The 63,233-nt window shown below is 42.0% G+C and overlaps 2 protein-coding genes across 2 annotated transcripts; one reads left to right on the top strand and one right to left on the bottom strand.

Moving 5' to 3' along the window:
* Nucleotides 1-20,382: 20,382 nt before the first annotated feature.
* Nucleotides 20,383-57,204, bottom strand: CEP120 (centrosomal protein 120). Its single transcript, XM_072359179.1, has 21 exons — nt 57,042-57,204; nt 56,438-56,594; nt 54,108-54,222; nt 53,067-53,208; nt 50,942-51,090; nt 50,487-50,684; nt 48,747-48,974; nt 48,303-48,510; nt 47,566-47,664; nt 46,109-46,286; nt 44,470-44,619; nt 43,481-43,663; nt 40,888-40,984; nt 40,644-40,796; nt 39,891-39,980; nt 39,206-39,298; nt 35,143-35,304; nt 32,180-32,302; nt 30,645-30,743; nt 23,000-23,145; nt 20,383-22,347 (listed from the first exon to the last, which is right to left on the bottom strand). Exons 1-21 carry the CDS (start codon nt 57,091-57,093, stop codon nt 22,107-22,109), a joined length of 3,063 nt encoding a protein of 1,020 aa, XP_072215280.1. The 5' UTR covers nt 57,094-57,204; the 3' UTR covers nt 20,383-22,106.
* Nucleotides 57,205-57,323: 119 nt separating this feature from the next.
* On the top strand, nt 57,324-58,421 carry TOMM5 (translocase of outer mitochondrial membrane 5). The gene is made up of 2 exons (XM_072359379.1): nt 57,324-57,512; nt 57,981-58,421. The coding sequence occupies exons 1-2, from the start codon at nt 57,392-57,394 to the stop codon at nt 58,013-58,015; spliced, it is 156 nt and encodes a 51-aa protein (XP_072215480.1). The 5' UTR covers nt 57,324-57,391; the 3' UTR covers nt 58,016-58,421.
* Nucleotides 58,422-63,233: the final 4,812 nt, after the last annotated feature.

Here is a 63,233-nt window from a genome sequence, read left to right as displayed (position 1 = left end):
TGAAGGAAGGAAGGAAGGAAGGAAGGAAGAGAGAAAGAGAGAGAGAGAGAGAGAGAGAGAGAGAGAGAGAGAAAGATGGAGAGAAAGAGAGAAAGAGAGAAGAGAAAGAGAGAAAGAGAGAAAGAGAGAAGAGAGAAAGAGAGAAGAGAGAAAGAGAGAAAGAGAGAAAGAGAGAAAGAGAGAAAGAGAGAAAGAGGAAAGAGAGAAGAGAGAAAGAAGAAAGAAAGAAAGAAAGAAAGAAAGAAAAAGAAAGAAAGAAAGAGAAAGAAAGAAAGAAAGAAAGAAAGAAAGAAAGAAAGAAAGAAAGAAAGAAAGAAAGAAAGAAAAGAAAGAAAGAAAGAAAGAAAGAAAGAAAGAAAGAAAGAAAGAAAGAAAGAAAGAAAGAAAGAAAGAAAGAAAGAAAGAAAGAAAGAAAGAAAGAAAGAAAGAAAGAAGAAGAAAGAAGCTTTTTGAATATTTTCTTCCAAGTTTTGAGTAAAAAAAAAGAAAAGATAAAAGGGAGTGGAAACAAATTATAATCAATATTCTTCATTTTGTGCAGCAGAAAGGAAAATGACTCTGCTAAGAGACTATGCATAACTTTAAGCAATACCAGATGTGATACAGAGCAAAGTATTAACTACTACTCACAGTCTGGAGTTTCTTTAGAGGCAGCTAAGAACAGGTAAATCTGATGGGTGAAAGTGCTGTGCCAGAAGAGGCCTGTTAATGAAGCAGAGTCAGACTCTTTAAAAAACAAGAATAAAGCAGAGCTCAAGAACTTTGTACAGGATGATGTTATCTGTTGATAGAATGATTCCAAAGAAGAGCAGTACATGCATTATTTTTCTTGCATTTTTCTCGTTTTAGTTTCTCTAAAAGTTGACCTACCGAAAGTGAAGTTTAACACGGTTCTCTGGAGCTGTGGCAGTGGCTTTAAGAGATCACTCCCACCCTTGGCCAGATCCCAGGGCTCTCAAAAGGCTGAGCCTCTGTGCTTCACATCGCAAACAAAAGCACCCACCATGCCCAGGGACTTATGCTGGGTACAGCCCCCTCCTGGGTGCTGCAGTCCAGTAATGCCCAAGTGGTCCAGGAGCAGTGAACCTAAATGTGGCTGCAAGTTCCTTGGAGGCTGTCTGATGCATGGCGCTTTTTTTGCCTGCTTGTGGCTTTTTTGGTTGGTTGGTCGTGTGTATTTTTTTCACAGCGTGCTAACTGAGCTTCCAGCTGCCAAGTTATTGGTGCCGTGTTGGTCTGGAAACTGTTCACCTGTGTCTGTATATTTGGTGTAACTGGGAAGTGCCCCTGCAATGGAAATGTTAATTACAGCCTCAGGTCGCATCATTCATGCAACATGCAATAGTCTTTAATTCTGATGAAAATCAGCTCAGAAGGTACTCAGGTGCTGCTTCAGATCACAATGAAGCACACACCACAATAGAAATAAATAGCTGTGCAGAGCATCTCTTCCACCTGGGCACATACAGAGCGGCGCTGGCGGGCTGTCTCAATTCTCGTGCATTTCATCCGGAGTAAAACAAAATGACAACGGGTACCCAAAACACCCTTAACGCAGCCCTTTTTCACTTCCCCAAAGCAGCAGACCTCTCAGGACACACTTTCTCCTTTTCACCAGCTCCACAGTGCGTTACGAATGCTACAAGGGCAGGCTCCAGGGAGCAATCCTTCACAGACAGGCAGACAGGCTAAATGAGGTAAGATTATTGCCAGCTGTAATTTTTCTGGTCTGTGATCTGTGCAGTATATTCTAAAAAGCCAAAAATATCCTCACGCTCTCAGAGGATAGGTCAGACCTAGATGGGAGGCCAAGAAGGCTCCACAGGCTTCAACTTCTGAGCTGGTCAAGATAAGAGAGCTGGAGCTCACCACATCTTCTACACATCCCCCATCTGCAGCCTGGAGTGCTGGTGGGGACACTGAGGGCTCCTTCTGCTTTCAGCAAATGGAGCCTGAGCTCAGCATACCCCAGCAACTGCTGGGCACCGAGAGTGGTATGTGAGATCAGAACACTTCGACTGAGGAGAGAGGATGGCTTTTGCAACCTGATGAGTGACTTCTATGGTGTGTGTGTGCCTGCTCCAGGACTGCAGCTTGACCCACCCCCCATGGCAGTGTGGGCTCAGGGAGATGCCCCACAGGAGGATCTCTCTTTACAAATAAAGGCTCCTCTCACAGTTTCCTCTGTGATTTAAGAAATGTTCCCTGGTGCATTTTAATGCTGTTGCATTGGATCGGCAGCCCAGCAAAACACATGAAATGCCACTAAATGCAGCAGACTGCAGCCATCACTCCGCAGATACGTACCGGTGACAGCCTGTGTTTGTGTGGTGCTGCTCACAGCCTGGGACAGGTGCTAAACAAGCCCTGTGTCTTTGCAGTGCCACCAGCATGCACCTACCCACCGACCACTCCCCGACTGTTACGCAGCCCGTGTTTCTTCCAGAGGGTTCATTTTCCACCCTCCGCCCTTTAGAGAAGGGCTTGTTTTGGATCACGTCATCTAAAGCTGTTGTCCTCCTGTGTCTCTGTGACTTCATTTAAGACAAACGGAGATTTTTAGATTGGAAGTCGCATCTAAACGGCGCTCGAGGTATCCGGCCCGCAGCCCTCAGGCACTCTTTATCCTGGCACGGCGCGTGCTGAGGTCACTGGGCACGCCGCCTGAATAAAGACCGAGGGCTGTGAGACGTGGCCCACTGGGCAAATTACTAGCAACGGACAAATGAGCTTGGATAGACTCGCAATGAAACAAAACCCTTGCTCAGAACCCCAGCTGATGTGAGGCCAGCCCTTGGCCTTGAGCTCTGTGCCTTTTGCAAATATTCCTACGCACAGCTGGGTCCCCTCCCTCCTGGCTCCATGCCTGCGGGCTCCTGCTCAGCCCTTCTGCTGGCCCAGGAGCAGGTCTGCTCCCCGCAGGAGCTCACCCCGCAGGCGCCGTGCCGGGATGCCGACGAGGCCACGCTCACGGCAGGAACCAGGCTGGTCTTTTGCCTGAGAAAATGGCAACTCAGAGTGGCTATTATTTTCCAAGAGAGCCAGAAGCAACGTCTGGTGGTGGTCAAAGAGCACATCTCATTGCTGCTTCTGCTTTATTTTTGCTCTGAGAGCGCTGACAGATGTACCTGCCTGAGCTCCAGGGAGCTCCTCATGGTGAAAGCGGCATGTGCGCACTGCTCTTGCACCTCGTCCTGCTCTCACACCTATTCAGGAGGATGTCCCTCTGCTCCCATGTGCTTATCTGAACTTTGAAATGGAGGATCGAGCCCTGAATCCTTCATCCATGTAAGTATGCAGCCCTGTGGCTGGAAGGACACTAGGCTGCAGTGTGCATGTGTGGGAGCAGGGCTGTTAGGATGGCAGGCTGTCCTTGCCAAGACCAGAAAGCACAGATGGAATCTCTCTGCTGTCAGACCAGTTGCGTTTTGTGACACAGATGTTTAGAATGATAGAATGATAGAATGCCTGGGTTAAAAAGAACCACAGTGCTCATCCAGTTCCAACCCCTTGCTATGTGTAGGGTCACCAACCAGCAGACCAGGCTGCCCAGAGCCACATCCAGCTGGCCTTGAATGCCTGCAGGGATGGGCATCCACAGCCTCCTTGGGCAACATGTTCCAGTGCGTCACCACCCTCTGGGTGAAAAACTTCCTCCTAGATAAGCTACCAAAAAAGTGCCAGTCTTGTGAGTACTCAGAAAATCAGGATGCTCAGAGATGTGGCTGTTCTTCAGCTCCATGTTACAGTGCGTTCAGTCCGTGTGCTAACAAAACGACCTCCTCAGCTCATTTGCCCTCCCTTGGAGCAGAAGTGCAGCGGATCACTGATATAATTTCTTGATGGAAAACTTCATTTAAAAGTCTGATTTCGTGGCTGAGTGATGGGAGAACACTCATTGATATTTTTGAAGGCATCGAGGACACGTGCTGTAAATTTGATCTTCGTATATTATGGACCGTTGGTGATAAAACTTAAGAATAAATAATAAAGCATCTCTTCCAGATTATTTAAACTGCAAAGGCAAATGTACCTGCTATATATTAACGCTGTCAGCCACCTAGGCATTACAGTGGATTTTTAATGTGTTTCATCAAAACACTTAAAGGCACTTCTTAAAATATACGACCCACTAAATAAAAAAACATAGGACACAATCTTCATGGCACACTGATTAATGCAAAATTGACTCGAACAAATGCAGCTTATGGCCATCATCCAGAAGCTCTCTTGGTGCTAAAGAGTTTCATACAATAGTTTTCCATTTTCAAAATCACATCAATTTTTACTTACCACCCTTTGAAAACAAGTACAGCAACTTCCAATCAGCTGCCCAGCAATAATTCAAAATCTCTTATCATTAAACTGTAAAAGTTTTACTGTGGACAACGCTGTAGAGTGCTCGTTTCCTGGCTGTCATCATCCCTGGAGCGCTGTGCTGCTCTGCAGTATCACCTGTATGGAGACAGGGCGGGACAAATAATTCACCTCCAATAAGTTATGTGACAAATCTGTCTTTCCTAACATTTAAAAATATATATGTATATATTTCTGTCTGTCAACCAGCGCTGATTTCTCCAGATACCTTCCTTGCAGATAGCCACAAAATCTTTATGCAGCCAAAATCCATAGCATAAGAGAAGCATAGAATCACAGAATGGCTTGGGTTGGAAGGGACCTCAAGGATCATGAAGCTCCACCCCCCCCCACCACCACAGGCAGGGCCACCAACCTCCACACTGAACACCAGCCCAGGCTGCCCAGGGCCCCATCCAACCTGGCCTTCAACACCTGCAGGGATGGATGGGGCATCCACAGCCTCTCTGGGAAGCTGTTCCAGCACCTGACCACTCTCAGAGTAAAGAAAGTGTAATTTGTTCATGAAATATCCATGGTGTTTGCTGACAGCAAATGAGCGTATTAAAGTAATTAAGCCATACGAGATACAGTCTCAGCCTTACCCCTGTCACACAACTTTAAGGACAATATCTGTAATTTCCTCCTGAAATTATTTCCTATTTTTAGTCTCTGAATTTCTGTAATTAGCAGCAGACCTGACTGCGCGCACAACCAGATGTAATCAATGGCATCCTATCGACAGCAAGGGTTTTAACTGGGACTAGCTTAGCCAGCATACATATGATGAGAAAACAGAACTATATCTCTTCCCCAAAGTACCTGCAAGTAACAGAGCAATCTACACCCAACTGCACATCGCAGCACTCTGCAGCGGTGGGACATACTGAGAAGGCAAAGAAGGAAAGTGAGAAGACGGGCTGCGCTGCTGTGTCTTTTAAAACTGTTCTGTTTTATTGCAGTTGCCTGAGAATGCTGTCCTGAATCCAGGTGGATCAGATGCGGTGCTCCTGCTCAGCTGCTGGGTGAGCTGAGGTCAGCCGGCAGTGCAGTCAGCAGCACGCCTGCAGGCTGCAGCCCAAGGTGAGAGGAGCTCAGCCAGGAGCGGCAATCCGCTTCTGATTTCTACTCAGGAAAACTCAGAGAAATAATCAGAACAGGAAATGAAGGCACCTGCTCTGTCTGCTGACTGCAGCCCGACGGGCGCGTGATGTGATGACAGTTGTGCAAGCGCTTCACAGAAGGGATGCTGTTCTTCTCACCAAGCCAGCAAGCAGATCATTCAATGGAAGTGCTGCTCGCTCTTTCCGGAGGCCCTGGGAGTGCCAGAGGAGTGTGGAATGCAGCTGCCCTACTCACCCTGCCTCCTCCAGCGGGGACAGGGCTGGGTGACGACCTCCCTCTCCCAGCAACTTGGAGTTGGCAGCTGCCTTGTGAGCTGTTGTTGGAAATCGGAGATGGGCAGCAAGGAGGTGTTATTTGAGGCACCTCACCCGTAAGTGGATCAAAAAGCATTAAAGCTCTCATGAAAGAGCTCCCTGCATACAAAGAAAAGAAAAACAGGAAATGAAAAGAAAAGCAGAGAGAATAAAAGTTCAGACAAAGTTTTCAAGGTTCCAACGTCAATATTCTTTTTATAAGACAAAAAAGTCTGAGCCCTTTTTTTTTTTATGAAAAGAAAAGCCTGTTTTATTGACTGATGAAAGCTTTATGATGGCTCTATGATCTGGTCTATAACCTCTAAACTGTTCCTGAACTTCTCCCTCGCAAGAATCCAAAGGCAGGACAGGGAAATGGCAGCCCCCTCAGTCTAGCATCACCACCCCTGCAGGAAAGGAGGCATATCAAGGGCATGTCCATGTCTTGCTAGTTTACCTTGTATCAAAATCCTATCGTCGGAAAGGACGCGGTCAGCATGATGTTCAGCCTTTGCCAAATGGGAACCATCTTGCTGAAATTAATAGCTTTCTGCAAGCTCTGCAGTGCTGCAACAGAGCTTGTATAGCAGCCTGCCTCGTGCAAGCATTTCACCTGAAGAAAGATGCACATGCCAGGCTCAGAGCAGGTGAGCACCTCTGAAATGAGCTATGAGATCAGCCTTAAAAGTGGCAGACCAAAGTAAAATACACAGAGTTTGGGCTAATCAGAGGCATTAGCTTGTGAAAGGGGGGGGGGGGGTGTCTCCAGATGTGGATGTTTGAGTGATTTCAGGAATAAAGCTGACAACACTGAAACAAACAGAAGGACATCATGGTAAGCAGCATGTATGCTGGCAGCATAGCAACATACAGGTCTCCCCTGTCTGAGGACTAGGGAAGGTTTAAAACCTAAAGTGTAATGAAAGACTTGCTCCCACTGGATCAGGCCTTTCAAACAACGTGCAGTAAGGACATTTTCTGCTTCGTAGTCATTCACATCTGTCTCTTGGGTCCACTGCAATAAACTGGAAGAACAGTATTCTACATCATAGCCTGGTGGTGGGTGGGAACCAAGGGTCATCCCTTCAGAATCTTCTCTTCAGCTGTGCTGGATCACAAGAGCTGAGTGCTGGAATTGATGCAAAGCTACAGTGCTTCTCCTTGCACAAGCTGTGGGTTGTTGATCCCTACCCCCTCCGTGTTGTTGGCACAGCAGTCATCAGACATGTCTCCTCATTTACCCCTCTACTGTAAACTCTCTTCTTTTCTGATAACTTCTGAGTTCTGGCCTTCACACTGATGAAAACTGGTAATGCTATGCATATCCCGTCCATTATTTGGTTCAGACCTTATAGGGTGGTGCCTTAATGAGTGCATGCAACATGAGAACCGCTGTAGAGGACCTCTGCGGGCATTTGCCAGGTCAAACAGTGGCTGATCCAGTGCAAATAAAAGTGCTCTGTAGCATCTTGGGCTGTAGGAGGCACTTAGAAAACTGGGCACGTTCCCTTGCAGAAAGGAGTGTGCAAAGGGTGTCGGATTCCTGAGAGCCCTGGGTGTCCATGGGGAAAGGCTGGTGCTCCGGGTGGGATGCAGCAGCGCTGTGCCAGCAGCTCTGTCTGCCTGTTGCACTCAGCAAAGGGAGCACTTCCCAGAGCCCTTATCGCCTTTCACTCCATAAACTAGTTTTCATCCTCATCTAGGACTAAAAACATGGAATAGAGACTGTGTTGGTGCAGCTTCATAACTGCAGGGTAGTTCTTGCACTAAAGACAGCAGTCTCGGAGCTGTCTCCAGATCTGGCTTGGGTTGCAGCTGAGACGCACTCATGTTCATTATTGCAATGGGGAAAAATGAGCTGGAAGCAGCTAAACTTATACAGTGCTTTTCTTTCCCTTCCCCGCCCCCCCCTTCTCTCCAAAGCCCACATTCTTTTGTGTTCTTCAAGTCCCCTCCACGCTCTACACAAGAATTCAGAAGTTGGAAACAATAGTGATGGCAGCTGACATGAACACAGAAAGCAACTTTAACTATTTTTCCAACATATCCATCAACTGCAACAGCAAAAAACATTAATTCTCCTTACACTTCAGTGAAGTTTCTTGCCTTCCCCTAATTCTGTCACCAGACTGCATACATGCAAGGCTGCTTTGCAAACATTTCCAGTCACCGAATTAAAAAGGATCTGAGGAAGGTTGTGACACTCCATCCAGGATCATCAGAAAATACACAGGAGAAAATAGAGATGAATTCAGCAGTGGTAAGCTGGACCAGGATTCTCTTGCTGACAACAAGCGTGGGGCAGCGTGAACTGCCCTGCTGGGCACCTTCAGCAGTCTCAATTCTGGATTTTTTATGGCAGACATTGTTCAAGGAAGCGCAGAGGGAAAAAACCTGAATATTGCAGAGTATCCACAACAAGGTGTCACGATTTCAGTGGGCAGTCAGTAAAAAAAAATGCCAACATTATCAAAGGTGCTTCCTAAAGTAAGCACTGCCATTTAGAAACTACGACTGAAGCAACTGTATCGAGACGGGTCTGTGCTTTTTAAACGAAGTGTGCAGGCCCATCAGCCTCACCAAAGGGCATTTGCACCTTCCAGTGTTGCCCCCAAAACACATGCAAGAGCTGCGTTAAAGGGGATGAGTGCCACTAGGTTTGTCTGGAGAGAAGAATCGTGCCAGATTAAGTCCCACATCCCTCCTGAGCGTGCCAAAGATTGATAAAATAAATCCCCAGCCACATTAGCAGAGGTTAGTATAGGTAACTGGCCCTGTAAATCAAGAACGGAATAGGCCCTACAATGCAGAGCATTTTGAGGTATTTATCGCTCTGCTGAGGCAGTCAGGATTGAGCATGTAAATCTCAGTGATGGCCGCAGCGCCTGCAGGCAGCATTGAGCCCAACACCTCCCAGCACCCACAGCTCCCAGGAGGGGTCCCAGGCACCTCACGGGGTCCCAGGGCAGCAACACCCGCCTGACAACCCTGCTGCCAACAGCACCGCTGCCTGCCTTGATGCCCACAGCGCACACCTCCTGTTCTCCATCTGCTGGCCCACTCATTATTTTCTCCGTATTTCTTTGCAGCTCTGCAGGATTTTCTTTCCTGAGCAGAACATGTATTTAAATTATTCTCAATCCGACCCCATATCACGACAGAAAAAGTACATAAACCGCAGCTGAATATATTTCCAGAAAATTTCAAAGCGTCTGGAGTGGGAGAAAATAAATAATCCTGAGGTAAGCAGCACGCTACAGCCTCCATTTCTGCTAATATATTCCAGAAACGTGCAATCACTTTAAGAATATATTGCAACCTTCAGATAATTGTTAATGCATGTAAGTGTTCTGCAGGAAAAAAAAAATCGTTCCGTGTTATCTGCAAAAAGCCCCCCAGAGTAGAGCTCCATATCTCCAGGTATTTCTTTTGAAGGGGAACAGTTTAACAAAAATAACAAAGCTAGAAACCGAGAACATTAACTTTCACTTTGCCCAGCTCCATGCTAGTGCTCTCGCTGTAATTATAACACAGAGGTCATTCCAAAGGAATTACCAGCCTTCAAATGATATGAGACAATTATTCTCCGGGGAGTCGGACAAATTTGTAAGACAAATACAGTTGAAATTTCAGACATCAATCTCTTTTTTACCATAGCATGGGAACAAGGGAGCTGTGAAATGTAATTTTACCCTAAGGCCCAACGAATGATGGCAGTAAAATGATTTAGAAAAAAGAAAAAAGAAAAGAGAGAGAGAGAGAAAAAAAAAAAGCCTTTATATCTACTATAACTCAGAAGTGAGCACGGCGTTGGGTTTCCCAAGGCACGAGCAGGGCATTGGATTCATCGGTGAAAGGCCAGCTGAGCAGGATTCAGCCCGCATGGGTGTCAAAGCAGTGAGTCGGAAAGTGAATATCAAGGAACTGCTCCATGGCTGAGATTGGACTTACAAATTGAGATTTGACTTACATGCAACACTCTCATCCTTCAGAAAACAGGCTCAAGCTGCAGCCTCAGCCTCGGTCAGGCACCACATGCCCATGGTGCCCACATGTGCTGGGTTCCCACGGAGGAAAGAAGACAGGCGTGTGCATAGAGGTGTGCCCGCCTTACCTGTCCTGGCATCCCTTCTCCAAGGATGGATTCCCATCCTGGTGACACCTCGTGTCAAATGCTGTCTAAGCGATCTCATTAGGTAGAGCCTGTGCAAATATTTAGGCTTACCTGCTGACTTCCATTGATTGTATGAGAATGCTTCCCAAATGGAAGCTGACAAATTAATGAGAAATGCAAACACACCCTGGTTTAAATGAGTGCGAAGCAAAGCAGTGCCTCTCTGATTGATGAGGATGACTGACTGCAGAGAGCCGTGCAAGTGACCTTCTGTGGTGCTTCGGGTGGGGAAAGTGCTCGGAATATCATCTCCACTCACCGCACAGAGGTTCACTAAGGTACAGCAGCTCTCCCAAGAGGTCCAACGAATTGTTAGGAAAAAAGCAGAAAACCCAGATGATGAATGAAAGGCATCGCAAAGTTGCCACGTGATGTCTCGCCAGCAAACGCTTTGCCCACCTTACTGTGGGAACACTGAGTGCCCCAGCAAGTTCCCAGAAGTATAAGAAGTTATGAGTCCCTGATGCGACATAGTTTCCGAAGTTAGCTTTAAACTAATATGCTGTCGTATTATTAGACAAGCAGAAATGAAGGGATAACACAAGCCAGCAAGAAAAGGGAAGAAAAAGGAACCCGAACCAGAAATGCACATACACATATTTTCACGTGCATGTATCCTTTATATGACTTATGCTACTAGAACACATAGGTGGCAAACCCTTCAGTGTCTGCCTCTTGCCTGCATTTTATGCTAAGGATGCTGGAAGCCCCATTTGCTGACCTCGGTGCCTGCAGCAGCAGCCTCGAGCGCTGGGAGCAAAAGGATGGATGCCTTTCTGAGAGCAGAACCAAGCAAAAGGACAGGCAGCACCTATCAGTCACGGGCTGGTGGCTTATGGAGATGTCATAGAGATGGTAAAAATAAGTTGCATGCTAATCACAAGGAAATGGTAAGTTTTAAACCAGAACCTGTTCTGTAACGACTCCTGAAGACAACAGAAAGCAGCTTAAAGTGACTGGCTTTATTTCTCCTTCTGGTGGAAAAAGAGGAAAAACTAGAGTCACTGAAAGATTGTTTTCACTGTAAATCAGTACAAGCAGCTTGGAGAACTGCTGTACTTGGATCAAGGGCATGTCTAACCCATATTCAGACCAAAAGCTTACTTTGCAAAACTTGGCTCCCAGTTTTGGAAGCGTGAGATCAGGCCAAGATACATCACCATTAAAAGGCCGGAGCTCGGGGCTGGCGTTGAATTACAGGGCCCAGAAGTTTTACAGAAGAGTTTTATGAAAGTCATTTGCAAATGGGCTTAGAAAAGTTTTCTGCTTCTCGCTGGCTGATTTGGGGTCCAGTCCTGTCAGAAGAGCCCAGGAGCTAACTTCCCATCACCCCGCTGCAGGATGCTTATTGCCCAGATTGGCGTCCATATGTGGAGCTTGTTTGCCTTCCTGGAAGACGTGCCTTCACCACGAAGGGTGCTGCGCTGCCAGCGAGGCCATGGGGCTCCTCCAGGACTGCTGGGTGAAACATAAAGCCTTGGATGCACAAAATGAGGCTGTACAATCTAATGGCCCCTTCTGTACTCAGGTACTCCACCACACTGGCAGATTAAGTGCTTTTTAGTTCTGTTTGTCAGTTGTGCTCTTAGCTGGAACAGTCCGATATGGAATAGAAATATGAACGCAAGGTTTTGCCCTGAGCAAAGCAGATTTGCATTTGATTTCTCAGCTTTGTTCTTGTATCTGATATCCATTTTAAAGAATTTCATGGGGCCTGCAGGAATTACAGTAATCAATGGGCATTAAATTCATGGTTTCAAATGGCTTTGCTGCCCCCAAAACCAGTGCAGTCATCATGTACGTCAGGACCTGCACAGAAGTGGTTTTGGTTCTGCCTCTGTTTCAGGAGAGACCTGGAAGTGGGCTGCTATTGCCAAATGAATGCTCCCCTCAGAGCAGAACCGAAATGCAGAAACCCAGCAGGGTCAGCAGCCCCAAGAGGTCACAGGGAAACATATTTGCATCTCATTTGGATGTGTTTACTTCTGTTCACTTCCTCAGAAATAGAGGCAAGTGCTTTTCAGCGAGGCCAAGTGTGTTTGGTTTGTAACAGCATCTGCTGAGTTCTGATTGCTGCTTCTCGCTTTTAATTCCCGTCGGAATTTTCTCTCAGAACGTGTTCCACTCTTTCCACCCTCTGAACCCGCGCATTTGGTTCAGAGAAGAAGAAATGCTCTCTTATAAGCCTACCCCTCCCTCCTAACAAAAGACGCAAGTGTGGTGCTGCGTTTAACATTCACAAGAGCGCATCCACTGCGCCGTGAGAACACAGACCGTATTAGCTGTGGATGAGGCACTTTGTGCCAGAAGGCCCCGGGGAGACCCTCAGGAGTGCTGACATGGCTCAGATCAAGGGTTTTCTGTGAGAATTCTTAAAGTAACTCTGGGGACTCCCTGAGATCTTTCAGCTGTATCCCTTCGGCTGTGACTGCTACGGCATCAGGAGGAGTTATTGCGTACGGCTCGTTCCACTCCTCTGCATTTCTTCTGCTGGGCCAGTTGAGCACCATCCATTTGCCATCACTATGCCGCTTGGACCCAAAGCAATAGAGGGGGAAAGATGTGACACACAGAGCGCCGTGCTTCACACTCAGCTGGGTGTGCAAAGCAGGCTCTGTAAGGGACAGCATTTTCACCAGGGGTGTCAGCAGGGTATCTCAGCCTTCTCCCACGGCCCTCAGTCTAACAGCTCTCCATTAACTAACACTCCCCATGCTTGGAGCCAGCAGAGCGCTTAAGTGCTTTCCTAAGTAAAGAGCCTTACAGGAGCTGATAGAAGGATCCACTTGCCCGTCGCAGGAGTACTCTGCCATGCCATATTTCTCCTCCTGTAAAAATATGAGCTGTCTGATACTAAGTGGAAGTTAGCTTAAACTTCAGCGATAGGCCGGTCATCTGCCTGCTCTTTTGTACTGAAAAAGCACTTTGCATGTGAACCCGTGGTGCATTTCACAAAACGGATTCCTTCCTGCAGGTATGTCCCACCTCCCACCTCCTCCTCCGCTCTGATTAACAGTGGTGGCATGATCTCATCGGGCCCCGACAAGTATTGATGGGCGCTGGGACATGTTGTGCTGAGCCAAAAGTGCCAGCCCCAGCTCAGCCCATGGCCTCCCCCAGCTCCGCCAAGCCCCCTGGCTGTCACTGGGGCTCTCCAGATCAACCCCTTTAGAAGAAGGGGGTAAAAATCTGACTAGAGGTGCAGCAATGGAGAAAATCCCTTTTCCATCTCGCAAGCCCTACCCCAATCTCTGTGACTGCCTCACCTCCTGCACAGGCTCTGAATGTAAACTTTGCTCAGCGCACTCAGGGTAATCTTTTCACATCATAAAACTTATAATCCTCCTAAAGTGGTTTCTTAGGGTTTGAGGTATGATGCACTTATCAAATAACTGGAACAAATAAATCAGCTTATTTAGGCTGCGGCTGGTGCGTGTGTATCTCCGTGCACACAGGGAGGAAGTCAGCACCATAGCAGCATTTGTATACATTAGCCACAAAGCTGTCTGTGACAAGCTGTCCTCTGCACAACTAAATATTTAGTTGCATATCATCAGTAAATTCTCCAGCGATGAAGGCAGAAGGGTGCTCTGTGTCTGTGGGGTGGAGCAGGACAGTGGGACAGCGGGGCAGTGGGGCATTGGGACTCAATCCCAGCACTAAACCCATAAAGCAATCTCTTATTCCTAAATTACAGATTCCCTGCTTCGCATTCACTACAAACTTGTTAATAAGCTCTAAACGTACCAGCCTGTAAAGACCAGCTTTAAACAACAAGCCACAAATGCTATCCTAAGCTTGTTCTCTGTAAGCTTCTTCCGTGTACACTCTTCTGTCCATACAATAACTGCTGCTGGCATCCAAACACCAGCGGAACAGAACTCACCCGCAGTGCTGGGGCTGTTAGGATGCCCGCAGGTTCATAGCTGGGTATGGAGGGGAAAGCTGTGTGCCCTCGGAGCGCGGCGCTGCCTCCTCTCCTGCTGCATGGCCTCCACTGGATCGTTCTGGATGTGGCTGATCACTTCTGGAAGAGCAGGACAAGGAAGGCAGCAGCGCTGCCACCTACTTTTCTAGAGTAGGTCGGGTTAATAAGAAAATTAAATCTCAGATAAATACTCACCAGAAAGTAATTTCAGTCTGTCATGGAAATTATCTACATTTATAAGTTATCTAAAGTAAAGTGAGCCGTGCTCGCCCCCAGCAGCCCTGCAACCGTTATGAATTATTGAATAAGTCATCTTTTTTTTATTGTTATTGACATAATAAATATATTTGCTTGAAAACATCCGCAGCTGCATGGCCACAGAAATATTTATGAGCCTGTGCTCTGTACAGCACTGCGTTACAGGGCACTGTCAGCAGTGCAGAGGGAGAAGGTCTCACCTCTGGCATTGGCGCCTCGGTTACCTTGTCTTTGTAGGTCCTCATCTTCACGGGCAAGGACATGAAATTAAAATGACTAAAACAACTCAAGGTGCAGAGTACGTGCCACGGTTCTTATTCTTTTTACAATTCTTGGGCCTCTGGTAAGCATCAATCCTGCAGTCTGAAATAACATGATTTGGTCATGCGGAGCAGCGCAGGCTTTGAGGAGCCATCTCTGGAAGCCGTAAGAGTCCAGAGGCACTGGAACCTCAGAGTGCTGTCAAAGCAATGGGAGATCTGCCAGGCACGTGGTTGCTTGTGAGGGGACAGAAGCTGCAGCAGAAGCCGTCCCAGCCAGTGACACTGCTGAGATCTCTGATGTCACGACGTGCACCTCCCCAGAGATGCGCCCCAACAGCATGGAAACGCAAGGGGGAAACACGGCCATAGGAAGTGCTGTGTGCTAGGGTGCGTACCCACAAAAATGGAGGTCAGCTTGACGCATGGCCGGGTGTCCTGACGGCCCTCCAGTGCCTTTGGGGGCAGCTAAACACCCCTATGGAAGACCACGGAGCATGTGGGGAAAGCTCCCACAGTTACTGCTGCATTACGTTCTGCCCGTCTCCATAGGCAGAACACATGCAGTTGATGGCTCTCCGTTCTCCTGTAAGTACAAAGCTAGCTGTGACTTGCTGTGAGCCTGCGGAAACTCAGGGTATAAGCAAGCGGCGGCAGCAGCATTTTTTTAGGGAGTGCTTCTCCCTGGAATGCGAGCCCAGAAGATTTAGCCTTTTTTAAATCAGAGTCTGGTGGAGCAACATGTCATACCTCGGACATGGAAAACAAATCAGCCTTTATTCAAGTGTGAAAATTAAGGCATAAATTGCCGGTTGCTTAGCTCTCAAAACAATGTCACGTTACAAGAAATGTGATATTTTGAAGAGAAACAGGAAAAAATTTATCAAGGATTTTGTTATTGTTGAATTATCCTCCTGCTTGATCTGCTGGCCGTAGATACTCGGTGTCTGCCTAAGTGCTTTCCATTCTTCCCATAAGCAAATTCTGGCTGTAGACCATATTTCATTTCACTCTTGATCACTGCTAGTCTCAGTACCTCATTACAGCAGAGCACTTTTTGAAACTGAGCTATAGCCCAGATAAATGATTGTATAAAGTTTTAAATAAACATACAACATTTATGTTATGTTGTTTCACAGGGATGATTTATAGTCATTTTCTTCTTCCAGTCCTGAGCCCTGGACATAAAAGACACTGAGCTCTCTGCTGTTTATCCAAGCTAAATCCTCTGTTTGTTCTGCATAAGCGTTCTTGATTCTTTAATATATTGCAGGCTTTAGCTTCAGGTTTATTCCCTCTGGGATGGTGGAATTAGATACATTAACTGACAAAGATAAGGCACGGACACTGCAGCTTAATAGCCATTAAAATAGATACTGTGATAACAAAATCGGAGCTGGAGGAGGGAGCTGAGGTTGCAGCATTTTAAAAACATGTATTTGTGAGACAGGGATGAATAAATGCAAGACTTCACAAACCTCGGCCAGGAAAGGCGCAAGTGGCAGCGGGATGCTGGGTGGTTGGTTTTACTTCCATAAGGGAAACGAACGGTGGAGCAGGTTACACTGCCTCTCAACTCCCCAGCAACAACTTTGTTCCACCTTAAAATGAATCCCAGTGATCTGGGTGCTGAGCTGCTGAAGTTCTGCCCTGTGCAACAGGAGGAAAGCAGGAGAGTGCTGTAGGACAGGGCAAGCCTCTCTGCCTGCAGAGCAACTGCGTGGATTCCAGTGGCCACATCCCAGCTTCACCTGCGTGTTTAAAAACACACACACATCTATGTGTTCGGATGGCATACGGCTCACCTAATTACTTCATTCACAGCAGAGTTCATTTACTGCAACAAAACAGCACCCCTCGTCCCCTCAGTGTTCGCACAAAAGCTGTTTTTATCTTGAAGTTGACCCGTAAAATGGGCAGCAAGCAAAATAAGGGCACTAGTAACCTTCTCAAAAAGACGAGAAGATTGCTTTCAACAAAAGTATATAAAATGAGGCATGCATATCACCTAACGAGTACGTATGTTGTCTTTCATCATAAACAAATCACTACCTGCTGTTGAAATCTGCTTTTCCCTTCACTGTTGTCCGTGTGGTCGCAGTGAGCAGTCGGCAGCTTGCTGCTACACACGTGGAGGCAGAGGTCCCATGGGCAGCAGAGCTCACGACTCTTCCCCAAGATGCTGAGTGCCTTCCAGACTTATTCCCAGCTGTATCTGTCCTGACTGTTAGAATAATAGGAATTTGCCTTTATTAATATCTCAGTAAGTCAGGAAGAGACTTCTTACAGAAGCTTTCACTAAAACCCTTGCAATTGCTTATTTACTCAACACACAGAGTAAGGCAAACAGCGCTTGGCCATCATTAACTCGCGAGGTGTTCCTCAGAACATCAGCGCAATGAGGAATCCTCCTCCCAGCAGAGAAGGAAGCAGGAGCAGCCAGCACTGCCTCACATCTGATACAGTCCAGGGGCAGCACAAATGCACAGCTATTCCTTGAACAGCTTCCCTTGAAGGGCTGCGTGCAGCCCAACTTGCTTACTTCCCTTCCAACACCAAGGAGTTAAGGATTAAACTTTCCTTTTTTTTTTTTTCTTTTCCTCCTGAAAACCCTTGGATAAATTCAGAACTATTCAGAAAGATGAAAAATGATACTGATTTATTCACTAAGAGATTTAGGTAATGAAAGTAACTTCTAATTACTTGCTGAAGAAGAGTCCTGTTGGAAGCCAGTAACTACCACATGCAGGGCATTAAGAAGACAGCAACCAGCTCAGCATACAGTCTGAGGTTGAAGCAGTTTGTGAACCACTTACACAGAGAACCTTTGCCCCCATTATTCTCATTTCGCTGCTGAGAAAAGGAGAGCCCTGTTACACAGCCGCCCCTCAGTCTGCCCATTGGAGCCCTTCCTCACCACTGCTTCAGGAAAGACGTTGTCACGTTGCATGAAGTAATGTAACACAAGCGTTGCTTTGCCCTTCTGCTGTGATGCAGATATCAAACCTTTTAAGATGTCCTCTTGCTAAGCTTAACTATTTCTATTTAGGTTACCACACGCTGTCAAGGCTTACTGTGAAGAGCAGTGCCCCCTCATGGAGGTAGACAGACCCACCAATTCCTTCTGGCAGTGGTGTGGCCGTAATCTTGACATCCTGTTTAGTTTGTTTATTTGGGGTCATAAGCTCCATTTCTCCACCAGAAAAACTGGGATGGACCAATAAAGCTGAGCATCGAAGCATCACATGCACGCACATCAGAAGCATCATACTGCTGTACAAACATCAGAAATGTTACATGGTTAAACAAAAGATTCCGTGTTGCTGGAATGATTCCTGGTGGAGCACGAGGGCTTTACACAAAATAGGCACTAATATCCATGAAGAAGTATGGGTATTACCGGCTTGAACAGCTCGCTTTAAGAACGAGCCATGAAGTTGTCTGACCCATTCGGGTGGGAAGCTGCGTGTCAGTTTAACGTCTGGAACAAATGGCCTTCCCAACCTTCACATGTAATGCTGATTATAGAGCAAATAATAGCCTACAGCTCTCATCTGCATCATCTGCTGTGTTACAGTCTCATTGCCCAAAGCAGCCTTCTCAGGTGAGAACACCAATGGCCTGGTGTCTTCTACAACCAGCTGCTCTTGATGTGGAAACAACTCGATTCTACTCTATCTCCAGAAACAAAACCAAAAAACCCTTCGCTTACAGTAAGCTATTAAGCAAATAAAGAACAACGAGTGCTTACCGTTACATCTTCAACCTAAACTCTACAAAACATGCACTAGCTTAATTCGCCCGCTCAACTTAAAACCCGACGATTTCATTTCACCGCTGTAGGCATAGAAAGACCTTAAAGACCATCCAGTTCCAGCTCCTCTGTCACGTGCTGGGACACCTCCCACTCCATCAGGCTGTCCAAATCCCCCTCCCAGCTGCTGGACGTGGCTCCCACGTTCCTTTGGGCAGACTGAATCTTAAGCACATCCGTAAGTCTTCCTTATACCTTCACTACACTCCCTGCCAAACAGCCTCTCCCCATTCTGTACTGCAGATCTGATGACAGTAACCCATAACTCTTAAAACAACTCTTAAAACAATTATCCCACCATTCCCTCATGGAACAGCTAAAGCTATGAGCAGCGCACAGTAGCTGTTGGGACAGCATTAGGGCTGCTGTGCTCTACCTTTCCTGCTCCAAGGAAGCCCATTTCAATGTTAATGCCTTGTTATTTTGTCAATGCAGTTATGCCTCATCAAACCCCTTTCAGTCAAGCATTCTGTAACGCCATAACACCATACTAGCACAATCATCTGCTTGCCATGTATATCGTTGGAGGAAAACTTTCCGTAGCAAAACATAAACTGTTTAAAATGATGTCAAACTACTACAAGTATTTCTGTTGGAAGGAAGGGGGGAAAAACAAAGAGCAGTGGATGCCCACCTTTCCAGAAACGCTGTTAATGAGGACTATTTCAGTCGCTGGGGGTGAGGAATAACAGGCCACAGCAATTCTTGGAGTTCAGAACAGAAAACAACTGCTTGCAAAACTTCCATTACTCACGTGAGAGCTGCCACGGGGTTACCGCACATCGCTACATCAGAAAGCCAGTGAATTATTTTTCTATAGATTAGTCTCTCAAAGTTGACTTTTTCCTTTCTGTTCTGAATGCCAAACTCCTGACTGCTCCTCCACTACGGAGACTTCATATCTGGATAGCTGACATCTGTAAAAACACTTCTAATGAAAACACTACTAATACAACCCCCCGGGGAAACAAATTAAATGAGATCTAAGTATGCAGCCGCCTTTCTACAGTTCTGCCTGTAACAATAGCAGAGCTGGTGCTTCCTATCCAGGACTTGACACAGGTCACAATCATTTAGGCACAGTAGTAGCAAAATAAATAATTGTGTAAATATGTAATAACTGGTATAAACACTTCAGTGGCACTTAAGAGATACGATAAAGGACTTCCATCTTTAGCCGTGCATTAAGGTTTATCTCGGTGGATGGAAGAGAGGAGCATTTATATCACAGTGAAGCAGAGCCATGGAATGAATACTTGAAAACTCAGCGTCAGACGTAACGTTGCTGCTTCTCTACAGCAGCAGTTTTGAAAAGGTTAGGGTTGAAAATGTTGGGTAACTGCTAAGGTACAGAAGCAGTGGTTACAGCTTCACCCCCAGGCACACAGTGTGCTGCAAGGATCAACTGGCAGCTACATCCTTTAATAGACTAGCTCTAAAGGAAAACATTTATTCTCATTTCTGTAATTAGTGATGATTTTTCTCAGTGCGTTTCACCGCTTGAACCACTAAGAATTTAGATTAATTTTCTGATAAAGCCTAATAATAACCAAAAAAAGCTCGGTTTCCTTCTAACAGTTCTCAGAATCTTATATTAAAGTGTATAAAGAGACATCACGTGCAGCTTTGCTGCCAACTCTGTATCTAAACAATTAACAATTTGATGGCAAAGGTCAGTAAGAGCAGGAAGCCCCCACTGCAGTGACAGCCAGCACTCCATGAAGCAGGCAGGGGTCCTCTGGCTGAGGATTATCCCGCACACAAACTGCTTCTAGATGTCCTCATTTTCAGTGGGAATAACGCTTCACCTTTCGAAGATCCGATCTGGACAAATACAGGATATAATTCAGTACTGAAGTCTCCTTATTTAGAGGAAGCAGAAAGTTCTGTGCCCAAGCAGTAAGGATGACGAAGGTGCGCACACTGAAGCAGGACTGAAATAATACACAGTTTCCAGCAGGATTTTTTTTTTGCTGGGTAAGATAAAATAAGCTTAGATGGTATTTATTCTTGCCACCAAGAGAGATAAAGATCAGAAACTGAAAACATGGAATTAACTTTGAAGGTCGACTGTTCAGTCTCAAGGCTGTAAGCAGCAAAGATGGTCATATAACCGGCAGCAATAAAAAAAAGTCTCATTCAAATACACAGAAACAGAAACGCAAAGTCCTTAATACTAAAAACACGAGTTTATTAAATAATGTAACACCTGAAAAAGTCGCAGAATCAGGTAAAAAAATCCCCAGTCATGAAAACACTTATTAAACACACTCGGCAATCTTTAAGTCTAATGGACCCCCTTGTGTTGGAGAAAGAAACTGCACATCTTGCCAAAGAAGCAATTTCAAGAGCCATGTCCTGCGAAGCCTTCTGGGTAAGACAGAAGAATCCCTCCTGTTTCATTTCAGTAATGCATGGTCATGCATCGACGATAACAGAAGTATTAACATAAAAAAGTTACACGCCGTGGGTCTGCGCAGGATTTATCAAGGTGTTACTTGCTCTCCTAGTGGAACAGAATCTTTCCAAAGATGTTCATTTGAAAAGACAGAGGTGTGAGAGGTATTACAAAATCATTTCTTAAATAGTCTGACTCCCATGAACAGTAAATCCTCACAGAGAGTAACATCTGAGTATAAGTAGCTACATTAAAACCTTAAGGGGCCTAAAACCCAAGCTTTCTTAGTGGGAAACAGGCCCGTGCTGGGCAAAGTCAGATGCACTGTTCTATGATTTACACTGTAAAAAACAGGAAGGCAATACATATATAGTTGTATCTATGCAAGAAATGTTTTGCATAGGATCTGTTATGCTTTGCCTGATTAGAGACACTTTCTCAATGCTCAAGATTCAAACTGACAGACAAAAATCCCCATTAAAAAGACAGTGCTTTAAGTTTATGTAATTAGCGAGATCCCTGTGAATGCTTTTAGAACTACTCAAACAGACTGAAAGCTCGGAAAAGCATAAACTTTTCCAGCTACTATGCACAAATTCTCATGGATCTTCCTTCTGGCTTTCAACACCTCGAGGCCATCCTTTCCACACTCCATCAAATAAACCATACAAGCAGCAAGGAGAAAACATGGATTGAAATACACACTAAGGAACTGCAAACTGAGTAGGTATCGATTAAGGAAAAGGTCTTTACTTAGTAAAGCTCCTATCTTATGCATGTGCCCAGCATTTGAAGTGTTTAAAAACCTCTGAATTAAGTGACTCAAACATCATCCCTCACACGGGACAGACACAAGAACGCACACGTATTTCTGAACAAAGTCTGGGTTCACCCTTACAGTCTTATGTGCAAAGCTGCTAGGACAAAGGGATTTTCATCCTGTATGATCCCACCGGTTACTTAACATTCCAATCAGTTTCAGTTTCACAAGGCTTGAGAGCTCTTCCCCTTCCAATTAAATGCCTGCCCCTAAAAAGAAAAATTAACTATAGAACGTAGCTACTTTGACTGCAGTTGCAGAAGTGAAAATTGATTAGCTTGTTGTTTAACAAGAAGTGTTATTTGTTCAGGAGCTGCAATTTGGGTCAAAACTGAGAATTCAATCCGGGAAAAGAGCTGACACTAAAAAAAATAGGAATACTGATCAAAAAGCTGAGAAGGATTATTATCTTAAAAATAAACCCAGCCACAATGGTAGAAAGCACTTCAGAATATAAATACATTTGGATGTGCAGGAGTACAAAAGCACTAAAAACAGCCACCCCCTTTGAACCTTACAACTTCACTTATCATCACACACTGCAAACCTTGACACCGGCTTCAAAAACAGCTAACAATGTGCAAAATTGTGCATCACCACACATTTCTGAAGAGGGAGGTTTAAAAACATCAGCAACCCTACTCATATTCAGGCTGTTTTTAACAGCTCTTTGTATGCTTTTATCTAGTGGCATTTCTTTTTGCCATAGCCTCTCTGATTTGACGATCAAGTTCACTTACAATATGGTCCTCATGATTATACACTCCTGTTCTCAACAAGGTATCCCTCTCCTCCATCAGACGTGAGAGATAATCATCTATGTTCTCATTTAATTTTCTGGTATGAAGACTGTCCATGTTACGTGCAGAATTATCTCTAACATCTTGAAACTGCTTTCTCTCCTCTTCTTGTTGCTTTAGCCTGATGTTGATACAATGGAAGAGAGCAGAGGATGAGTGTATTACAAACTGCTTTGCTTTTCATGCGAAAATCAAACATCTGCTGAAATAATTAGTAAAACAGATGAATATATAAAAGATGAAAATTTGTATATGTTGAAATTAAGGGAAAAAAACATAAATGAGGTGTTAATATGATGGTTACTTTTCTTTAATACAACTGTAAAAACTGCTACCAAAACTCCTATTTTCATACTACAAATGCCACCTGAATTACAAGGTTTTGATGAACAGTATTAATGCTGACAGCCACAGGACAACATCAGACAGACCTCAAATCTTAATGTATCCCAAGTAAGGATAAATATCTTTCACACCCTGCCCCGTAACATAGTTCTCTCTAGACCTGAAGGTTCAGAACAGACACAGACAAAAACCCTCAGTGTTCTACAACTGTGACATTAAAACCAAAGCACAGCGGCTTTAAACAAAGATTTTCTATAGTACAGTACTGCCACATTTTGCAGATGTGCAATCTTTACCTAAGGGACACCAAAACACATTCTTTTACTGGACTGACAGCCAATTATAACTGATTTAACTGAACCTTTTCTTACTTGGAGGCAGAGTTCAAGAAGAGAGGAAAAAGAGGAGTCTTACGAGTGTTCTAGTACCTGTTAAGTTCATTTCTGATATCCTCCAGCTCCTGTCGGTCTGTTTTCCCCAGCTCTTTTTCTTCTGCTGCCAAGTAGCACAACCTCATGTGCTCCAGCTCTTGCTGCTGCTTTTTAAGGCGAGCCATTGCGTTTTCTTGCTCACGCTGATGTGTGAAAGGATAAAAACAACCCAGTTAACTGCACGGCTATATGTGAAAGTGCTTATTATAACCCGAGCAGAACTTCAGGAATGAAATCACAGCAGTTAAGTTTCCAGTATCAGTAGAAATGCAGAAGTTAAACAAGATGTCTTAGTTGTTGTTATCTACGATGCCGTAAAACTATTACAACTGCAGTAAACCTATCCAGAGCAGATCACCTGAAGTCCAGCCAGAGATATCTTTCCATTAATGAAACTGCATAAGTGAGACAAACCTCCTCTACAAACACCAGCTTCAGCCTGTAAATAGAAAGTTTGTGAAACTGCTCAAGACTCACAGACTTGTTTTTTGTTTTTTGTGGTTTTGTTTTTTTTTTTGTGAAATAGTATTTTAAATTACAGATTATACAAAACTATATATTTTTAAATTATGAAAAGTACATTAAATTACATAAGACACATAAAGAACTAAATAGCCGCAGAAAATTCCCATTACTGGCCTCATAATATCCTGCATCAAAACCTGAAGGATGACTTGCCAAGGTTGCAGTTTACGTTGAATAAGTAAGCCCTGAAAACTTAGAACCCTTAAAGCTTTCCTTGTACAGCTTTCCAGATGTGTGCAAAACCTTAGGTAGTTTATTTGGTGCAAATCCAACTACCCTACCTGTCCTAAAAATCTGCTTGGTTCTGAGTTTGCTTTTTGCTTCAGTACCACGCATAGAGCTGAAAAACTAGGGTTGGAATCCCCTATCATTCTGTGATGTTGAATAGTGTCTTAACAATAAGTGTGCTCTATTCTCTGCTTGTTTTCCTCCCAGCCATTCTCAATATGACCTTGAGTACAAACTCAACACAGTCAATGACTGTCAAATGCAAAGTTCTACACTTATTACTGCAGCAAGAAACTATTTTCCTCTCACAGGTGCGAGCATATTCATTCTACAGCCAACCTAATACTTCCTGGAAGAATCTAATCCTTGTTGTCAACCAGATGGAATTCTGAATCTTGGTCATAGGCATCTTCAGAACACCTTGCTGACAACCATTAAATGATCAGAAAATCCACATTTTACAAGGAATCGATATAAGCAAAAGCTGTAACTGTTAACGAGAGCAGACAATGAAACACGGAAAACACACATACAAGATTACATGAACTCACAGGGTGAACGTAACCAAAGCATTTTATACTAAGCCCAGTATACCACTCAGGCATATTAAGTGCTGCTACTTCAGCACTTAGATGGGCCAAAATGACTAAATAGCAATTTGCTGAACAAATGCTAGTAATAAAGCCCACAAGAAGGAATCTTGCCAAGGAATTTCTACAGTTGATAGATGATAGAAATATATGTATTAAAAAAAAAAATGAAAAAAAACACACTTGGGTGAGATAAGACCCAAGTCCTTCCTTTCCCATCAAGACCTGGCCGCATAGCAGAGGAGCAGTCTCAGATTGAAGTAGGTCAGGTTTTATATCAGAAACATACAAATCCGCACAGAAAACAGTAAGACATCATTTTTGCCAACAGACGCCTATCCAAGAGTTGCAGAGAAACCCAAACACAAAGTTTTAAGACAAACTGGTCGTGCAGTCCATCGATTAAATTGATGCTGGCAACCAAAGAGCAACAACCACCCCCTGCCTCACCTCCCTCTTATTTATTAAACGGAGTGGAAAAAAGACAAGCATGCACAGATGTACACACAAGCCTTAGAAACACCCAGGACCCACCACTAGAATTCATTTCTACACAGGTTGTAGCTTCCAGACAGTAAAGCCAAGTTTCAAGTACACAGCGCAGTAGTGATCTCACTGGCAGTAACACCAGATGTTGCTCATGATGCACACTGAACTGGGTTCAGTAAAAAGACTATACAGCAGAAAGTTAACTCAATTAGAGAACGAAGGTAGCGTATTTGATTACCCTGATTGTCCGAAGCACAGAAATATGGAGACAGATCAATATTTACTTATTTGAAACCATCGCTGTTTTGTGTTGCTTTTGCTAGATCTGCCAAATTAAACTGTAGTCCTTTTCAAAGTGAAGCAAGTTAAAATACTTCCGGAAGTCAGCTATGGAGATTAATACTAAAGCAAAGCACAAAACAAAATCTAGAGCACATTAAACTGTTACTGTATTTAATATTCCAAATTCTATCTAACCTCAGAAGAACTATTACACTGTACAAAGCCACAGACTTCTACTCGCCTGTCCCTACAGGTACTGCATGAAGTAATTCAGCTTGCTGACCAGCTACTACTATTCCTGGTCAGGCATTAAGATTGAAGAGACTTAATATACCAGAAAACGCGCACTGCCGTATGCTACAGCATGCACATCCAAATCCTGCTTTTGAAATTCATTTGTCTCGCAGCTTAGTTTTCCTGCTGGCTTTATCTGAGAATGGTGAGGACCTTGAAGGCCGCCCAAAAGATTATGTATGAAAGCCATTCATAAGCAAAAGGCTTCATGTGGAGGAAGAAACCCATGCTGCCGCGGAAGATGAGACCATCTTAAAGGAAGCCAGAAATCCAGATCTTCAAACCCAACAGCTGTGACTATAGTGACTGGAGGTATTGTAACCCAGACCTTTGGTTTGTAGGGTGTTATCTCTCTGGCAAGAAAGTTCAATGACTCAGAGCTTTCTGCTGCAACAGCAGACTGACAGCAAAACGAAGAAAAAAATATGAAAAAAGTAAACACTTGAAGAAGTATATTCTCTGAATACTCAGGATAAAGTCCTGTGCTGAGCTTTGAGAGTACATTCTTTGCTTGGTACAGTATCCCTACATTTGGGGGGAAGTACGGGATTAATGCTGGTTCATTTCTGATGGATCCTTTATATAGTTTAAATCATGCGCTCCATACTACATAATAAATCTGAAATATATTTCCCAAAACAAGTTTCTGAGTCCTTCGAAAATCTACCGTATGTTGTAGGGAGCTACAAAGATTTGCTGCAGCCTGAGAGAAGGAAGAATTCCTTATTCGCAGCGCTGATGCTGGTGCTGCTTTTATGAGAGGTGCCCAGGTACTGCACCCACTTTTGCCATCACAGTTTAATAATCCATTGTGTTTTTTCTTAAAACAAAGAAGAAACTGAACTCTATTTCACATTAGCATTTAGAATTTAGCAGAATTTACTGTGCAATCTTCTAAGAAGACATTAAGTTAATGAAATAGTACTAATACAGTACCAACAAAAGTAACTGCAGTGTTTCCAGCCTTGTGTAATCTCTTCATTCAGTCCTGTGTTCATTTAATTAAATAACAAGAATGTGACTGAATGTACCAAATGTGTACCTTGATGCGCATAACCTAACATATAAACATACTTGAAGCTCTTAGACCAAAGTATTTATGTGGTAATTTATGCTACTTCCAGAAAAAACGTGCTCTTACAATGTATCCTAAACTAGGGAACGTTTCAGATTTATTTATTCCTAATCACTAATTGTACCAGTCAGGCTGTTTTAAGACTGGGTGAGAGCTGCTGGAATTCTGAATAACTTCCAATTTCTAGAAGACTGTGTCTTTAAATTTCAGATAAGGAACCATTACAGAATCATCATCCGCCAGACTAAAGACGGCTGCAGAGACAGAAGTTAAGATCTGCTAGAAACTCTGAATACTTGCAAACCTAATTCTTGCATCACAACCTGAGTATCAGCAGCCACGATACCACGGTAGGGCATCAGCAGATGGCCAGGAGGATCATCTGCAAACTACTTTTAATCTTTACCATCTGAAAAGTACTTCTGCAGTATGCTGTATTGGTGTAGGTACCTCCTCCTTCATTACCCTCCTAGCTGTCAGAGATACTATTACTCCTTTCACTTTTTACCTTTTTACTTCCCCCTACACCCCCCACAAGAGAGAAAACAAAAATTTACCAATACTACTTTTTTTCTTTTTTTAATTATCCTTTTTATATTCTGCCATCCTGCAGAACTCCCAAACATGAAGTCAAGCCAAACAATGCCTTGAAGCCACATACTATTAACCAGATCATTTGCTTCATTGTTTTACTGCTTTTCTTCATTGGTTTGCACGCTTAGTATGGTCCTTGAGAACCAGAGTATTGTTTTAGGGCTGGCACGGTGGGAACTTAAATCGTGTTGTGGAGAAACACTCGACATTAAATAAAAATTAGCCAGCATTAAGAAAACAAGAATTTCAATTACAATCAGGTTGTAAAAGAACCCCTCTGAGCCACCAGGTGCTTTGGTTAAGAGGCTCTTCAATCAAGGAAGCGCAATCTCTATTTTGCCATGGCTGCCTATAAATCCAAAAGGGAGATGTAAACATGCATACACTAGACTAAACAATGGCTAAATAGCGGCCACTATTCAATCTCCCACTCACACATACCATGCAAGTCTGTGGGAAAACTTACGATTGAAGCTAAAGAACTCAAATAAAGTTTTCTGAAAATAACCCAGAGCTGACAAGTCAGTAGGAGGGCCTGGATGGTTTCAAGGCACAGTTTTTAACCAGGAATCGGACCTCCAACTGTTTTCTACTTTTTTTTAAAAGCAAAGATTTATATCCCATCCTTTGCTACATTAGTCATAAATTAATCAAATTAAGTACTGAATGGATAAGCAGGAGACTGGAGACGATAGAGTGAATGTCAGCCAGCCAATAATATCGACACTGTTTTAACTAAATGCATCAGCATTGGTTTGAACAGATCTGTAGGTCACAAAAACAATAAAAGTCTTAATTGAAAAAACATTTCTCCCACAAGGCTGAATACGCATGCATGTGCTTTGGGGTTACCACAGAGACGCTTCTGCTAGCTTTGGTGTTTGTTTTAAAACAGTGGGGTTTTTTCCCCCACAGGTACAGAGTTTAGAATCTAAAAGCTCTGCAGTTTTGTGCAAATGGTTTAATTAATATCACAAACAGTGCTTGCACACATAAAACCAGGCACGTCTTGTTTGTGTAGGTTCCAACAAACACTGAAAAACAGGCCTGGAAACCTGTGGAAGCGATGGAAGTAACCTGTACAAACACAGACGTGTAGCTACCTTGGTGCGGTGTCCTGAGCTGAAAAGGAGCATGATAACTATTAGTGCAGAAGCAACAAAGAGGGAATAAAGAAGCTCGATTACATTCAGGTGAAACCTGTTTTCACTCAGCATTACAAACTGTGTTAAATTCAACTACCTTCTATATCCTGTTAGGCATAGGTTACGTACATGCACATGTGCTTTAAGGTTTGCTGTTGCTGCTGTTACCACTAGCACCATGTTTTCAACATTCAAAGCACTGCACACAGAGAAGTTCTGGGCACATTCTGTTGACAGTTCCATGCTTTTTTTAAACTTTTTTTTTTAAAGCTTATGTAGTGCATATCTCATTATCCAAAACGTAAGGACAGAAATGTGTGCTAACAACTGGTTCCCAAGTAAAAGGAAACTTTTTAATTAAGGAAACATTGACTTTTATGGTTGCAAATCAGAACAGCATTTTACTAAATGCTTAGCCTGTAGAATTATGCTTCTTTAATTCACAAATTGACTGTACTAGGTCACCTTTGAGTAATGGAAATCTCTATTTAAACATTTTTTTGGCAATAGGCACAAAGCATTAGATCTCATTTCCAAGACTTACCAGCTGGGTTTTGTCATTAACATTTATTAACAATCTAAGATATGGCTTTCAGCGTCTAATCCTCACTACACAAATGTTTTGTATAGTCCTCTAGAGAGCTTTGGTGTGACAAATTACTGGCACAGATTACAGCCCTGTGGCTATTCACCAGAGGCAATGCAAAATTAACATGGTACTAATCCAATTTAAACAAGAAATTGGTCAAACTATGCGCAATTGCACAAATCATCTGAACTAAGGCAGATCTAGAATTCCTGAAGCAACACTTTCCAAATTTATATTTAAAACACAGTAAATGGTTTTTGATCAGCTCTGCTTTAACTTTTACTTGGCTCTTTAAATACACTTAAATCCTTTATCAATAGACTAAGTATAAGTTGAAACATGGGAATATAAAAACACAAGAAAACACTTTTAGAGGGTTTGTTCTTTAGCACAGAAGTTTTAAGAAGAATGATGCACGGTACACGCCAACTTATTTTTTTGTTCAGATTTTAGGAAGGGGGTCAGCTGAAACCATCCACGTGTTACTAAATATGGATCATCGTGTCCACTGTGATGAAACTTGTAATAAAATCTTAATGATGATTATACACAGTCAGTGTTAATCTGGCAAGCAACAATCTTTCCCTTTATTCTGCAGGCATTTTTAAACATGGCTTTAAGAAAAAAACAGCCTAAACATTTCATGGCAATTCAAGAAATCTTAATCAGAAAGACGACATTTATTCTTCTTCTCTCATCTTGCCAAGAACAGCTATTTCAGAAACTGGAAAGGAAAATTCATGGTTCCTTTTATCAGTAGGCAAAAAAGGATCAATTTGAAGACAACAAATAAGCATGACTTTTTAATAGCAATTACACAGCACGTTTACTGTCTTCAAAGTAAAAGATAGATTACAACTGTAGCTATTAATTAGAAGAAAGAAGGTTTTTTTTTCCTGCTCTCCAGAAAACAAAAGTTCTGAGAAAAAGAATGAAGCAGGGACTATAATCCTTAAGAAGTCACATATTTCTTATGTGAGGAAACAAGTACGAAGAATGGTAGTAAAAGCCTTCTATCAAACCTGAGTTCTCTATGCTTTGGTCAGTAACAGAGAGCAGTGATGCATTAATTTCTCACAGCCAATGAACATGCTTGTCACTCTTACATATCTCAGCTTAGCTCATGTTTACTGTAATTCACGGAAAAGGCGATCACCAAAAGACAGAAGCATTTACATTCAGTGAGGATGAAGCTGTTACTGCTGCAAGTTTGAACTGAGTCTCTTTAAGTTGCATAAGTGTGACTGCATACATGTGTACAAGAGCACTGTCACAACAACAGGTGAAAAAAGCGTGCCGCCGTGGTTTCGGAGATTAGGATTTCCAATAGCAGGAGCAAAAGTTTCCACTCTCTGTTTCTTTTTTCTGTTCCCTGTGATTTTACATCACATTACAGCACTCAGCAAGCCTTAAACCACTGCTTCTATTTTTGGTTTCCATCTTTACTCTTTATTTCACTTAAAACTGGGAATAGTTAGGACCATTATTGACCAAGATAGCCAGGATGGTCAAAGCACTTTCTCTGGAAGTGCTGGCTGCACTCAATGGGAATGAAACAGAATGTTTCTTCTTTAAACCATGCCTGCTTTCAGCTAAACCAGCCTTCTTTGCTGACCTGAGTTACGCTCTTTCCCGAATGCAACATCAAACTTGTATGACTTTTACTATTCTTATTTTTCCAAATAGAAATGTTGCTCAGAGCTTGAATTTAAAAAGATGAACAAAACACTAAAATGAGGAAAGCTGCCAGTAATTAATAGCAACCATAAATAGCTTCCAACGCAGCACTAACTCCACTGTCTTGTATACTGAAAAAAAGCAACCTGCATACCTGTTTTAACCTTGCAAGTTCTTTCAAAGCCCTGGCCCACTGTTGTTTGTAGTGGAGCTTTGACTTGGTAGCCGACTCCAACTTTCTTTCAAGTTCAACCTAAAAGCAATTAAAATCATATCAGCCGAAGCAATAACAGCAGTAACAATCATTGAAAGCTGTATATATACAAAGGGTATGGTTTAAGAAAAGTGTTTATGTAGCGCAGCATACAACATCATCTAAAGCTGTTATATAATGTAACATAAATATTATGGCACATGAACATTTTCTTGTTTAAAACACAGCCTTATTTTTATTGGATAGCCATCTATACAAAAAGGAAAAGATTAGTTTTTAGCACTAAATCTACTGATGTAACCTTTTAAATTTAAGATTCTCAAATTAGTAACCTCCCCCCCCACCCCCACGCCCTCTTTTTTTTGTTGTTGAAGATTATGAACTTTAATTTAACAGGAATGCTGATGGACAAATCTTGCCTTTAAAAGGTGCATAATTTTTTTTTCTTTCTTTCCTGGAGCTGATGGAAGATGTGTTACATTCTTTGCTCTGAAGCAGATCTCTGTTCTGACCATATATATATATATATTTTAAAGCCTATGTATATGGTGGGTATCTCTGATCTTACTGTCTAAATCATAAATCTTAAAAACTTCTTAAACTTTAAGAAAAATAATTTGCTGCACTTTGCAAAAACTATTCCAGTGTTAAAAGGCATGAAATGAAAACAGATATAAAGAACAGAGCGTGGTTTCCTGAAAAATGAAGCATTTCCATCAAAAATCTGAGACAGTGATATTTTCTTCTAACTGGGGAAAAAAAAAAAAAAAGCTATTTAGCACTAAATTTATGAAGATTTTTTACAAAGCAAAAATGAGAAATCTCACAAAATATGTTAGCTAAAATTTTCTGTCTGTACAAGGAGACATTCTGAGTCATCTGCTAGCACTACTAGAAGCTGTTTGACCTTACAATAACATGCAGACTAGCTGTATAACCAAGAATCTTCTGTATGCTTTTTTCCAGAAGATTCTGTCAACAATTTGACTCAAAACTCTTAAAAATTCCTATCTGTGCACAGATTATCTTTTGCACTGAATATCTATCTACATGCAGAGGATATAAAGAAATCAGCTTGCAACAGAAAGGAGCACAACCTCTGTCCAGGAATATTAAAAAAAAAATCAACAGCACAGAGTGAAATAACAGCAAATTAACCCTCACAAGAGATTGTCCCCTTTCATTTAATTTTACGAGCAGAACACTCAGAGTCCCAAGTAGAAATGATGACAGTAGCAATTCATTTATGTAAGTTTGTTTTTCCTGACGTGGCCTCTAATATGACAGCTTCCTCTACAGAAGTAATGCCATTTTTAGTCTTATTCATCTATGAACATTGAGGAAACTGCTGGAAAAAAAAGTAAAAATAAACCAAAATAGATAAATCAAACAGGTTTGTGAGAGATTATTCTACATCTCCCTCATCACTGATTGGACCATTGTAATAGCTTTCAGAGACTGAGACAACAAGGTACCTTTTCTAGAGTGAGCAGATTTACTTCTGATTGTAGCTGGATTTCTGGCTTACTACTTTGCTGTTCCTTGTATTGCTGGAACTCCTTCTCCAAAATTTTGTACTTATTTTCTGCTTCGTAAAGCTACATTAAAACAGAAACAAAACAGATACTGAGAGTTACGCAGTCATGATTAATGATATACTGGCGACAACATGCACTAATGGTTTAATAAGAATAATTTTAAAGAGGATCTTTGCTCCATACTAGGAAGAAAAAAAAGTCCCTCCTCATACAAAAGAGGAAGATTTATAAACACTGCCGTTCACATTTTCTAAAAGAGACTCACAGAAGAAACACAGAAGACAAAGCTATTTAGATGTACACACAACTTATAAAGAAAGCCAACAATGGCATCTGCTACATGAAGTTATATTCCTGACCACATTTCAGGAGCATAACTTGTTTAGGAATGTCTGGATGAGGAAACGACCAATATCTCACGCAGCCAAATAATGATTTAAAAGGCTGGAGCAAACACTCCCGTGACGAATGACTTAGTACGGTGTACCTCTGCCCTCTCTGTGTACTTCCAGACTTTCATGAAGATAACATAAAAAGAGCTTTGATTTTCTTTTTCAAACGAGTATTTTGAAAAAATTAAGCCAATATGAGGTTATTTTACTTTGCTTCAAAAACTTATGCAAGTCAAAAGCTTAACAGCTATTTTTTCTGTTGTATGGATGTTATTAACAAAACAACTAATGAAAATGCTCTGTTGATAAAATAACGTTACAGAAGAATAAATGTTTCTCACCTAGAAAATGCTTCAGAAGATTCATTCTTGTTACAAAGCCAACATTTATTATTTCATTAACATATCGGTGCTGTAACTCTTTGGGGCTCCTGATTGAATTGCCTCAATATTTCTTTCAAAGTTATTTTTTTCACTGATGATTATTATAAATCATTATTTTTAATAGAATTTACGTGAGAAAGCAACGAGACACGTGTGTAGTTCACTGCAGTTATTTTTCCACTTACAACCATGATAACTAACTTTGACAATGAGATATTGTTTCTTATCAATACTTTTTAATAATTTTTAAACTATAGTTGTAAGGCTGTAATAAAGACGATAATCAATTTATACAGAACTTCAGCAATAAATTTAATCCTTGTTTAGCTCCAAAAGGGCATTTTTTGTTTTGTTTTTTTTTAAATAAAAGAAAATAGAATGTCTCTTATAAGACCTCAGGCTATTAAGAGAACTGCACGAAAAAATAATAAAAAAAATAAAAAAAATAAAAAAGCAAAGCCTTCATTTTCAGGAAATAAAAGTGATTCTTCAAAGCAGAAGTTTCAAAAATCATCTCATGTACATTCTAGGGCTCACCTCCAAACAAGTTAAACTCTACACTTCTTTAGATGTGAGAAGTATCTACAGATCTCCTTAAAGGTGAATCAAACTTATATGCTTTAGAGAACTGGCAATTTAATCCACAGTAGTACTTACTGAAAACAAATACCAGTAAAACATACTGAAAACCATATAAAAGGGGGCCCATGAGAACTGGGAGCAATAGGAACGTGGTGCTTGTGCACATTACAAAGGCAGTTATCCCACAGTGAGGCTCCAAAGTTACAAAAACAGGCAAAAAAACAACAACCCATCCATCCATAGAAACCAACCAACCAACAAACAAAACCAACCCAGTATTTTTTCTTTAGCAATATTTTTAAAAAAGCTTATCTTTATCATAAGCATTGCAAGTACTATTGCCTTGTCCTGAAGCACAAGAGAGACTCAAAACTGTGGGAGCCACACAGAAAAAGGCAGCCAGGATGATCAGCAGAAGGCATAGCCTTCATAGAATGGAATACAAAACACAGTAAGGTTCATGTCTGGAAGAGTATGAGACATGCCTATGAAATTATAGGAGTGGCACATAGCACGAGCACAAAAGTTTTACTCACTTATATTAAGCTACAAGCTTAAAAGGAACAAAAAATATTTTAAAATACACAAACTACAAAGTGAACTAAACTGGATGTTGCGCTGCTAAAACTTTTCTTCTTCTAAAAGGAATCAGATGAGCTCAAGAGGAATACACTCACTGATGGCAGGCAAATACAAAATGCAGCCTCTCACTCAGGATATATATAACTCCTGATGGCAATCTTGGTTGCAGCAAAACTTTATTTTCTACTCTTGTCCCAGTTATTTTCTTTGTATGAAAACCCACCCACTGCTGTAACAGGGTGCCAGGTTAACCAGACCTTTGTTCTGATGTAGTGTGTCTATTTTGAAAAGCAGTGAAAGACATTCAACTCTTATTAAGAGTTAATCTACCTAAGTTTCTAAACATGCTCCAAAACAGCAGTACTTTTACAGCTGCATGTAATTCTTTAACAGTCAGCAAAATGTAGTTGGGCTAGTCTTGTCGTTAGTGCAAAAGACAGCATACAGGACAACGGAGCGTGGTTTAGGTTCTTCTGATTTGAAGCACTATTTTCAAAACAGAAGATCAGAACATCAGGATTACTGCCTCCCGACCCCTACCCAGGGCTGATGAAAATAATCTTTTGCAACGAAAGCATAAAATGAATTGCAAAGTCAAGCTACCTAGACATTTTGATAGATGTTCATTGCTAAGAATTCATTAGAAGTTACTGAACTGTACACTGAAGTTCAGGTCACAGCCACACACAACATATGCTTGTAATCATAATTTGATCTTCAGCATTAAAAAAAAGTAAAATTATAACGACTGCATTGCAAAGTGGCCCTAACGTTAAGCAAGACTGACAGAGATGGATCTCTCCATGTAATTCACTGAACAACTGGAAATAAAATATGTATTAACAAGCTGCCAGAATATGCTTGTCTCAATATGATTCCTTCACTGAACATACTTAATCTAAGGTTTTATTGCTATTATCTCAAAGTAAATGATGGAAGCAGAACATACAAATGGAGGTACCTGCTGTTGTATACGAAGCTTGTCTTCTCCCAGCTGCTTGATTTTTGATCTTTCCAATTCAACCTGGTGGGCACATTCTTCTCTGGTTCGCCGCACAGAATCCTGTAACTCCTGCTTATTTTGTTCATGCTCTGCTTGCAATTCCTTCATTACTCTTTGAATCTTAAAAATGACACAGTTGCATTAATCCACAGGTGTGGGACCTTTCCTTTATTTGTCTATTAACAATGCTACTATTTATCCATGACAAAATATTATTTTCAAATTTTAAAATTAAACAGAAATTGTATTGTTACTGAGACATACAACATGTAGGTTGTTCCAAAAGTAACACCTCCTATTTATTTCCACAACAACGAGAGCAGATACAAGGACCAGAATAGCACCATTTGATAAAGCAAATTCTGAGCTACAAAACACTATTTTTCTACACAGCCACCACCATTAGCTGTGTTTTCACCAGCTATGAACAAGAGCCTGCGTACTGCACTTGTACAAATCTGTACTGGGGGAAGTGACTCACACTGCTGAAATGCACCACCCACTGCCTCACTGTGCTCACAGCCACTGCTTAGACTCCATCAGTGTTCGGCAAGCATAGATGAGTGTCACTGGGTGCCATTTTTTCCCCCACAGATTAATTCAATTCCACAGTTTTGCTTCATCCGCGCTCCCGTGTCAGACTCCATTTTGTCAGGCTGCCCCTCTGCTGACACCTGTCCCATGGCAGCAACTCGGGGTGAAACACTGGTGGGAAGGGTCAACCTCTCCTGCCATACTGTCTGCCTCTGTTGTCGTAGGCCAACATCACAAAGCAGGAGGCATTACTTTCAGAGCAGAACTTGCATATCCTCTTATTTCCTTCAGCATAACTAGTCATCTTCAAATTACTATACTTGCCCTACAAAAACAAAGCAGTGCTATCTGTGTCCCTGTTTACTACCTAAATTAAGTTGCAAACAGACAATTCCCCGCCAGCAATTTAAACACTCAAGATTTTCCTTCAATACAGAAATAGCAAAGGCAGCTACAGCCAAGACAATGTCTTCAGTTCGCCAAGATGCCACTCTTCAAAATGAGAGCACTGAAAGAAGATCTAGTTGAGATTAATAAGAGAACAATCTTTGACATGATCGAATTTCCTAAGAACATGTTTCTGCCCTGCATGACTGCTAGCTGAATACAGATCTCTCCCAATTGCTCATTTCTCAGACTCTAATTGCTCAGTGAACTCTACATAATTTTGTCTAGACTCCTTCAGAATCCACAGATTTTTATCACTCCTAAATCCTCCAATCGGAACCTCACTAAATTTAAAGCAAGTTTAGAGACAAAGGTGCATGAGAAAAAAAGTAATTATTTTTATTCAGACAGAAATACATGCAATCAATCACCAAATTTTGTACATGGAAGATAAAGTCAGGCACAATTTACAGCACAAACTGCATTCTGGGTGGTGTAAAGAGGTCCTGAGCACAGGCTCAAATAGCAAGTCCCTCTGCTTGGGACTTGACCTTCACTCACAAGCAAAGGATGGATAACTGTCACAGAATGGCTCAGGTTGGAGGGGACCCTAAAGGTCACTGAGCTCCAACTTATGTGCATTGGGCAGAGCTGCCACCCACCAGATCAGGCTGCCCATGGCCCACCCAACCTAGCATTGAATGCCTCCTGGGACAGGGCAACCAGTTTCCCTGGACAGCCTGTGTCAGTGCCTCACCACCCTCTGAATAAGTATTTGCCACTTAATGCGTAGTCTAATGTGTCTCCTTTAGTTTAAAGCCATCCTCTCTTGTCCTGTCACTATAAGTGAATGCAGACATATCTAGGATTGTCCCAACCTAAGTGCAACACCTTGCACTTGGCCTTTTTGAACCTCACTAGTTTTACAGAGGCCCACTTTGGATGGTATCCCTTCCTTCTGTTGTACTCACTACACCGATCAGCTTGGTATCATGAGCAAACTTGCTGAAGGTACACTCAGTCCCACCATCTATGTCCTTGATAAAGATGCTGACAAGCACTGGTCCCAAGACAGACCCCTGGGGGAAACGATTTGTCACCAGCCTCCACCTAGACATAGAGCCACTGACCACAACCCTCTGGCTATGGCCATCCAACCAACCCTCTGCCCTGCCAGTAGTCCATCCCTCAAATCCATATTTCTCCGATTTAAAAATAAAGATGTGGTGCAAGACCACAGAGTCATAAAATCCTTATAGCTGGAAAGACCACTAAGATCACCATATCGTCAACACAGTATCATTAAATCATGTCACTCAGTGCAACATCTACTCTTTCCTTTATAATCCACAGGGGTGGTGACTATACTATTTCCCTGGGCAGACTGTTTCAATACCTCACTACCCTTCCTGAGAAGTAATTTTTCCTTACATCCAACCTGAATCTCCCCTTACACAATCTGTGGCCATCAACACTCAACCTATCACTGTTACCTGGGAGAAGTCAACTCCTGCTTCATTACAAGCTCTTTTCAGGTTATTGTAGAAACTGATGTTTCCCCTGATCCTCCCTTTCTCCAGACTGAACGATCCAGTTCTGTCAGCAGCACCTCTTAAGATGTGTATTACAGACCAGATTTGTTACCCTTCTTTAGGAACTCTCCGGGGCCTCAATGTCTTTCTTGCAGTGAAGGGCACAAGACTGAAAACAGTATTTGAGATGTGGCCTCACCAACACTGAGTAGAGAGGAAAACCTTGCACAAGTTCAGGCAGATAACATCAGTTGTTCTTCCTTTATTCAGCAATGCCATCCCTCCATCATAGAAGGCTACTTGGTTGGTCAGGCACTATCTGCCCGTGGTGAAACCATGCAGGCTGTCTCAGATCAGCTCCTCATCTCCCACGATGAGGATCTCCCATCTCACAGCTTCCTTTCTCCCTTTCTTAAAAATGAGAGTGATGTTTCCAATCTTCCAGTCACTGGGAACTTCAACTGGCGGCCATCGTTTTTCAAATACGACGGAGAGGGGCTCAGCAATGACAGCAGCCAGTCCTTTAGAAGACTGGGATTCATGTTGTCTGGCCCCGTAGACTTGTATGCATTCAGCCTCTTGAGGCTGTCTTGGACTTGCTCTGTTTTTACATTAGGAAAGATTTTGCCTCTCTATCTCCTGCCTAGAGGTTCAGGGACACAACGGGTGTGGGAAGCCTAACTGGCTATGATGACTGAGGCAAAGAACTCATTGAGGATCACAGCATTATCCATGTCTGTTGAAGACAGCTTTCCCTTCTCATTTATCAGAGTGGGTACACTGTTCTTTGACTTTCTTGTTATTTTTCACGTCCCTTGCCAAGTCTATTTCCACCTGCGCCTTATAAAAAAAGTGACATGAGCTACAGGAGAAAAGAGGCTGCTGGATCATTAATTCAACCACTGCAAGCTAAAGCTACCTATGTTTGGGAACTGTTCTGAAGAAAGAAAAAAAGCTCACCCCTCACCCGCTTTCCACATTACTAGCTGAGGACTCATCTTGCTCCCTACATGTGGGATACTTAGTGAGATCCAGAAGCAGTCATAGCTACAAGTTTTCCCCGTTATCTTCTTTGATTCTGTCACTATTGAAAAATACAATGACAGAAATTCCATCAAATTCCTGGATGACAAAACACGGACCATGCAGTTCTTCCCAGCATTCCTTGTCACCTGGTTCACTGTTCATCTAGCAACTACTGTTTGAAATGAAGCATGCTTGTACACCTGTACAATGCTTAGTACAACAAAACACTAAACCTAATTGTGATATTGTAACACCATACAAACATCTCTACTAATTCTGTTAAGAAAACAGTATTTACAGTTCTATACTTGTTCAACAAACTCTTGAATGTAGCAAGTTCCAGTTCAATAAGCATGCACTGTTATAACAATTTCGTTCTAAACGATTAGTGCTCACCTGTATATCAGTATGAATTTAGCTCTTGCACACAGATCACAACTTTGTCCATAAGAAAGCTTTAAAAAACCACAGCAACCAAAGAGGAAACTTGTAAAAGCAACTCATGCGATAAAATCTGGATAAAGTGACAAGAGACTTTTTACCTCTGATTCAGCAGTCAAAAGCTGCCGTTCTCGTTTATCTAGGTCTCTCAGGGTTTTCTGAAGCTGTTCTTCCAGGGCAGTATATTCTGCTACCTGTATTAAATATATGTATATGTACAAACACGCACAAACAACGGAACATTTCTCTTGTAATAACCATTAAGTTTTAGATAGCTGAAAATCTCCAAATTTAAAACTTGTTAAAGTATCGATAATATCCGGTCTAGAAATTTACACAGAAAACAAATTTCCAGCTCTTAATGATGTTATGATAGAGCATCTTTATTTTATTAGAAAGAATCTGAGAGAAACACAGCTTAACAAATTCCAACTGTACTGTTGCCTTTTTTTTTTTCACTCTTACTTTTAAAAGAGCCAAGTGAGATTAAACGCCCTTCTCCACAGAAACCTACCTAACTAAAGGGATGCATAGGAAATATTCTGTCTAGGTAATACTACAAAAGGTGGGCAATGTAGAAGTTTTCCATTGGTATTAAACAAATATTCAATTACATCAAATTATTTTCGTGACATTGCTTTTCTGCACTAACTACATACTCAGTATTAAGCTGCAAGAATTTACCATGGATTCTTTGTTGTTTTTTGTAGTTACAAAGTGGTTTATCCTATTACTATAAAAATTATAATGAGGCTTTTCAGCAGGTATATGAAGTAGTTTCCTTACCTTTTTCTTCACTACTGCTTCTCTCTCTTCATCTCTTTTCTTCCATTCTTCTGCAAGTGCTTGCATACGGGCCATTTCCTTCTTTTTAAGCTTTTAAAAGCAAACAAACAGTCCCAGAATAGAAACCCAAATCAAAATTGTTGATAGCACAACTTAGAGAGGCAACTCACAGAATGAAGCCTTTAACACACCCGTTTGCTGTAACTAATGGTATGAATCTGACGGTGAAAGATATTTCTTACCCTTACAAATGAGGTGCAAACTCAGCCTAATTTTGGAAAAAATATCCCAAGCAAGACAAAGTGGATTCTCACCCTATTAACTTCCATGGGATTGCAACAACGCCTATCCACACTGTCAGAGGAAACGTTTATAGGATGAGCAGAATGGTTTCAAGTGTACAAAGACAGTGGTAGGACTTGACTGAGAATAAATAACTGTAAATACTTAACAGTAATGATTTGCATCTTGAATACCTCCTGCACTTCAGAAACCAGGAAGGGAAATCGATATTTTAATATTTCACCACACGGCAACTACTTCATCGTTACATAATAATCAACAATATTCTGCTTTTAAGGGTACGAAAAGATATTTTTGTACATCTCCAAAGCTTTAAAGAGTATGAGCACGATGCAGCTCTACAAACAATGGGAAATCATAAGAAAAAAAATACAGTTACTGTTCCTTCGACCAATTTTGCCAAAGCTTCTCAAGGTGGCTGCGTTACTTAGAAAGTAGAAGAATAAAAACCTGGTTTTCAAAGATGTCTTCTTGCATTTCCTTCCATAATTCTAATTCCAGTGCTGCTTTGTATTCAAGAGTTTCTCGGGGCTCTGGCTGTTTCTCTGAAGCACAATGATGCCGAGTTTGAGTGGCATGCCGCTGCTGGCCAGCACCTACACACTGACATAACAATGGGTATTTAATTGGGAAAAAAAACAACTCTGGAATGGGCTGTTTGGGGGAAAAAGGCCAAGATAAATGCAAAATTTACTTGAGAAGAATCTGACACCATAACTTCATGGATTTTCACAAGTCCGTAGTCCTCCAAAGTGATGGCATATGAAAGCTCTGCGATTCTGGTGTCTGACCTGAAAATTACATTAGAATATTATTTTAATTAAGACAGACTTAAAAAATACAGTAAGTGAACTCTATGACAACATGTCAAACTGTGAAGAGCTATTTGCTAATGAACTGAACATGTTAAGATACACGGCAAAGTTCTGTTACCCTTCCAAAAATTAACAATAACTTTCTAATTAACCACAGTATAACAAGACAGCTAACTTATCATTTGTGCTAAGGTATCCTTGGACTCCTACAAAGCATGCTTCTAGCAGCTCCAGCACAGACAACTAACAGCTTTACATCCACTTACAGACAGACCTTATTATGGTAAATAACTGACTTTAAACACAGTGAGAAAGTGTCCAGAAAACAAATATTTTAAGAAACTAATTTGAAGCAAGTTACAGCTTCTGTCCAAACAGAACAGTTTGCCCCTGGCTGTCTTAGCTCTAAACTCAGATGAAATGCAGTAAACAAAAGTAATTTTCTGCATAGAAAGATGCTAAGAGAAAGAATACACAGATAAACCATTTAACTGAATGCTATCATTCATCTAATGTGAAAACGCATCACAATATGGACCTGTAAATGGTCAGAAACAACATTACCATATCAGTTATAAACTGAATAATGATGCGAAGGCAGTGGAACAATCACTTAAAGCCTGGATGCTGTGATTCACAAGAGAAAGCCACGGGAATTTACTTAAGCTATTCCCTTGGGGGAAAAGCAGGGCTATTTGTACATTTCATAAATTAGCATAAATTACTGCATTGAGTTCCTATGGTTTTCTATCAGTAACTGACTACAAAACAACATTCAAGGTTAACGGACCTCAGAAACGTAATTAAGGTAGCTATGAATGTATGAGTCTAAAATGAACATTGCAACAACAGGAGAAAAAACCAGACAAGTATCAGAACAGCAAAACGCACAGCTGATGACATTTTGTGAACGCCATCTAGCGGTTAGATACTGTGCAAAAAGCAGGTTTTATATTAAACTTCTATCATTTGTGAAAGCATAACCTTCGTGTTCACTGAGATCAACTCTCCGCAGAATCAGGCCACACAACAAACAACTTAAATAGAGGCAGAGGTAATTCTGAGAGGACAGGAGATACAGGTCTCCTTATCAGTCCTCAGAATTTTCCTTCATAAAACATGTAGAATCTGTACAGTTAAAAGACTTAAGACTGACCAAGTAGAATTTTTACTTATTTTTAAAAGGCACAATCAGGTTTCATTATCAATAACACACGAAAGGACAAGGATCTAGACACCGACTACTGCAACAGTTCACAATTTCAACAAGGGTCTAAGACAGAACTCACTGTAAATTAACTTTCTCCACATATATGAAAAAGAATGTCAATCTGTCATGTAAACAAACATACACCTTCAGAAACATTAACTAAAACGACTGCTCCTTGTGATGCACTCAGGCAGAAAACAGTGCTACTATCAGTATAAGCCCTCTGTGGATGGTCCTGTTAACTTCCACCAAGGTCAGTTGTGCTGAAAACGTACTATGGACAAACAAGGTTTTCACAGTTCTTACACAACTTACTTATGAAGGTTCCTCAGTAATATTTTCTTGTTTTTTTTTATTTATTTAAATCTGTCTCTGAAGTTTATCCAAGGCCACTATTAAATGATATAAACCAAAGAAAATGACTCTAGTTGCACAATGTGCCTGCAGCAATTAGACTTTTTATCTCTTGGATGCCTCCTCCCACTCCAGTGATCTGCAAGAAGCCCATTCACCAAGTCAGTTAGTATCCCTCACTAGAATTATTTCCTCTGAAGATTGTTTCAGACACCCATTTTGAAGTACAGGCTCACAAACATGAGCTATTGAGAGCCATACTTCTGTACAAGGATGAGAGTAAGTAATAAAGGCCTGAATTTCTGTTCTCTGAAACCATAGACTGAATTTATACTTAATTTCAAGCATTATTTTCTTCCAACATTGGCAGTCCACTCTCAGTTCTGTTAATAGTCATGATTCTGTTTTAATTTCATATTTCTCTATTTCATTTTTTGATTTATTATTCTCTAGAGCTCCTTGTATGAAAATGACCGAGTTGATATATCAACAGTTTAAGTACCTGTGCACTGAGAAAAATATGTAGGAGTTTCCAAGGGCTGGGCAAAACAGTCATAGAAGACCTATACGAATCCTACCTAAATGTCTGATTTCTAAGGCTCAGTATATCAACATTTCTTATTTCCTACTTCAATCATAAAAAAACCTAAGAGCACTGCAAGTAATTGCTGAAAGATTAAAAAAAAAATATTACATATCTTAAGCATATTTTCTACTATAGGGTCACTGGTGGAGTTCTGTGAACAAAACATAGCTTTTACAAAAAAGCCTCAATTTCTTCCATTTAAAGAAAGGTTTTAAAACTAGAAGGCAAAATGGCAAACAGGAAAGCTGACCACTGTTGACAGAAATACTAAAGAAATAATTCTTCAATGACTGCTACAAATAAAGTAATCTTTTGTTATTACCCTTGTGCTGCTGCGACGTTGACTGTCTCATTGTAAGTCTGCCGCCAGCACTGCTCACCATTACCACCCAAGAACCGTGTTTTTTCTGAAGTCAAAACATTTGAAAGCTGAAGTCTTGCAATCCCTAGAAGCAAGTCTTTGGCTGTTTTATCCTTGTGCCACAATTCAACCAGCAGAGGTAGTCTGAAACAAGAAAATGATCTTTGTGTCAGTAATCAACACACAAGAGGAGAAAGACCTCATGTAACTTGTCACAAGAGTCAATGATAAAGGCTTACTGCCTTTCACTCAGAGGAATGACATTCATGGGACTGGTGTATTTTCCATCGCTTACTCATCAGTACTCCAATTATAATGAAGAGCTGTACCGCAAAGAAAATGACTAATTTTAACTTTGATAATATTAGACCCAGCTCATCTTCATTTATAATTACCTCTACATACTTTAGCCACTGTCACTCACAAAATAGACATTCTGTGCCTTCTCTTTCAAAATACCACTATTTTCACTATTGTTTCATTCCACATCTTAATCCCTGTCAAAAAAGGACAGAACTGCTTCTGGAAAAAACATGCTATAGCCCACAATGGAGCTTGAGCTCAGTCCCCCAGGTTCCAATATTTTCAAAGATATCAGAGGTCATCCTATATTAAAACAAAAGTATCTATGTATATCAAATGAAATAAAAATGCTTCATTAGAAGTGTTATTAACCTTTAATTTAAAAACTTAATGCAGCAGCATGCAACAATTCCGGCCTGCAGAAGTATTCAAGAGACAAAAAACCAAGAATTTGAGAGTCTCTGTCTTTAAATGTAATAAAAGAAATTGAAAGAGCAATGTATTAAATATACACTGATACTAGCATTTTTATTCTTTACTAAGTTCTCAAACTGAAGACAGTAAAGTATTAGAAACTGATGCTATTTGCAATGAAAAATATAAAACACATTCAATACAATTATGACAGAAAGAATGAAAGTTACCACCTCAAAAACGTGTCTTGAAGCTGATGAGGTGTAGTTGCAAAGTGAAATACACAGTAGGACTGGGGAAGAAAAACTTCCATGTTCTTTCTGATTTCTATAGGAGGGCTCGTCATAATAGGTGCTGCACTGCCAAAAAAGGGGTAGGAGTACCTAATAAAAACAACAGCAACAGCAATCAGGTAACAGTTTAATAGATGTTATTTTATTTTTTTTTTTAAATCTTCGAAAAGAAAAATAAACATTAGTAAAAACAGCACAAATACATGCAATAGCAGAACCGAACTCAGAAATACTGAGGAGTTCTCATTTACTTCAGTACCAATGCAGCTTCCTTTGTATTTGCTGTTATTTTGACAAAAAGCTTTCATAATTCATATGGACATTCAGAAACATGAATTAATCTTTTGCTACAGTAAAGTTCTATTTCTCTGCACACTTTATAAAATAACTGAAGAATTAAGTACTATACAATATGTAATCGTTTATAACTAAAACAAGTTTAACCACGATAACTGATAAGGTACAAATACACTTAGTGTCAGAACCACTTGAAAATTTAACTCACTTTTGATGCTTTATGTTTATAGTGCCCACAGTTCAATCTACTAAAAGGAAAGATATCTTCTGACTGTGCACTAAAAGTACCATGCCAGGTGTGACAGCCAAGAGGCCAAGAACTTACTGAACTCTGATTTGCTTGAACTGAAAATGCCAATTTATTTAATATTAAAAAGCTGTAAATTAACATTAAGGTTTCATATTCCAATATCTATGAACTTCTGAACATTAACTTAAAGAAAATCCTAAAAGAAAACATGCTGATTAAAAGAAAAAAGAAAAAAAGAGCACTGGAAAAGTAAAAAATAAAAATCCTAAGCTAAAGAACAACAAACTGAATACCAAGAAAAGGGCTTTTAATTGGAACTTCATCATTGAGTTCTTATATCTCTTATTCTCAACTTCTCCCTGTGCCAACTTGTGCCCCTTGAAGGTTACACTCCAGAAGCACTCCCATACTTTTCCTTCATATTAACAACAGTAACAAACTGATCTTTACACAGATGTTCCAAACTAGCACTGAGGCTTCGTATTTTTGCTCGAAGCACAACATTCAGTTAACCAACAGTCTGTCTTTTCTTCCAGTTTGAGGAACAAATGTAACAAAAATAGCTGCATCTTCCTGCTAAAATTTGCTCCCTCTACGAAAAGGCCATGAAAATCCCCTAATGTTGCTTCACAAAATGATAAAACATTTACTACATGAGTTCTCTGCTTTAAGAAAAGAGCATATGTGTTTTAGATTCAGTATCACACACAACCCTGACTAAAACACAACCTGTTCCTGGTAGAGACATTAAATGCCACAGGGGTTAACCCTTCTATCACTTGGACATGTAGTCAGAAGGAGAGGAAGGAGAACTACTGATATTCAGGTGAGCAATTTAATAAGAATTCCAGTGCAGATAAAGTGTTATATACTGTCTTTAATGCTCTCAGAAGTTTAGTGATAGACTAGTTGAACATCCCAAAACATTCAGCTGAATGAAAGTAAAATTCATCAGGCAGAATATTGGTAGCAATTATTCAGAGTAATAATCACTCTATTACCAAGAACAAGATAAACCAAAACAAATCATACCTTAAAATGCAGTTTACTGGAAAACCAACTTCCAGACCACGTACACTTCGTAAGTCTATTGAAAAGCAAAAATGGTGAGAGGCTGCTGGAATGAGAATTTTCTGTCCTGATACCGTCTCAGAACAACCAGATGCACTCACAGAGTTGGGCTGAGGTGCAGCCACTGGGGCATCATCCGCTGAAATCACAAGAGAACAGACACACTGTTAATAATTTGTTCTGCCCCGAACAATGAACACACTGAATATATGGCTCATTTCTTATACAAGGGCCAACAGGTGGCTTCCTAAATGATTTCAATTCCTTGTAGTATAAATTAATACCACAGAAAACAGCCACTGTAAGTTACTGCTTATAAAATAAATATAAAATTAAGAACAATACACTGTTGAAAGATATTTTTCTATTTCTTAAAGCTGTGTGAGCGTATTTTATTGGAGGAAGTCTGAACTAACGTATAAGATACTGTATCACCCTGTAAAACCAAGGGGGATACCATGTAACAGTTGCTAGCCAACTTGAGGGCACGCAGAAGAGGAGCTTTTACAATAGTAATAAAATCAGTATTTTATATACACACACACATATACACACACACACACTATGTCAGACTGCTTGGAACTGACTTCTTTAGTTTGAGACTGAAAAACAGAGAACCAGATCTACTACGATGCTCACAAAAGAAAGAATGAACTACTGCTCCCACACTGATGGTTCACTACTGAAATGAAAACTGAAGCGATGCAGCTAAGACTATAGCACTATCTATCAATAGGATAGGACCATTATTTGGTAAACACAAACTATACCGACAATAATAATACTGACTGTCCAATCCTAAAAACCAATAGCAGGAGTATTCCAGGCTTATCAAGTCCTTGAACTGGGGCCTTAGCCTCTCCACTATCTCCTTCCAAAGTTAACAGGTCAAACAACAAGTTTTTACAGATAGGGTTTCCAAAAGACAGCCTCCAAAACGTTTAAGACTAAAGCAGACAAAAAAGGCAAGATCTGTCAGAGAGGAATCGTCTGCCTTTTTGAAGTGCTAGTTGTTCTGGTCTTCTTTCTTCATAATCTTCTAAGAAGTTCCTCTTATTGTTATTAAAAAAAAACAAAACAAACACACTATCGCCAGTATCAATCTTCTTTTTCCTTCTGCTGGTTTAAGGAGCAATGTTTAACACTGAAAAGGAAAAACTTCAGTACTTCAACACCAGCTGGTCAGCATAATGTGGCAATGAAATCAGGTCTTCTGAGCTTCTTAGTTAACAGATAAAGGCACTGATTTGCTTTGTGCAATTAAATGGATGGGAAGAACTGTAAGGCTCTCACAAAGAAGAAAACATAAAAATGCACACAGTCTACAGTTAAAAATCATTTAAGTTGCTACTATATTTAAATTCCATTCTACGTACTGATTTTGTTAAGTTATTCTGCATTACTAGAATGGTACAGACCTGATAACAGCAGTGATTTTGCACTGCTCTGCGATTTGAAAACTGGGAGCTCTTCGGGGTACTGTTTGTTAACATCTTTACAAGAGTCATCCACTAGCCCTGAAAGATAATGGTGAAATGGCACATTTTTCACCTTGCCAAAGCACTACGAAAGCATTAACAACGTATTCTTAACCACAGATTCAATGTGGTTTTATAGGTCATAAAAATGTCAATACATTTAATGTAAAAGGATTTAACCATTGCCTTGCTGAGACCCATGAGGACTAAAAGAATTTTTTCAGAAATAGCAAACAAATACTGACAGCAAGACTTTCTCCTACAGAACACGGTTTCTTCAGGTGATCAGTATCTCTTCTTTTAAAAATCTTATTTTAAAAATTCTGCATTTTCCTTACCTTTCTGTTTAAAACATTTGAGCTTTAGACCACTACAACTGAAGAAATCGTTTTCCTCACAAGTTTGTATCAAACCTACCCATTCTCAAACTCAGGTAATTTCAAATGCTTCTGGTATCCTTTTTCAAGAGGAAGACCATTCATATCACTCGCAATCCAGACACCAACAAATCCTCCATCTGAGGAGCACTTACTCTCACACTGTCATTTATCCTCTGCAAATAATTCTTACTTGCCAAAGATTTATGACCACAGATGGGTAGTAGGTAACCCAAGAATGTGCCTGGCAACGAGGAAAAACTAAAACAAACAAACAAAAAACCCACATACATCACATACCAGCTTCCTTTAGTTCTGTGCCTTTTTCACACTTCAGACTTTCTGCTTCACTTTCTGTTGCTTCATCTTCTATTAGAGAAGAGTGGTCAGCTTGAGACGGGACATCCTGGGATCTCTGCTGCAGGCCTTTTGTATCTCCACCAGTAGGTGAAAGAACTTTCTTCTCTGGTTGTTTAGGTTCAATTGGAACATTTGAAGGAATCAAAGGCTGAGTGAAGCGATATGGTATAATTACTGATCATGGCTTAAGTGGGAAAAATTCTGTCTGTAGTAACTCTAAGATTTTTCTGACACAGAAAAAAAATGAAGCAATGAAAGTATTCTTCAGGCAAAGCAATGTTTTCCTGATTTTTGTTACGTATTTAACTGTCTAATATTACTTAGAAATATTGTTTCTTAAACATGAATCTGTGCAATGATATCTTAACTATTAGTAAGTTATACCTGAACATTTAAGCACTCCTTTTGCAGAACTACAGATACCCCAACAGTAGGAGCCATATCCAGAGGTAACTGTGGCAGATTTTGCTTAGCTCTATTCGGTGGAACAAGGACAAATGTTCCTTCAATTGCCATTGGGTGCTGATCAATCTCCACACTTCCCTTCTTCAGTAGTCCAGACAGGGGTATTCCGGTGCTTCCAAGGGACTGGTCGCCACAGCAAAGGTGAATCTGCATACATACAAAAGTATCAGGAAGTAAATGCCATGTGTATTTTCATATATATTGCTAACAAAAACCTTCATCCCTAGTCTACTCCCTGTATGCTAAGAATCAGTAATTTGAGCAGTGTAAGAACCATTGTGAAATTTCAGTGTTGAGCTGACAGGATGTGTGCAGTGTTATCACAGCAGCAGATCAGTGCATGCTGTCTTTTGAGGACAGTCATCACATCACCCCTTTTGGATGACAAATTGATTAGCACAGTACACATTCACACCCTTAAGGTATAAACATATGAAATGAACCACTCATGAAGAAATAAAGCAATTTATTTGAAAGTTCATATTTAGACTCCACTTAAATAATTTAATTAAGCTTAAATAGCTTAATAGAATTAAGTAATCATACTCTTAACTCTTGCTAAAAGTCTTCATTCCTTTTTTAAACGCTGACTCAACTCTTTCTACATTATACAGCATAATATTGCCCATTTCAATAGAAGGATCTAAAAAATGTGGTTTACGTTCCTCAGTGAAATTTACTTTTTGAAACCTACACATCAATTGCACTTTCCCCAACAAAAGTCACTTCTGTCTGTTAGTTTTTTTAAGCAAACCAGAGTGCTGCATTCTAACTTTTGACATTTAATACATTTAACAGAATAGCATACATATGTACATATACCCAAATGTGCACGTTTTAGCATTAGACTTCATTTTTTGGGGGGGGTGCGAGGAGGGCGGGGAAAGTATATTAAAATTAAGGATCAGAGAAAAAAAATATATTACTGTATCCCAGATTTTAAGAAGCTGAGTCAGAGAAACAGCTGTACACCAAGAAACTGATAGTTATCTTTAGAGTGTAAGTCTGGGTATGGACCCTTCATAACTAATACTGTCGTACTTAACAGCTTTGTTTAAAAACTCTATACTACCCTCAGAAACACTGACTTACTTGTAGTCACTTAAGTGAGATTTAAGTGCAAGACAAGTGCATTTCACTATAAATGCTTTCAGTACCCAGCAACACTTAAAGGCACAGCTGAAGGCAAGCAATATCCCATAACAGCCTAAATATGGCTGTAGCATTTTTAAAACACTTGAGAAGCCGGGGGAAATCCCAGACCCCTCTTATTTTCCACACACTGTGCTGAAGGCAGTGATTTTATTTGAGAGTTACAGGAGCATGGGTTGCAGATGGTCTGCTTTCAAGAAGCCCCAGAGCTGAGAGCTCTTGGGGATGTCACAATAGCAACATTACCATTTTGCAGCAGTATCTTCTCTCTTGACATACAACCACCAAACTATGCTATAAGTCACCGTGTTAGAGATTGCACTCTCTGTGAGAAGGGAAACCTGCTAGTGTTTTCCTCGTTAGCATAAAAAATAAGTTATATTTGGCCAAAACACTGTAATATAAGGAAGCCTGAGGGAAAAGAATTTAGTTTCAATGCAAACCAGATTCTGTTTCTTTTGTTTTCAGAATTTCATTTTCATTCACATTTGAGAAGAAACAGCTTACCTGCAATTTTGACTGCGCACAAAAATAAACTTGGAGGACTTCAGCTGAACTGCGTATTCGAACCGATGCTCTTTCTGGTTCAAAGTTTGGATTAATCAAATCGGTGAAAGGTTCATTTGTTACATCATTTCCCAATAATGAGTAGTAGAAAAAAAACTCAGGCTGATGCTCAGGAAGCTTCATAGTACTAGGAACTAACTAAAAGAGAAATGAAAAAGAATAATGCATCGTTACAGTTTTACTGCCCCAAAAGAATTTTGATCCTTCAACTGTAGTTTAACATGTAAGTACTACACAAAGTTTTCAAATTTCAATTCAATTTATATTAATTCAGTATCGGAGCAGAGCTATGTCTTACAAAAAAAAATAAAAAAGAAATCTAAATAGAAATGAGCTGTAGGATAGCAAAGCATAACACATTATTTCTTCAAAACTAAATGGGACACAAATCATACCTGTTCCAATTGTGTGGCAAATGCAATGGTTACAGACAAAACAAAGTAGTCTCTACAATACTCTGCTGGTCCAATCTGATGATAGCCCTCTTCTTCGTTCAGGACTGGTACAAGAATTTTAGGATCTAGTCTAGAAAGAAGGGTAGACACTAAGAGAAAAGAGAGACAATTAAGAAATAAGTTACAATGTTATCAGTTGCAGCAGGAATCTTCTTTGTGATTAACAATCTTTCCACATAGATAACAAAGAATTTGATGTCTGATTCTGAAGTATTTCAGCATAAAACAAAGTTCTAAGTGTAAACAAGTTTAATTACAAAGGTGCTGTGCTTGTTTTTTTTAATTATTTTCTCCTCAGGGATCACATATATCATTTTGAACACCACTAGAAAGAATGCTAGAACGTTCTTAATATTGAAGTGATGTAGACTTCAGTTCATTAGGTTGGAGCCTGTTATGCTCCTGCTTCTTCGACTTGTTGAAAGAGATGAAAGGCAGTAACTGGACAGGTCAGACTGTCCAGCTGTTGATGAAGTATGATGCTTCACTTGGCAGACCTTTAGAATGTCTCATTTGAAGAAGCTCCACCTGAAGTCTTCAGTGCATAAAACATCAGAGACTTGCATTATAGGTTTTATAGTTTTGTAGAAAGCAGGCAGGAAGGCACTGTTTTTAAGTCTCACACAGGAGTGACTACAGTGCGCCAAGTGCTCTATGGTCACTGCTTCAAATCTGTCAGCCTCCAACAACACCAATTTACTCCACCTAACTACAGCCCTCTTTAACTGATTTCTATGTGAGTTAATGTCATGCCACTGAATACGTGATGGAACATAAGCCAATCAGCCAACTCCAAGTAAGAGAAAAGTGTTAATTTACTCACCTACAACTTTATTATCACAAGGCAAATACAAAAACCAACAAAATATCCTTGTGTAACCCCTTTAACTGATGATGCTCTACAACTCTATGAAACATGCAGTATGCAAGCCAGTTTTTACCGCCAGTGGGTCAGTGCTTTTCACCTAAAATTGCACAATCTTGACAGCCTGAATGCTTTGAGGATCTACAGTTAAAATGAAATCTGAACTCTTGTTCAGGCTTCAGAATCACAGACGTGACATTATACAAATAAGACCAAGATGGCAGTGTATTTAGAGAAACAGCAAGCTCAATCCCTGATGCAAGAGGATAGTTTATAAAATCCATCTTATGCCCCAAGCAGAAAATCACAGTAGCTTTGACACATCTCCATTAATGAATCCACTTCCAACCCAACAAACTTCTGAGACTCACCTTCAGAGCTAGACATGGATGGAAGAATTGTTAGAGGCATGGAGGTAAAGTAACTGAAAATTGTATTTGTAATGTTACATTGAAATTGTCTCTAAGCATTAAAATCTACATACTCAAGTACACCTTAGAACACTAAAGTGAAACATATGGAAAAGAATTAAACAAAATAATGCTTACAAAGCATGTTATGCAACTTATGTTTGCAAAATTATAAGCCTGTTAATGCAAACATTGTAATTATACACAATCTACACTTGAAATATGAAAATCCAGAGTTACTGCCAACAGATAACTTACCATAGATCAGCAGATCTAACTACACAAACTTGTTATTAATGATGAACCTGGTGTAAGTACTGAGTGGCTTAGCTTAGACAAAAAAAAAAAAAAAAAAAGTGAAAAAAAAGGCAAATTAATTTGCCCAACAAATGAATTAGCACGCTGCTTATCTACTCAGCAATTTAGATTTAGAATGACATACTGTAAAGAAGCTCCCTTTTTTGTTTCTTTAGTTACAAGACATTCCAAAGCCCTGAAAATCTAACCCGACTGAAATGCCAGTAGGAGTAAGTGTGAGTCTCTGGTGCTGATTTTAAAGATCAGTTAGCCTACATCTCTGTCCACCAGAAGAAACATGAAGTAAAGCACATCTGCCATTATATTTCCTATACATATGTTTAGTAGCTACATATGATACCAACAACTTATGGTTAATTAATGTTAAAATACCATAACTCTCTTTGAGCTCGAACAACATGTTTGCATCAAGCAGTACGCACCCGAAACAGGAACATCTTTAATTCAGAACCAGCGGTATTATTTTACTTACCCCTCCCTTCTCTAGGGGGTGCCTCCTTTGCTTTTAAATCATCAACTGGTGCTTTGGAATCAGTTTCCAACACAATGCCTACTTTTATTTCGGATTTAAATTTAGCATACTTGTTACTTAGCAAAGAGTACCATTTCGGTGCCTACAAAATCAGAAACAAAAAAAGCAAAAAGCATTTCCAAAAAGGCAAAATGATAGAACACAGTAATAGATAACAGACTTGCTCGAGCAATTCTACCTTACTGTTCACAGAAAAATACCTCGGTGTTTATTTGCAAAAACATGGTCTGTTTTGAACACACTGCTACACTAAATGACTCTACAGAATCATTCATGGAAGAAGAGCTGAACATACTTTCTTTCACTGACTTACACAGTCAGCAGTAGAGAAGCAAAATATAACATGAGTCTTCTAATTAGAAGAGAGAATGGTTAGATTTTCAACTAAAACAGTCCAGGCTATATTACATGGATTATAAAGTATGACTTCAGAACATTAAACCAAGGTCATATCATGACCCATGCCAGAATTACATCCTGATCAAGGACAACATGAAATTCTCTCATCAAAATTCTATACAAACAATCATGATTTCTCCTTCTTACTTATGGGCCAGAGCTTCAGAACACCTCAGACATCTTCCATAGGAAAAAGAAGTTTAAAAATGAACACATCACAAACAACTCCACTCTCTAAAGTAAACAACCTTGTTTTCTTCTTTTCCCCAGCTGACAAGTCATATCAGTGGCTAAATATTGTGATTAGAAACGTTCCAATCCTCAAATTCTGAAGTGTAGGAAATTTTATTTTTAATCTACGTTCTTGGCTTTTTGATGTTGCAGAGCAGGCTGTGTAAATATTTTTCATTCCAATAACATTAACACAAAACTACTTTCATTTGTTCTCTTTAAACAAAAAATAGGAATCATACTCCTCTCCTAAACAACCCAAAAATTAAACCTCCGCCTTAATTCAAATTCTACTGTCAGAGCACTGTTTTGTAAACATCAAAATGTAAAACTTTATACCCAAAAACATACCTGTTTCTTTTCCTGCACAGCCCTTAAATCAAGCACAACATAGCCTATATTCTCTTTAACTGAAGATAGAGGGTCCAATGCAAAACACTGGAGTTTGATGGGTGTACGCTGCAGCCTGTAAGAACATCTCAGTTGAAATCCAAAATGTTAAAATTAACCCCTGCAATTAGGTCACAAAAAATGATTCACGTGTTTCAAGCATATCAATGACAATGTACTGAGATTTCTTACATAACTAATTCTAATAACTGTTAAAACAAATGGCTGTTCTGGAAACCAAAACCAATTTATCATTTAATTTAACCAAGGAAAATGCCCTTACTTGATGCAGTGGGGAACATGACCACTGGGGATAAGGGGAAGGCTGAGGTCCTCAATGCCTTCTTTACATCTGCCTTTAATGGGCAGACCAGTTATCTTCAGGGCACCTTATGCCCCGATCTGAAAGTATGGGATGGAATGCAGAATACACCCCCAGTGATTCAGGTGGGTACAGTTAAAGAGCTCCTCCTCCACCTGGACTGCCATAGGTCCATGGGACCAGATGGACTCCACCCTCGGGTGCTGAGGGAGCTGGTGAGTGTGATTGCTGAGCTGCTCTCTGCCATCTACCAGCACTACTGGTTAACTGGAGAGGTCCCAGAGGATTGGAGGCTTGCTGATGTGATTCCCACTGAAAGAAAGGGTCGTAAAGAGGATCTGGGGAACTACAGGCCTGTCAGCCTGACCTCGGTACCAAGAAAGTTATGGAGCAAAGTATCTTGGGTGAGATCACACAGCACATGCGTGGCATCCAGCAGATCAGGCCCAGCCAGCATGGATTCATGAAAGGCAGGTTGTGCTTAACCAGCCTCATCTCCTTCTATGATTGGGTGACCGGGCTGGTAGATGAGGGTAATGCAGTTGATATAGCCTTTGACACAGTCTCTTACAGTATTCTTTCCAAGGAAACTGGCTGCCCGTGGCCTAGACAGGTATAGCCTTCTTTGGGTAAGGAACTGGAAAGTCATGCCTAGAGGGTAGTGGTTAACGGAGTTAAGTCCAGCTGGTGACCTGTCACAAGTGGTGTCCCCCAACGGTCAGTTCTAGGGCCCATCTTGTCTAACATCTTCATTGATGACCTGGATGAAGGAATTGAGTAAGTCTGCAGATGACACCAAGTTAGGAGGTGGTGTTGATCTGCCTGAGGGTAGGGAGGCCCTTCAGAGGAATCTGGATAGGCTGAATTGCTGGGCTGAGGTGAATGGGATGAGGTTCAACAAGGCCAAGTGCCGGGTCCTGCACTTTGGCCACAATAACCCCATGCGGCGCTATAGGCTTGGGGCAGAGTGACTGGAGGACTGAGAAGAGGAAAGGGACCTGGGGGTGTTGGTCAATGCTCAGCTGAACGTGAGCCGACAGTGTGCCCAGGAGGCCAAGAAGGCCAACAGCATCCTGACCTGTGTAAGAAATAGTGCGGCCAGCAGGAGCAGAGAGGTGATCATCCCTCTGTACTCAGCTCTGGTGAGGCCGCATCTTGAGTGCTGTGTTCGGTTTTGGGCTCCTCACTACAAGAAAGACATCAAAGCCCTGGAATATGTCCAGAGAAGGGCCATGAAACTTGTGAGGGGTCTGGAGCACAAATCTTACGAGGAATGGCTCAGGAAGCTGGGATTGTTTAGCCTGGAGAAGAGGAGGCTCAGGGGAGACTTCATTGCACTTCACAGCTTCCTGAAGGGAGGCTGCGATGAGGAGGGGCTTGGCCTCTTCTCCCAGGCAACAAACAGGACCCGAGGGAATGGCCACAAGTTGTATCAGAATTGGTTTAGACTGGACATACGAAGGAAGTTTTTCTCTCAGAGAGTGGTCAGGCACAGGATTGGCCTGCACAGGGAGGTGGTGGAATCACCATCCCTGGCAGTGTTCAAGAGGGGTCTGGATAGAGAGCTAGGAGATATGGGTTAGGGGTTTTCTGTAGGTATAGTAAAGAGAGGACGGTTGGACTAGATGATCCTGTAGGCTCTTTCCAACCTTGTGATTCTATAATCCTATGATTTCTTCTAGCAGGGTTCTTGGGGTATATGTAAGAAAGCTAGAATTGAGTGCTTGAACTATACTTTTTAAGTATTGCCAACAGAAGCTTTAGAAACTTCTAGTCACCTATATCGCCAAAAACTACTTTTGTTTGCTGTGGAAACAAAACAGTCGCCCATTTCACAGCTAAAATAAAGCTTCTAAAAACATTTATGAATAGTTTAGATTAAACACTGTATTTCAGCAGCTGTAAGGAAAAGAAAATTAAGTTTTGTCTCCAAAACAAATTTATTTCAGGCTTCGCTTTCTGCTGTTACCTGTGCTGATGAAGTGCTTTTCGATCCAGTTCCCAGGCCAATTCAGTGGCAAATTCTGGCTGGTCAGTATGTTCCACAGGATCAGTAGCCAGCTGTTCTCCATCAAACTTTGCTTCAACTACAAGCATGTGCTTGGGTCGTTTTGGGAAATAACGTCCTGAAACAGAGTGTGATTACCAGAAACCACCAACAGAACAAGCGAGCTCAGATCCTTATTGCAAACCAGTTACATAGACTTTTAAAAACCACTGCTAAGAGAACGCATAGGATTTGTCTTGGATTCAGCATCCTTCTACGTTTTAATTAATAATTTTTGTGACAAAACGAACGGTTAAAGTTTACACGCATCACAACGCAGGGAAAGGATCTACGCGCTTCAGAGGACAGGAACTCGTTGTTTAAGTTGTCAGCAAACAACATAAATGGCCGGAGAAATAACAGAGCCCTTTATACGTGGAATTTTCTGTAAGAAAGCCGGCGCCACAGCCAGCTCCGCTCCCTACAGACCGCTCGTCTGTCCAACGAACTATGAAGGAGCCGCATTAGGCCCATTCATAACACCCCTCCCGAACGCCGCTTGTGTTTAGAACCCGGCCCCGCTCACCTTCCAGAACGGCGACGACGATCAGCAGTCTATCGGCGGCTCTGGACACCATCGCCTCGCTCCGCCCGACGAGGGCGAACACACCACAGCGCTGGCACGGCGAGAAGCGGCAGCACCGCCGCCGCCCGCCCCAAACGCCGCGCTTCCGCCTGGCAACGGCGGCACCGCCCCACGTACGCGCACTTCCGGCACGACGCGCCCTCTCCCCCTAACGGGGTGGTGACGTCACTTCCGGCGGCGCTGCCCCGACGGCGGGCTGCGGCTTCACCTTCCTCTTGCGCACGCGCATTTCCCTTCTTCCGTTTCCGCTTCCGCTCGGCAGGCGGCGCGGCGGGCGGTGTGGGAGCAGCATGTTCCGCATCGAGGGGCTGGGGCCCAAGATGGACCCGGAGGAGCTGAGGCGGAAGATGCGGCGCGACGTCCTCACCTCCGTCCGCAACTTCTTCATCTACGTGGCGCTGCTGCGGATCAGTGAGTGCAGATGCGGCCTGCGGCCTGAGGGGCTGCGCCCGGTGCTAGGCCCGGTGCTAGACCCGGAACTAGGCCCGGTGCTAGTCCCGGAGCTAGACCCGGAGCTAGGCCCGGTGCTAGACCCGGAGCTAGTCCCGGTGCTAGACCCGGAGCTAGTCCCGGTGCTAGACCCGGAGCTAGTCCCGGTGCTAGACCCGGAGCTAGGCCCGGTGCTAGACCCGGAGCTAGGCCCGGTGCTAGACCCGGAGCTAGTCCCGGTGCTAGACCCGGAGCTAGGCCCGGTGCTAGACCCGGAGCTAGGCCCGGTGCTAGACCCGGAGCTAGGCCCGGCCGGACGGCAGCAGCTCGGGCCTGCCGTGCCCGAGCCCTTCGCAGCCGGGCTGGCGGGGACGGAGCCGCCCAGGCCGGCAGTCGGGAGGGCTCCGGGTTGACCGGCGGGACGCTGATGTTGCGCTGCTCTCTTTTCAGCTCCATTCATCCTGAAGAAGCTGGACAGCGTATGAGGGCTTCGCGAGCTGCACGGCTTCTGAAAAACTGCTTTCCTTTCGTCATTAGATCAACGTTGTTCCAGAGGCAGGCATCCGATCCTAAATGTTCCTTACAATAGCCGTGCGGGCATATTCGACCAGAGAGTGATGGCGTGGTGGGAGGTGTGGGGCAGATGTCTTCTCCGGAGCATCAGTAGTGTTACAATGGAACGTTTCTGGTCCTCCTTTAGACAATCGTTCATTTTTTGGTGTGAAGTTTGAAGTGCTAACGAGTTGCTTTGTTTTGCACCTGCCTCTAAACTGCGGCGTGCTGTGGCTATCAATGTTACCGAACCTGTCTGTAAAATCACGTTGTTATTGAATCCAGCCAGAGGGAGTTTGATTTTAAATAAATGGGAGAGCAGTTCTGTCACATTGCAAACAGCTCTGGTGCTGACTTATTTCTGCTAATGACCAGTTAAAGCAGAGGTTCTTTGGTAATATTTCCCTGGCTTTCTTAAGCTTACACTCTCCAACCTCGGCATCAGCGTGTATTGAGGAAAAACAAAGGAAAATGAGAAAGATGAGCAAGATGATTATATATTTTTCTAGTTTCTGAATATGTAGTTACTCACATGTGAGGCACAAATGTGTAGACAAGACTCAGGAATAAAAGCAGAAAGGGTTGGCTCTGCGTTGTCCAGCAGGTCTGTGGTAGTTTGCCGTTCCATTAGAGCCTCAGGGATATTGCATTTATGCAAGGCAAAGCATGAGCAAGGCTGCACTCCTGTAATCTGTGAATGATTAACGGGACTTTAAACACAACAGATTTTGATAATGACTGTCATATGCTGAATGCAGGTCTTGTCACAATTACAGACTGCCATGTACTAGTGGTTCAGGAGTGTTGCTTTGTGTTGCATGCAGTGTTCTTACCTCTCCTGTGCTAATTAAAAAAAAAATTGGTCAGTTTGCTTTGCAAAGAGTTTTCCTCTCTGGAAGAGTTTGTCAGCTCTTGGGCTGATGGTTACTACCATACAGTGGCCTTAGATGGACATGACTTGCCACAGTAGGAGCTGGAATTTCATGCTTTTTGACTTACTTCTCTGTTTTTTGTAAGTCTAAAGGGATGTATTTAAGATTTTATTTCCTTAAATCAGACATGCAGAGAGATCTGGGTGTTTCTGAAACTTGTACTTGATTCTTCTAAAATATTTTCTCCTAGTGTGATAGCAGAGTCCTTGCATGTGTCCCTAGTGGAGGCACTGCTTGTTCTTCATGTGTTGGGTGATTGCTTAGTTGGAGTCTGTTGTCTTCGTGGTCTAGACTGGCAGGGTGCAGTGCTTGTAGGAAGCACAGTAGAAATATTGCAGTGCTTTCTGTGGGAAGGTTTCTAGCCTGTCAGTCTCCCTATCTAAACCCTTAAAATCATGTACATGGTATGCATTTTGTCCATTTGCAAACACTTTTCAGGGCTAAACACAGCTGACCTGTGAGCCGTACTGCATACCTCTTGTCCTGAAGAAATGTACTTGTTAAGAGTGAATTGGCTGGTGGGAGCTTTTAAAGACTATTCTAGGGAAGTTTCTTTCAGGAAGATGAGGGATGAAACCATCAGCTTATTAAAATTGGAGAAAATAAGTAGGTATTTTTCTTGATCTTCTGCAGTCTCTAATATGCTGGGCAGTTGCTTTACTCAGCTGCCTCCAGGGAGGACTGAGATGCAGGAGGAGGCTGAACAGAAGTCACTGCAACCTGACTGATAACCGCTGTCTGTTGCCTCTTCACTTCTGTGGCATTCCTACTAATGCAAAAGTACACTACTGTGGCCGTCTGTCTCCAGCCTTGGAGAAACAACTTCTCATCTTCCAAGCTAAAGTGTGTGCGTCAAGCAGATGGTCTGAATGGCAAGACAAGTAGCAGCAGTAGAGAGTAAGTTTCAGTGAAGCTCAGAGCCTGGGGTAGTCTGTAGATGCAGTTTCTCAGCTGAATTTATGGCTATTGACAGTGGGAAGAAAATCTTCTCCTCTAATTCTTAGTTCTCATTAACAGAATTTTTCTTTGTGCTCTGTCTCGGGGACTGCCATCATCCACCTGTGATGGAAGTCCTAGGGATGGGAACAACCCCTGTTAGGGGTCAAAAAAGGAGACCTCATCATTTGACTTGCAAGTGACTCCCTTCTGAGTGAAATAAAGGGCCCAGTGTGTTGGCCACACCCTTCTAGTAGGGAAGTGTGCTGCAGCTCTGGGGCTTTGGTCAGGGACATCAGGAAACTTCCTGGTCTGGGTCACTTCTCTGATCATTGTCCCTTCCTGATAGCTCAGGCTGGCAGTGATGAGGTTGCTGAGGGAAGCCTGGGGGCAACCAAAAAAGACTTCAGGAGACTGGGGCAGTTAGTTGATGGAGCGAGAGAGTAGAGATGGGATTTTCCTGTCATTTCAGTGGTGTGGATGGATACCAAGAGGACCAGGAAAACCCATCTGATAAAAACATAGCTAAGAGGCTGGCTCATATCCAGTTTACCATCCACACTTCCCAAGTTTTTTTACACATGGTTGTGCTCTGTCCTTACATTCTCCAGCTTGTACTGTTGGCAGGGTTTGCCATGATCCAGGTGCAGGACCTTGCACTTGGTTTTGTTGAAACCTCTTGGGGATTTCCTGGGCCAACTGCTCAGCCTGTTTAGGTCTCTCTGGTTGGCATCCTGTCCTTCAGGCATGTCAACTGCACCACATAGTTTGGCATCCACAAGCTTGAAGGTGCACTCAGTTTCACTGCTGATGTCACTGTTGAGGATATTAAAGGGCATTGGTCCCACCACTGACCGCTGGGGGCATTGCTCAGCACTGATCTCCATACAGACATTGAGCCATTGACCACCACTCTGAGTTCAGTCCTGCAACAGGATTTTGTCCATTGAACAGTCCACCCATCAAATGCATATATTTCCAATTTGGAGAGAAGAATGTTTTTGGGACCATGTCAAAGGCCTTACTGAAGTTCAGATAGATGATGTCAGTCTCTCTCTCTTCATCTATTGGTACAGTACACCATGCTAGAAGGCACCTAGGTTGGTCAGGCAAGACTTGCCCTTGATGACTCCATGCTGGTCCTCCCATATCCCTTCTGCTCTCTTTCATGTGCCCTAGCATAGCTTCTAGGAGTATCTGTTCTATGATCTTTCCCAGCACAGAGGTGAAGCTGACAGGTAAGTAGTTCCCTGGGTCATCCTTCCTACCCTTCTTGAAAATGGGTGCAACACAGCCTTTTTTCCAGTCATCAGAGTCTTCACCTGATCACAAATGTTCACATTGTTCACATGTCATCGAGAATAGCTTGGTGACATCAGCCAGTTCCCTCAGGACTCTGGGATGCATCTCATCAGGATGCTCAGATTCCCCCAGTGATCACAAACCTGATTTTCTGTGGAAGGAGGATTGTTCCCCCAGCCCCCACCTTTAAACCCATCCACTCACTGGATTTGTGAAGAGCAGCTCCCAGTGAAGACAGGCAAAAAAGTTGTTGAGTACCTTTACCTTGTCAGTGCACCCTCTTGGACTTTCCTTTTCCAGCTGAATTGCCTACAGAAGCCTTTCTTACTCTTCTTTATACCCCTCACTTTACACCCCTCACTAAGTCCAGTTCCAGTTGGGCCTTGGCCTTCCTGACCCCATCCCTACTCAGCCAAGCAGCATTCCTGTACCCCTTCCACATTACCTGTCTGTTGTAGGCACGCGGCAACACCTGTCCCTGCTTCCACTGACTGTGCACTTTCCTTCTGGTCTCCAGCAGGTCCCAGCTCAGCCATGCTGTATTACCTTCCTTTCCAGACTCCCTGCACTTGAGGATGGACAGCACTTGCACCTGTTTTCCTGGAGGATCTGCCAGTTCTGCTCTTCCCTGTTGTCCTTGAGGACAGTTTCCCAGGTAGTAACTCCCTGAAGAGCTGGAAGTTGGCTTTCCTAAAATTTAGCATCCTGATTTTATTCTTGGTCCTGTATCCTTCAGGAGTGTCAACTCCAGCACTGCATGGTCATTGCTGTCCAAGCAGTCCCCATTCCTGATATCACCAACCATTTCCCTTGCACTGCTGAGCAGCAGGTCCAGTATTCCATTCTACCTGGTGGGACCGTCTGTATTACTTGACTCAGAAAGTTACCCTCAGTGCATTCCAGGAGCCTCCTGGATTGCATGCAGCCTGCCATGCTGCTTTTCAAGCAGATGTCAGGGTAGTTGAAGTCCCCCAGTGGGACAAGAGCCTGTGGTTGCGATGCCTCCTGTATCCAGAGGAAGAAGGTCTCGTTAGCAGGCTCTGCTTGATCTGGTGGCCTGTAGCAGGCACCAACCACAAGGTTTCCTTTGTTGCCTTGGTCTCTAACTCTCACCTTGTCTTGCTCATGGCCTTTCTTAAGGGATGTCTCTTCACATTCTGTTCCTTCCTTGACCTCTCCTCCTTCCTTGCTTTTGCCTTCTGAAGAGCTTGTAGCCATTGATAGTCACATTCCAGTCTTGGGAAACATCCCACCGGGGTTCAGTGCTGGCAGCTACATCATTCTTTTCTAATAGTACTGTCTTCCAGCTGCTCCTGTTTGTTTCCCCTTCATGCTCTCTTTCTATTTGGTTAAGAGACGGACATGCAGCTAACTGGAAATGACAACCAGTTAACCTTGTGAAGATGTCAGGGTAAAAACTGCACTGTAACCCCCTTGTGAAAGGTGTAGAACAAACACATGTTGTGCCCAAGTGCAGGGGAGAAGCCAGGAGTCAGTCGTTGTGCTTAAGGTGTTCTTGAGTCCCCCCCCCAGCCACAACCTTCTGCAACCACCATGTGAAGGGAGAAGCACGGCTGGTACAGCCAGTGCACAGTGTATGATACCAGGCACTTTCTGCAGCCTGGCAACTGCACCTGGCCCAATTGGAAGGGACTGCTGGATGGCATCAAAGGCATTGCCAGCCCCACAGCCAGTGGTGCAACCTCAACACATCCCAGATAAAGGAGGAGGAGGGACCCTCAGGACATCATGGAATCTGCTGTGGTGACTTGCTATTCTTCCCTTTGTTTTCTATCTCCTTCTCTTTTGTTTTTTCTTTTTTCCCCTCTTTCTTGTCCATCTTCTAATAAATAAAGATACACTCTTGCTCGTTCAAAACCTTGACTGTGTTCCAAGTCTTAATTCAAAGGGACTGAGATCAGTGTAATGAGCCGCAAGCCTCTTTGCCTTGCAACGTGTTCTGAGACATTGCCTAAACACA

The sequence above is a fragment of the Excalfactoria chinensis genome, chromosome Z (assembly GCF_039878825.1).
Source record: "Excalfactoria chinensis isolate bCotChi1 chromosome Z, bCotChi1.hap2, whole genome shotgun sequence".
NCBI lineage: Eukaryota > Metazoa > Chordata > Aves > Galliformes > Phasianidae > Excalfactoria > Excalfactoria chinensis.
Note: the sequence above shows the minus strand (reverse complement) of the source record. Positions and strands in the feature narration are given on the sequence as shown.

Coding starts and splice junctions, on each gene's coding strand:
- CEP120 (XM_072359179.1), bottom strand. CDS start 57,093: ATGGTGTCCAGAGCCGCCGATAGACTGCTGATCGTCGTCGCCGTTCTG. Junction 50,685..50,941: donor TTGCCACACAATTGGAACAG/GTATGATTTGTG, acceptor TTTCTCTTTTAG/TTAGTTCCTAGTACTATGAA. Junction 32,303..35,142: donor AGCTTCGTATACAACAGCAG/GTACCTCCATTT, acceptor GTTTTAATGTAG/CTTTACGAAGCAGAAAATAA.
- TOMM5 (XM_072359379.1), top strand. CDS start 57,392: ATGTTCCGCATCGAGGGGCTGGGGCCCAAGATGGACCCGGAGGAGCTG. Junction 57,513..57,980: donor CGTGGCGCTGCTGCGGATCA/GTGAGTGCAGAT, acceptor CTCTCTTTTCAG/CTCCATTCATCCTGAAGAAG.